The sequence below is a fragment of the Salvelinus alpinus genome, chromosome 26, assembly GCF_045679555.1.
Source record: "Salvelinus alpinus chromosome 26, SLU_Salpinus.1, whole genome shotgun sequence".
NCBI lineage: Eukaryota > Metazoa > Chordata > Actinopteri > Salmoniformes > Salmonidae > Salvelinus > Salvelinus alpinus.
Window position 1 is genome coordinate 37,301,188 of NC_092111.1, and position 72,089 is coordinate 37,373,276.

A 72,089-nucleotide genomic window follows, 5' to 3' on the forward strand; every position below is an offset into this window, starting at 1 on the left:
TGAAGGTATACTCCTGACATAATGTTGAAGATATACTCCTGACATAGTGTTGAAGGTGTCCTCCTGACATAATGTTGAAGATATACTCCTGACATAATGTTGAAGGTATCCTCCTGACATAATGTTGAAGATATACTCCTGACATAGTGTTGAAGGTGTCCTCCTGACATAATGTTGAAGATATACTCCTGACATAATGTTGAAGGTATCCTCCTGACATAATGTTGAAGGTATCCTCCTGACATAATGTTGAAGATATACTCCTGACATAATGTTGAAGGTATCCTCCTGACATAATGTTGAAGGTGTCCTCCTGACATAATGTTGAAGATATACTCCTGACATAATGTTGAAGGTATCCTCCTGACATAATGTTGAAGGTATCCTCCTGACATAATGTTGAAGGTATCCTCCTGACATAATGTTGAAGGTATCCTCCTGACATAATGTTGAAGGTATCCTCCTGACATAATGTTGAAGGTATCCTCCTGACATGGTGTTGAAGGTATACTCCTGACATAATGTTGAAGGTATCCTCCTGACATGGTGTTGAAGGTATACTCCTGACATAATGTTGAAGATATACTCCTGACATAGTGTTGAAGGTGTCCTCCTGACATAATGTTGAAGATATACTCCTGACATAATGTTGAAGGTATCCTCCTGACATAATGTTGAAGATATCCTCCTGACATGGTGTTGAAGGTATACTCCTGACATAATGTTGAAGATATACTCCTGACATAGTGTTGAAGGTATACTCCTGACATGGTGTTGAAGGTATACTCCTGACATGGTGTTGAAGGTATACTCCTGACATAATGTTGAAGATATCCTCCTGACATGGTGTTGAAGGTATACTCCTGACATAATGTTGAAGATATACTCCTGACATGGTGTTGAAGGTATACTCCTGACATAATGTTGAAGATATACTCCTGACATAGTGTTGAAGGTGTCCTCCTGACATAATGTTGAAGATATACTCCTGACATAATGTTGAAGATATACTCCTGACATAGTGTTGAAGATATACTCCTGACATAGTGTTGAAGGTGTCCTCCTGACATAATGTTGAAGATATACTCCTGACATAATGTTGAAGGTATCCTCCTGACATAATGTTGAAGGTATCCTCCTGACATAATGTTGAAGGTATCCTCCTGACATAGTGTTGAAGATATCCTCCTGACATAATGTTGAAGATATACTCCTGACATAATGTTGAAGATATACTCCTGACATAATGTTGAAGGTATCCTCCTGACATAATGTTGAAGGTATCCTCCTGACATAATGTTGAAGGTATCCTTCTGACATGATGTTGAAGATATACTCCTGACATAGAGTTGAAGGTATACTCCTGACATAGAGTTGAAGGTATACTCCTGACATAATGTTGAAGATATCCTCCTGACATAATGTTGAAGGTATCCTCCTGACATAATGTTGAAGGTATACTCCTGACATGGTGTTGAAGGTATACTCCTGACATAATGTTGAAGGTATACTCCTGACATAATGTTGAAGGTATACTCCTGACATGGTGTTGAAGGTATACTCCTGACATAATGTTGAAGGTATACTCCTGACATGGTGTTGAAGGTATCCTCCTGACATAATGTTGAAGGTATACTCCTGACATAATGTTGAAGGTATCCTCCTGACATGGTGTTGAAGGTATACTCCTGACATGGTGTTGAAGGTATACTCCTGACATAATGTTGAAGGTATACTCCTGACATGGTGTTGAAGGTATACTCCTGACATAATGTTGAAGGTATACTCCTGACATGGTGTTGAAGGTATACTCCTGACATAATGTTGAAGGTATACTCCTGACATGGTGTTGAAGGTATACTCCTGACATAATGTTGAAGGTATACTCCTGACATAATGTTGAAGGTATACTCCTGACATAATGTTGAAGGTATCCTCCTGACATGGTGTTGAAGGTATACTCCTGACATAATGTTGAAGATATACTCCTGACATAATGTTGAAGATATACTCCTGACATAATGTTGAAGGTATCCTCCTGACATAATGTTGAAGGTATACTCCTGACATGGTGTTGAAGGTATACTCCTGACATAATGTTGAAGGTATACTCCTGACATGGTGTTGAAGGTATACTCCTGACATAATGTTGAAGGTATCCTCCTGACATGGTGTTGAAGGTATACTCCTGACATAATGTTGAAGGTATCCTCCTGACATGGTGTTGAAGGTATACTCCTGACATAATGTTGAAGGTATCCTCCTGACATGGTGTTGAAGGTATCCTCCTGACATAATGTTGAAGGTATACTCCTGACATAATGTTGAAGGTATCCTCCTGACATAATGTTGAAGGTATACTCCTGACATAATGTTGAAGGTGTCCTCCTGACATAATGTTGAAGATATACTCCTGACATAATGTTGAAGGTATCCTCCTGACATAATGTTGAAGGTATACTCCTGACATAATGTTGAAGGTATCCTCCTGACATAATGTTGAAGGTATCCTCCTGACATAATGTTGAAGGTATCCTCCTGACATAATGTTGAAGGTATCCTCCTGACATAATGTTGAAGGTATCCTCCTGACATAATGTTGAAGGTATCCTCCTGACATAATGTTGAAGGTATCCTCCTGACATAATGTTGAAGATATACTCCTGACATAATGTTGAAGGTATCCTCCTGACATAATGTTGAAGGTATCCTCCTGACATAATGTTGAAGATATACTCCTGACATAATGTTGAAGGTATCCTCCTGACATAGTGTTGAAGATATCCTCCTGACATGGTGTTGAAGATATACTCCTGACATAATGTTGAAGGTATACTCCTGACATGGTGTTGAAAGTAAACTCCTCAGATGTCAGATGCTGCTTCTTCATTTTGATACCTTTTGAACTGGTACAGTATCTGAAAATACTGCTTACTTAGAAATTTGTTCCAGATCATTCAGAGATCCTAACACCTCTCTCTCTCGCTCTACCTCTACCTACACCTCTCTACACCTCTCTACACCTCTCTCTCTCTCTCTCTCTCTCTCTCTCTCTCTCTCTCTCTCTCTCTCTCTCTCTCTACCCCTCTCTCTCTCTCTCTCTCTCTCTCTCTCTCTCTCTCTCTCTCTCTCTCTACCCCTCTCTCTCTACCTCTCTCTCTCTACCTCTCTCTCTACCTCTCTCTTTCTCTCTCTCTCTCTACCTCTCTCTACCCCTCTCTCTCTCTCTCTCTCTCTCCTTCTCTCTGTCTCAGTTTCTCTTCTCTCTTTCTCTATCTCTGTTTGTCTCTTCATCTCTGTCTCTTTCTGTCTTTGTCTCTCTCTCTCTCTTTCACAACCACCAGACTACGAAATTGAAGTACAGTGTAAAATGACGCCGTCCTAAAATTAGCATTTCTTTGCAGTGTTTAATGTGTTGATGCTGAATCATGCAAATTAAAGTTATACTGTGTCATTGGCCTAGTTCTATAGAAGTTTGTTCTTACAAACAAACCCCGACAGAAATGTAACCATTTCCTCTGGTAATGACTGTAGACCTAGTTATCAAAGATAACATAGAAAGAAAAGCAAGGAAATTTTACATTGCTGCATTATGCATTCAATATATGTTAAATAAGCCATTAAAAATCCAATAATGCTTATAGATTAAATATATATAAATATATATATACAGAACCAGTGAAAAGTTTGGACACACCTACTCATTCAAGGGTTTTTCTTTATTTTGACTATTTTCTACATTGTAGAATAATAGTGAAGACATCAAAACTATAAAATAGCACAATCAAGAAGTAACCAAAAAAGTGTTATATAAATACATTTTACATTTTACATTCTTCAAAGTAGCCACCCTTTGCTTTGATGACAGCTTTGCACACTCTTGGCAATCTCTCAACCAACTTCATGAGGTAATCACCTGGAATGCATTTCAATGAACAGGTGTGCCTTGTTAAAAGTTAATTTGTGGAATTTCTTTCCTTCTTAATGCATTTGAGCCAATCAGTTGTGTTGTGACAAGGTATGGGTGGTATACAGAAGATAGCCATATTTGGTAAAAGACCAAGTCCATATTATGGCAAAAACAGCTCAAATAAGCAAAGAGAAACGAATAAATGCTTCACAGAGTTCAAGTAACAGACACATCACAACATCACAACTGTTCAGAGGAGATCGTGAGTCAGGCCTTGTTGGCTGCTTTTCCTTCACTCTGCTTCACTCCAACTCATCCCAAACCATCTCAGTTGGGTTGAGGTCGGGTGATTGTGGAGGCCAGGTCATCTGAGGCAGCACTCCATCATTCTCCTTCTTGGTCAAATAGCCCTTACACAGCCTGGAGGTGTGTTGGGTCATTGTCCTGTTGAAAAACAAATGATAGTCCCACTAAGCGCAAACCAGATGGGATGGCGTATCGCTGCAGAATGCTGTGGTAGCCATGCTGGTTAAGTGTGCCTTGAATTCTAAATAGATCACTGACAGTGGCACCAGCAAAGCACCATCACACCTCCTCCTTCATGCTTCACAGTGGGAACTACACATGCTGAGATCATCCGTTCACCTACTCTGTGTCTCACAAAGATACGGAGGTTGGGGGAAAAAAATCGCATATTTGGACTAATCAGACCAAAGGACAGATTTCCACCAGTCTAATGTCCATTGCTCGTGTTTTTTGGCAAAAGCAAGTCTCTTCTTCTTATTGGTGTCCTTTAGTAGTGGTTTCTTTGCATCAATTCAACCATGAAGGCCTGATTCAAGCAATCTTCTCTGAACAGTTGATGTTGTGATGTGTCTGTTACTTGAACTCTATGAAGCATTTATTCATTTCTCTTTGCTTATTTGAGCTGTTTTTGCCATAATATGGACTTGGTCTTTTACCAAATATGGCTATCTTCTGTATACCACCCCTACCTTATCACAACACAACTGATTGGCTCAAATGCATTAAGAAGGAAAGAAATTCCACAAATTAACTTTTAACAAGGCACAGCTGTTAATTGAAATGCATTCCAGGTGACTACCTCATGAAGCTGGTTGAGAGAATACCAAGAGTGTGCAAAACTGTAATTTGTTTTATTTAACTAGGCAAGTCAGTTAAGAACAAATTCTTAATTACAATGACTGCCTAGGAACAGTGGGTTAACCTCTAATTCCTCCCAAACCCGGATCCGGGAGCACCCCCCACAGTAAAAAAGCTGACTAGCATAGCCTAGCATAGCGTCACAAGTAAATACTAGCATCTAAATATCATTAAATCACAAGTCCAAGACACCAGATGAAAGATACACATCTTGTGAATCCAGCCATCATTTCTGATTTTTAAAATGTTTTACAGGGAAGACACAATATGTAAATCTATTAGCTAACCACGTTAGCAAAAGACACCACTTTTTTTACCCCACCAGTTTTTTACTCCATCAGTAGCCATCACTAATTCGACCAAATAAAGATATAAATAGCCACTAACCAAGAAACAACTTCATAAGATGACAGTCTGATAACATATTTATTGTATAGCATATGTTTTTTTAGAAAAATGTGCATATTTCAGGTATAAATCACAGTTCTACATTGCAGCTGCAATCTGAAATAGTGCCGAAGCTGCCAGAATAATTACAGAGACCAACGTCAAATACCTAATTACTCATCTTAAAACATTTCTGAAAAATACACAGCGTACAGCAAATGAAAGCCCAACATCTTGTGAATCCAGCCAATATGTCAGATTTTTTAAGTGTTTTACAGCGAAAACACAATATAGCATTATATTAGCTTAGCACAATAGCCAGAAACACAAGCAATTTACCAGCAGCACAGGTTAGCGATCGTAACAATACAGCAAAAGATATATAATTTTGGACTAACCTTGATATACTTCGTCAGATGACAGTCCTGTAACATCATATTACACAATGCATATAGGTTTTGTTCGAAAATGTGCATATTTAGCAGCACAAATCGTTGTTATACAATGTGATGAGTGGCAACAGGTCATGCATTCTGGCCGGCGCCATCTTGGAAAGGCACCTAAGTTTACGAATATTTTTCGATGATTGACTAAAAAATACAGGTTGGACAGCAAATGAAAGATGCATTAGTTATTAATGCAACCGCTGAGTTAGATTTTTAAAATGAACGTTACTAGACATACAGTGTGCGTTACAGCCAGACTAGTGCCGCAATAACGGCGGACAAATGCGTTTACATTTTTCCACATAAATACGGAATAACATCATAAATAGTTCTTACTTTTGGACGAGCTTCCATCAGAATCTTGGGCAAGGTGTCCTTTGTCCAAAAGAATCGTTGCTTGGTTGTAAAACGTCGTCTTCAACTTCGGAATTAGCAGCTAACAATAGCTATGTGGCCACAACATTCCCAAATCCCCAAAACGCAATACTAAGGAAATTCCGAAAATAGCAATATACTCGCATAAACTGATATAACTCGGTTTAAAATAACTTCGTTATGATGTTTCTAACACCTATATCGAATTAAATTACAGACGGATATAGCTAAGGCCGATAACTGAGCGTTTCAAAATGCCATCTTGAGGTCTTGCTTTGCGCAATGACGAACAACAAAAAGAGAGCGCACTTCGTTCCTTGGCCTTTTATAAGCTCTGAGAACTACGTAGACACTCCATTCCACTTCTCATTGGTTACTGACATCCAGGGGAAGGCGGGTGCAGTTCATGTCGACCCATAGGATACATACAGAGCTTTAAACTGATCTGAGAACAGAGCCTCGTTTTCAGACCTTCGCAGTTCCTGTCATAGATTTCGCTGCAGAAAGAGTTCTGGTTCACCCACAGACATAATTCAAACGGTTTTAGAAACTAGAGATTGTTTTCTATCCAATAGTAATAATAATATGCATATTGTACGAGCAAGAATTGAGTACGAGGCAGTTTAATTTGGGAACGATAAATGTCCAAGTTGAAACAGCACCCCCTGTAGTGTCAAGAGGTTCTGCCTTGTTCAGGGGCAGAACGACAGATTTTTACCTTGTCAGCTCAGTGATTCGATCTAGCAACTTTTCAGTTACTGGCCCAACGCTCTAACCACTAGGCTACCTGCTGTCTTCAAGGCAAAGGATGGCTACTTTGAAGAATCTAAAATCTAAAATATATTTTCCATATGTTACATAGTTTTGATGTCTTCACTATTATTCTAAAATATAGAAAATAGTACAAATAAAGAAAAACCCTTGGATGAGTAGGTGTGGAAAACTATATACAGTATATATATATATAAACGCTGGAATTCACATGACAAATTCTAAGTTATTTCATGTTTATTAATGATACTGTGAAAAGTCTCACCACCAACCTGATGTGAAACACAGAACATGCTACGCATGGATCTAATTCCTAAAATGTATTTGTTGAAAGGACCACATAGGGGGAACAGCTCTATGGCTCTCTCTGGTTCCTCGTTGTGCTGTTCGGGTCCCTGATGAATACACAAATAAAGAGTAGGATTGAAGCTTTCAGACTTCTCATCTGCCTTGAAAGCAGAAATCATTGTTTCTGGAATGTTAGCTTATACATCTCTCTCTGATAATTTCCCGAACGATGATCTTAATATTGACTCAGATGGTGGTAATAGAGAATATGATCTGCTGAATATGATATGTCTTATTGATATTACGCACCTACACTTTTATCAGGCGTTTTAGGATTGACTCAACTGGGAGCAAATCAGCACCATGGACAGTACCGGCAACGATGAGACGTCACAGACAACGCCCTGCAATACAAAAACGCATCATTCTTTTCATAGTAAATATATGCAGCATACTACAGCCAATAGTCCCCTCACTGATTTTCACAATTTTACCGCTCAATTACGCCCACATGTGCCACATGATTACGCACGTTTTCAGCGTAAACACTACTGTACTGATTACTCATCTTTTGTTTACCATTCATAAAGGGCTGCAATATCATAACGGTAACTCGTAGGTTTAGCGTACACTCCACTTTAACCGGTGACGGGCCCTTTAAGGGTTATGTAGGGAGACGGGATGATGTAGGACCACACCTCCGTGTGCGCTATGCTCTCTCGCGCTGCCATCCCATCCTCATCATGGCCTCCAAAAATCCGCCGCTGCGTCCGAGAACGAGCACGAGTAGACTAGCCGTTGGCCCTTTCCTTCCCCGCGCGGAAATGAACAGCGTCAAGCCGAAACAGAGGCACCGGTAGAGGGGTGCGCGCCGGGGGATAAAGCCTCCGAGCTCATGCCACCCCGGTCTCCTCGATGTCTTCGTCAAAAGCCACGTACAGCCATTTGACAAAGAGGGGTGCGAACCCCGGCCGCGGCGGCGACAGAAGCATGAACAGGGATTTTTCTGTCAACCTATCAGTGCAACAAGTGCTGAGCCTCTGGTTGCAAGGCACGACGCTGCAACATTTCACAGGTAGGCTATGTCACATTATTACTGTACAGTGTACAGCCATGTTGTGCATTTGGCATCGTTTCAACCGTTGTGTGTAGGGTCTGGCTCGCTTCACCCAATTGCACATATCTACTAACCTACTGTAGGCTACGGACATCAGGGCGACATGGACAGCTGTGCGCGTCCATTTGTAAAGGGAGAGCATCCACAGCACGAAACATCTCCCGGGAACTGGTAACTGACCAGAGGTGTTTCGTCTGTCGGTCTCCATACTTTATAGCCTACCAGTAGCCTACCTTGGTTTGCAGGACGCATCTGCCTGTCAATGGTAGACCTATCACCAGAATAACATCTGGCAATGTGTAACAGAAATTGTGTGATAAATGTAATTTCACTCCCATATAAATGATGCCATGCTTGGAATCATCAAATGAATAACAATCTGTTATAGCGGTTATTTAATCTCTATGGTGCGTGAATGCACTTGGCACTGTGACGTGTTCAGTCGAGTTATGATCTGCAATTAGTGACATCCTCTCCAACTCTTGAATAGGCTGTATTTGTATTTACATTTATTATGGATCCCCATTACTCTTCCTGGGGTCCAGCAAAATGAAGGCAGTTATACAATTTTAAAAACATTACAATACATTTACAACAGATTTCACAATACATTAAGTATTTGCCCTCAGGCCCCTACTCTACTACCACATGTCTACAACACAAAATCCATGTGTACGTGTGTATAGTGCGTATGTTATTGTGTGTGTGTATAGTGCGTATGTTATTGTGTGTGTGTGTATAGTGCGTATGTTATTGTGTGTGTGTGTGCATAGTGCGTATGTTATCGTGTGTGTGTATAGTGCGTATGTTATTGTGTGTGTGTGTGTGTCTGTGCTTATGTTTGTGTTGCTTCACAGTCCCCGCTGTTCCATAATGTGTATATTTATCTTTTATTTTATTTTATTTTACTGCTTGTATGAGTTACCTGATGTGGAGTAGAGTTCCATGTAGTCAAGGCTCTATGTAGACTGTGCGCCTCCCATAGTATTTTCTGTACTTGGGGACTGTGAAGAGACCTCTGGTGGTATGTCTTGTGGGGTATGCATGGGTGTCCGAGCTGTGTGCCAGTAGTTAAAACAGACAGTTCGGTGCATTCAGGTTGTCAACACTTCTTACAAAAACAAGTAGTGATTAAGTCACTCTCTCCTCCACTTTGAGCCATGAGAGAATGACATGCATATTATTAATGTTAGCTTTCTGTGTACATCCAAGGGCCAGCCGTGCTGCCCTGTTCTGAGCCATTTGCAATTTTCCTAAGTCCCTCTTTGTGGCACCTGACCACACGACTGAACAGTAGTCTAGGGGCGACAAAACTAGCACCTGTAGGATCTGCCTTGTTGATAGTGCTGTTAAGAAGGCAGAGCAGCGCTTTATTATGGACAGACTTCTCCCCATCTTAGCTACTGTTGTATCAATATGTTTTGACCATGACAGTTTACAATCCATGGTTACTCCAAGCAGTTTATTCACCTCAACTTGCTAAATTCTCACATTATTCGTTACAAGATTTAGGCTTTAGTGAATGATTTGTTCCAAATACAATGCTTTTAGTTTAGAATATTTAGGACTAACTTATTCCTTGCCACCCATTCTGAAACTAACTGCAGCTCTTTGTTAAGTGTTGCAGTCATTTCGGTTTCTGTAGTAGCTGACGTGTATAGTGTTGAGTCATCCGCATACATAGACACACTGGCTTTACTCAAAGCCAGTGGCATGTCGTTAGCAAAGATTGAAAATGTAAGGGGCCTAGACAGCTGCCCTGGGGAATTCCTGCTTCTAACTTGATTATGTTGGAGAGACTTCCATTAAAGAACACCCTCTGTGTTCTGTTAGACAGGGAACTCTTTATCCACGACATAGCAGGGGATGTAAAGCCATAACACATACGTTTTTCCAGGAGCAGACTATGACAGGTAGCCTAGTGGTTAGAGTGTTGGACTAGTAACTGAAAGGTTGCAAGATCGAATCCCCGAGCTGACAAGGTAAACATCTGTTGTTCTGCCCCTGAGCAAGGCAGCTCAGGGGCAGAGCTGTTCACTGTTCCTAGGCTGTCATTGAAAATAAGAATTTGTTCTTGGCTGACTTGCCTAGTTAAATAAAGTTAAAATAAATAAAAAACATTCATTATTTCAAAAGCTGCACTGAAGTCTACCAAACAGCCCTCACAATCTTTTTATTATCAATCAATTATCTTCAGTCATTTGTGTAAGTGCTGTGCTTGTTGAATGTCCTTCCCTATAAGCGTGCTGAAAATCTGTTGTCAATTTGTTTACTATTAGTATTGTTTCTGGCCAAGGACCATTTTTCCCCAAAGTTTACAAATGGCTGGTAACAGGCTGATTGTTCGGCCATTTGAGCCAGTAAAGGGGGCTTTACTATTCTTAGGTAGCTGTCTGGGATGTTCTAGAGAGATATGGTTCATCCATATGTGGGTAATGAAGACCTAGATGTTGTATCCTGTCTATTCTGCACAGTGCACAGCAGTGTTAACTTCTAAATTACTGTGAGTTTTTCTTGAACGGAAAACAGTCATGATATTGAGAAGCAACACAGTCTAGAAGAGACAACTTGAGTGACAGTGTCACAGATTATGATTAAACAGCGGGCTATAAGTAGTCATTACAATTAGGCCTACTTCTCTCTCTCTCTGCCTGCCTTTCTGCCTGCCTTTCTGCCTGCTTTTCTGCCTGCCTTTCTGCCTGTCTGTCTCTCTCGCTCTCGCTCTCTCCTCTCCTCTTTCTCTCTCTCCCTCCCCTTACTCTCTTTCTGCCTCCCCCTCGCTACCTCTCTCAAATGAGGCTTGTACATAATGAAATATGATATAATTTTGTTAGTGCTTTGGTCATTGTATTCTGGGTATTTATTTTGAATGGGGGTGGAATGGGGGTGGACAATGGGGGTGGAATGGGGACGGACAACCTCTCCCTCAACGTGATCAAGATAAAGGAGATGATTGTGGACTACAGGAAAAGGAGGACAGAGCACGCCCCCATTGTCATCGATGGGGCTGCAGTGGAGTAGGTTGAGAGCTTCAAGTTCCTTGGTGTTCACATCACCAACAAACTAACATGGTCCAAGCACACCATGACAGTCGTGAAGCGGGCACGACAAAACCTATTCCCCCTCAGCAGACTGAAAAGATTTGGCATGGGTCCTCAGATCCTCAAAAAGTTCTACAGCTGCACTATCGAGAGCATCCTGACTGGTTGCATCACTGCCTGGTACGGCAACTGCTCGGCCTCCGACCGCAAGGCACTACAGAGTAGAGGTTGACCGATTTATGATTTTTCAACGCCGATACCGATACTGATTATTGGAGGACCAAAAAAAGCCGATACCGATTAATCGGACGATTTTTAAATATAATAATGACAATTACAACAATACTGAATGAACAATGAACACTTTTATTTTAACTTAATATAATACATAAATAAAATCTATTTCATCTCAAATAAATAATGAAACATGTTCAATTTGGTTTAAATAATGCAAAAACAGAGTGTTGGAGAAGAAAGTAAAAGTGCAATATGTGCCATGTAAAAAAGCTAACGTTTAAGTTCCTTGCTCAGAACATGAGAACATATGAAAGCTGGTGGTTCAATATTCCCAGTTCTTCAATATTCCCAGTTAAGAAGTTTTAGATTGTAGTTATTATAGGAATTATGACGCGTCGACTATTTCTCTCTATACCATTTGTATTTCATATACCTTTGACTATTGGATGTTCTTATAGGCACTATAGTATTGACAGCCTAATCTCAGGAGTTGATAGGCTTGAAGTCATAAACAGCGCTGTGCTTCAAGCATTGCTAAGAGCTGCTGGCAAACGCAGTAAAGTTTGAATGAATGCTTACGAGCCTGCTGCTGCCTACCACCGCTCAGTCAGACTGCTCTATCAAATATCAAATCATAGACTCAATTATAATATAATAAACAGAAAAACGAGCCTTTGGTCTTTAATAAGGTCAAATCCAGAAACTAGTATTTTGAAAACAAAACGTTTATTCTTTCAGTGAAATACGGAACCGTTCCGTATTTTATCGAATGGGTGGCAACCTAAATATTGCTGTTACATTGCACAACCTTCAATGTTATGTCATAATTATGTAAAATTCTGGCAAATTAGTTCACAGTTCGTAACGAGTTAGGCGGCCCAAACTGTTGCATATACCCTGACTCTGCTTGCACTGAAAGCAAGAGAAGTGACACAATTTCCCTAATTAATATTGCCTGCTAACATTAATTTATTTTAACTAAATATGCAGGTAAAAAAAAAAAGTACTTCTGTGTATTGATTTTAAGAAAAGCAATGCGCTTTTGTTAAATCATCACCCGTTTGGCGAAGTTGAAGTAGGCTGTGATTCGATGATACATTAACAGGCATTGATTATATGCAACGCAGGACAAGCTAGTTAACCTAGTAATATCATCAACCATGTGTAGTTAACTAGTGATTATGTGAAGATTGATTGTTTTTTATAAGATCAGTTTCATGCTAGCGAGCAATTTACCTTGGCTCCTTGCAAGGTCCTTCTGACGCTGCGTCCACGTAACAGGTGGTCAGCCTGCCGCGCAGTTTCCTCGTGGATTGACATTTAATCGTCCATAATTGGCGTTCAAAAAGGCCGATTACCGATTGTTATGAAAACTCGACCTCTACTACAGAGGGTAGTGCGAACGGCCCAGTACAACACTGGGACCAAGCTTCCTGCCATCCAGGACCTCTATACCAGGCGGTGTCAGAGGAAGGCCCTGAACATTTTCAAAGACTCCAGCCACCCTAGTCATAGACTGTTCTCTCTGCTACCGCACGGCAAGCGGAACCTAAGTCGAGATACAAGAGGCTTCTAAACAGCTTCTACCCCCAAGCCATAAGACTGCTGAACATCTAGTCAAATGGCTAACCAGACTATTCACATTGCCTCCCCATCCCCTCTCCACACCCCTGCCACTCTCTGTTGTCATCTATGCATAGTCACTTTAATTAACTCGACCTACATGTAAATACTACCTCAACTAACCGGTGCCCCCGTACATTAACTCTGTACCGGCACCCCCCTGTATATATTGTTATTTTTTACTGCTCCTCTTTAATTACTTGTTACTTTTATCTCTTATTCTTATCCATATTTTTTGAAACTGCACTGTCGGTTAGGGGCTCGTAAGTAAGCATTTCACTATAATGCTTGTTGCATGCCTGTTGTATTCGGCGCATGTGACTAATAAAATTTGATTTGATTTGAAATGCCTAAATGTTGAGAGATTACAATAGGCCTAACCTAAGAATGAACGGGGCAGTGGAACAACACGCAGTACAACGTCAAAACAAGATCTCTCAAGATCTCTCGTGACTGAAATTCATTTTTTTTGCCGTGCAAAGAGGATGATGGATATATATAGGTATCATGGCTGCCATGGAGATTTATGAGAGCAAGCCCAAGCAGACTTCCTGCTGAGGAACAGGAAGTAAAAACAAGACCTGGCCTGCATCTCATGGCTCCCTGTTACCTTCATATTGCACTGCTTTTGAAAGGATGCCACAGGTGGCCATAATCCCGCTGACTCGGCAGGGAAGTGACTCGCGTGCACACATCTATGGTTAATCACGCTGACTCAGCAGGGAAGTGACTCGCGTGCACACATCTATGGTTAATCACGCTGATTCAGCAGGGAAGTGACTCGCGTGCACACATCTATGGTTAATCACGCTGACTCGGCAGGGAAGTGACTCGCGTGCACACATCTATGGTTAATCACGCTGACTTGGCAGGGAAGTGACTCGCGTGCACACATCTATGGTTAATCACGCTGACTCGGCAGGGAAGTGACTCGCGTGCACACATCTATGGTTAATCACGCTGACTCGGCAGGGAAGTGACTCGCGTGCACACATCTATGGTTAATCGCGCTGACTCGGCAGGGAAGTGACTCGCGTACACACATCTATGGTTAATCGCGCTGACTCGGCAGGGAAATGACTCGCGTGCACACATCTATGGTTAATCACGCTGACTCGGCAGGGAAGTGACTCGCGTGCACACATCTATGGTTAATCACGCTGACTCGGCAGGGAAGTGACTCGCGTGCACACATCTATGGTTAATCACGCTGACTCGGCAGGGAAGTGACTCGCGTGCACACATCTATGGTTAATCGCGCTGACTCGGCAGGGAAGTGACTCGCATGCACACATCTATGGTTAATCACGCTGACTCGGCAGGGAAGTGACTCGCGTGCACACATCTATGGTTAATCGCGCTGACTCGGCAGGGAAGTGACTCGCGTGCACACATCTATGGTTAATCGCGCTGACTCGGCAGGGAAGTGACTCGCGTGCACACATCTCTGGTTAATCACGCTGACTCGGCAGGGAAGTGACTCGCGTGCACACATCTATGGTTAATCACGCTGACTCGGCAAGGAAGTGACTCGCGTGCACACATCTATGGTTAATCACGCTGACTCGGCAGGGAAGTGACTCGCGTGCACACATCTATGGTTAATCGCGCTGACTCGGCAGGGAAGTGACTCGCGTGCACACATCTATGGTTAATCGCGCTGACTCGGCAGGGAAGTGACTCGCGTGCACACATCTATGGTTAATCGCGCTGACTCGGCAGGGAAGTGACTCGCGTGCACACATCTATGGTTAATCGCGCTGACTCGGCAGGGAAGTGACTTGCGTGCACACATCTATGGTTAATTGCGCTGACTCAGCAGGGAAGTGACTCGCGTGCACACATCTATGGTTAATCACGCTGACTCGGCAGGGAAGTGACTCGCGTGCACACATCTCTGGTTAATCACGCTGACTCGGCAGGGAAGTGACTCGCATCCACAAGTATTGCAGAAGTAAAGTTGCTGTAGTGAGGGAACCGAGGAGTGACACCCAGTATCACATTCCTGGTCAGATGAGAAACAAGATGGTGAAGCTTAGAGGAGTTCTGAATGTAGACTCCTCGTGTTATGATAGACATCGCCCTTATACTAGTAGTGTCGCCCACAGACAGACTCTAGTACTTTAACAAATGAGATTTCCTGTGGACGTGTTCTTCTGCGTCCTACCAGCAATTTCACTTCCCATTTTATTCTCTATTCTCAACAAAGCACAAAAACATGCATTCTTCTATTTTTTCCATTTGAAAATGTTGAAAAGACTGCGTCCAGCAAAATTATAAGCTCTGATTGACAAGGTTATTGATGACACCGTTAAAGCACATTGAATGTTTGCCAATTCTCAGTTATCCTTTGTGTTCTCATTTTATCATGCTCGCTCCCTTGTTCACATGTTATTACATGCTATTACAGTGCTGACAACTTTGATGCGTCTGACAGTACTGCATCTTGTCGTAACGTGACTATCATTAAATGTGAAGACTGTTATATTATCAAATCAATTCTTTATGTGTAATTATTCTTACGTGATTAAACTAATCATGTAAACTTTAATGAACTAGGAAGTCGGGGAACCACGGGACAATGTTTAAAGAGTCTCTATTTCCTGAATTAACTCTTCAGATATTTTCATATCTTACAGTCTTCTATTAATGTATTGTTACCTCATCAGTGTCCTCTATTAATGTATTGTTACCTCATCAGTCTCATTCCTGAATGTCGCAAACCCTTGGATATCTGTACGAACCTGAGCATCATAAATCATGATTCAGCGATATACAAATTGGCTTAATTATTTATTTACTAACTAACTAATCAATTACAGAATTACATAAACACACACACACAGTAGGTCATACATTGGTTACTAACATGACACAAAGAAAAGTCCCTAATGGGCGAAACTGATATGACAGCTAGGTAGACAAAGGAAAAGGGTGGGGACAGTTCAAGAGCGGGAAACTCAGAGTGGACCCATGTACATACAGTTGACTACACTCATGGAAATGTTAATTCTTTGAACATGCACAGTCGCTAATTCGAAAATACATTGCAATTTACATATTTACGAGTGTATGCCTTTGTTGTTTCTCGCTGTGGTCGCCGATCCATCTGCTGGATAGTTAGTCTACAGAAAGTCTCTGGTTTGTCCACCAGAGATCAAAGTCTTTCGTAGTTGTAGCTTGTTATAATGGATAAGTCATAGTACCATTCGGTCGTTTGAATGGATGCGTTTACCAGACTAAAGTACTTAAACAGCTGCAGACTGAATAATCGGTCTTTAGTTGGTAGATTTCACAACCATTTCAGCGTGGTGATGATCCCCACGTTCTCTGGTCTTGTCCTTCGGGAGAGTTGTAGTTTAAACCATTTTGCAACATCCAGCTCACACCTTAGTCTTCTTGGTCTATAGAGTGGTAGCCATCCCTGCGTTCTCTTGACTAAATGTACATTTTGTCATGAGTCCTTTTATTAACTCTGTGGAAAGGGGCGTTCCATGACGTTTGGGTATAATGTCTGTGCTCACGGGGGCGTGGCCACTGACTGAGCATAAATTACTATAAAAAACGATTCTAATTTAGAAGACTAACATCACATTATCTTTCCAAAAGTATTCTTATACTTAATCATTTATTTTATACAACATTTCGATGCAAAGCCCATCACTGAGAAGTGTATACAAACAAAGAAACAGTAATGTGTGTCTCCTGTCCTTTATGAGGTCACCTAATGAAACAAACTCCACATGACTGTTCCTTAAGTGTCCACGGATCACTCCAAGTGTTTGGAATACAGAAATACTGTTCAATTATTCAACCTTTTGATGTCAGAGTTTGGCCAAGTGTCTCTCTGTGTTCCACAGTCACATTCCAATCTGAATACTACAGAGCCCAGAAGCAGAGTATTTTATGACCGCCATAAAGCTGTGGAGGGTAAAGGGGCCTATGACCCCCCCGGGCAGTCATAACAATCTCTACTATACTCTCATACAGCACAGTCTTTCATATCTGACTAGCCTGTAGCAGTGGTGGTATTACTCCGGGATTCATCTCTCTCCACACAGCAGGAGATAGGACTATAGCAGTGGGTGAACCCAGCTCCCAGCTCCCTTGTGGCCCTCTCCCTCTGTTCTCCTCTATCCCGTTTAGCTCTGTCCCATCGGTCCCTCGGGGCCCCCATACAGCTACAGCTGCCTGGCTGTCTGTGCCTTTTGTAATCAAAGCTCCATGGGCCAAACATTTTCACCGCTTATCAGTGGAATGGGAACATAATGCCTTTCCCGGTAACACGGATCCATAATTAACCATTTATTAAGCATTTTATAAAGTGTGTGTTTACCATTAATTAATTAATAATTACTCCCACATTAATAAACCATTTACTAATCATTAGTAAAGTATTTTTGTGGTCTCTAATCAAAAGTGAGTGCTATTTATACTTTCTAAGTGTCTTGAGTGACCGGTGTAATTTGTCACAACAAGATGGGTATGCCGTTGGTAGACATTCCAGCAGGACCTGGTGATAGAACCAACACACAACACAGGTTGTCTAAGGAACTAAATATACATGTCTGAATAACTAGCTTACTAACATTACACATGTGGGAGTCATGTTTAATACATGGTGAGCAAACGGTTTATAAATGCCTTATAAACGGTTTTATAAATGCCTTATAAACGGTTTATTATTAATAAAGTGTTCCCCCTTTCTGTTTAATGCTTGTGTTGGCATGCCAGGCCAGCCGGGACCCACCGTATGTTGTAAAAGCTGCTGACAGCGGCCCACAGGTCCCTGGTAGGGGATTAGTGGTGTAACACACATTAATAATCCTACATTCTGCTGACATGGGGGGGGGTTGCATGCCTGAAGATGACACAGCACTTGTACTACTACAGACAACCTTGACTCCTCGACAACCCCTCATAGCCACACACACACACACACCATACACACACACACACACACACACACACACACACACACACACACACACACACACACACACACACACACACACACACACACACACACACACACACACACACACACACACACACACACACACACACACACACACACACACACACATTCCCATGCAGAGAGTGGTGCTGCTAAGGATCTGTGTCCCAGTGGCGTGACAGAGCAGCGGTGTGTGGTTGGCCAGCAGAGGCTCAGCTAGCGCCATCCTGTGGACTGTGTGGAATCCTAACGGAGGTGGCTGGCGGTGGCGTGACTCTCTGGGTCCGGTATGGCCCTTCTCTATCCTCTCTATCCTTCCATCTCTCTCTCTTTCTGCATCTCTCTCTTTCTGCGTCTCTCTATCTTTCTACCTACCTGTCTCTCTCTCTCTCTCTCTTTCTGCTCCTCTCTCTACCGCTCTGTCTCTCTCTGGCTCTGACTCTCTCTCTGCCTCTCTCTCTCTGGCTCTGACTCTCTCTCTCTCTGCCTCTCTCGGTCTCTCTGTCTCTCTCTCTGGCTCTGACTCTCTGTCTCTCTCTGCCTCTCTCTCTCTGCCTCTTACTCTCTCTCTGCCTCTCTCTCTCTGCCTCTGACTCTCTCTCTCTCTCTGCCTCTCCCGTCTCTTTCTTTCTCTCTCTTTCTCTCTGACTCTCTGCCTCTCTGCTTCTGCCTCTCTCTCTCTCTCTGCCTCTCTTTGTCTCTCTCTGTCTCTCTCTCTACATCACTCCCTCTCTTTACAGTATCCTGTCCCTGTCTTCCTATGCTGGCCTGCCTATGCAGTCTGGCCCCACTCCTCTCAATCCATCTCTCTCTCTCTCTACCTCTCTATTTCTCTCTCTCTACCTCTCTCTACATCTCTCTACCTTTCTCATTAAACATTACACTCACAAAAGTTTTAACAGATAAATATACGTTGTATTTACAATGTTATTTGTGCTCCACTGGTTTCCCTTTTCTTTTGGCAACGGGACACGTTGCCATAAGAATGGTTTGGGTCAGTCACAGTGGTCAGGTATTCCTGCCACTGTGTACTCTCTGTTTAGGGCCAAAAAGCATTTTAGTTTGCTCTGTTTTTTTGTTGATTCTTTCCTGTGTTTCAAATAGTTATCTTTTTGTTTTCTCATAATTTGGCTGAAGCTAAATGTGTTTTTTGTCCTGGGGCTCTGTGGGGTCTGTTTGTGTTTGAGAACAGAGCCCCAGAACTAGCTGGCTGAGGGGACTCTTCTCTAGGTTCATCCTTCACAACCATAGAGAGCAATGGGTTCGATAACAGATCCTTGTGGGGATGTTGAGTGTTATGTTCCTTTTGGTGGCGTAGAAGACCCGTCTCTCATATCGTTCACAGCCTTGTGGAAGTTACCTGTGGTGTTAAGGTTTAGGCTAAGTTAGTTATAAATTATTGTGTTCTCTTGGGCAACAGCATCTATATATAATTTGTATTATTTGTCTTGGCTACTGGACCATTTTTGGAACCCCATTATTTTTGTCTTAATGAGATTTACTGTCAGGGTTCAGGTCTGACAGAATCTGTGCAGAAGATCTAGGTGCTGCTGTAGGCCCTCCTTGGTGGAGGACAGAAGCACCAGATCATCAGCAAACAGTAGACATTTGACTTCAGATTCTAGTAGGGTGAGGCCGGGTGCTGCAGACTGTTCTGGTGCCCTCACCAATTCGTTTATATATATGTTGAAGAGGGTGGGGCTCAAGCTGCATCCCTGTCTCACCCCATGGCCCCGTGGAAAGAAATGTGTTTTTAGCCAATTTTAACTGCACACGTGTTGTTTTTGTACATTGATTTTATAATGTCATGTGTTTTCCCCCCAACACCACTTTCCATCAATTTGTATAGCAGACCCTCATGCCAAATTGAGTCAAAAGCTTTATTGAAATCAACAAAGCATGAGAGGACTTTGCTTTTGTTTTGTTTGTTTTTCAGTAAGGGTGTGCAGGGTGTGTACATGGTGTGTCGTACAGTATTTTGGTAAGAAACCAATTTGACATTTGCTCAGGAAACTGTTTTCTCTGAGGAAATGTTGGAGTCTGCTGTTGATGATACTGCAGTGGATTGCTGCTCAGGCATATTCCACAGTAATCAAATTTGTCTCCACTTTTGTGGATTGGGGTGATCAGGCCTTGGTTCCACATATTAGGGAAGATGCCAGAGCTGAGGATAATGTTAAAGAGTTTAAGAATAGCCCATTTGAATTTGTGGTCTGTATATTTGATCATTTCATTTAGTATACCATCAACACCACATGCCTTTTTGGGTTGGAGGGTTTGTATTTGGTCCTGTAGTTCATTCAATGTAATTGGAGAATCCAGTGGGTTCTGGTCATCTTTAATAGCTGATTCTAAGTTTAGTAAATGATAATGTATATGTTTTAGCACTTGGTTCTTTGTTATATGGCCAAAAGGTTAGAGAAGTGGTTTTTCCATACATCTTCATTTTGGATAAATAGCTCTTCAGGTTGTTGTTTGTTCAGTGCGTTCCAATTTTCCCAGAAGTAATTTGATTCTATGGATTCTTCAATCACATTGATCTGTTTTCTGTCATACTGTTCCTTCTTATTCTTAGTGTATTTCTGTATTATTTTAGTGATTCACCATAGTGAAGGCGTAAGCTCAGGTTTTCTGGTTCTCTGTGTTTCTCTCTCTCTCTACATCTCTCTTTCTCTACATCTCTCTCTCTCTCTACATCTCTCTCTCTCTCACTCTCTCTCTCTACATCTCTCTCTCTACATCTCTCTCTCTCTCTCTCTCTCTCTCTCTCTCTCTCTCTCTCTCTCTCTCTCTCTCTCTCTCTCTCTCTCTCTCTCTCTCTCTCTCTCTCTCTCTCTCTCTCTCTCTCTCTCTCTCTCTCTCTCTCTCTCTACATCACTCTCCCTCACCCTACAGTTTCCCGTCCTGTCATAGATAGGGGCTGTATTGTGTCTCGTGCTCTGTGTTCTGTTGAGACCATAGAAGCCAGGCAGCCAGTCACGTCTCTCTCTCTGCCCAGCATGACAGCTGGCAGCTGGATCGATATCAGACGTAGAAGGTTGTGGAACAAGGTTAAATGGATATGCTAAAGATGACATGGTTAATAATGTTGACAGCACATTCAGGTCATTGGCGCATGTATTGCAATTTACACTTTAGACATTTAGCAGACAAGCGACTTACAGGAGCAATTAGGGTTCAGTGCCTTGCTCGAGGGAACATCGACACATTTTTTACCTAGTTGGGTCGGGGGTTTAAGCCAGCGACCTTTCAATTACTGGCACAACGCTTTTAACTGTAATATTTCTGCAGAGGTGCTCTTTGAAGATGCTAGAACAGTCCACGTTTACTTTTCCTCTGCAAACAAAGTGAGTAATGAATAATCTGACAACCCCATAGTCTAAAAGTTGCTCTATTTACCTAGATCCCGAGTGGCGCAGCGGTCTAAGGCACTGCATCTCAGTGCAAGGTGTGTCACTGCAGTCCCTGGTTCGAATCAAGTCTGTATCACATCCGGCTGTGAATGGTCGTCCAATAGGGCGGCGCACAATTGGCCCAGAGTTGTTCGTGTTTGGCCAGTGTAGGCCGGCATTGTAAATAGGAGTTTGTTCTTAACTGACTTGCCTTGTTAAATAAAAGTAAATTATGCATTCTGACAAGCAGTCACAGGGAAAACAGTGGTTTTAATGGCTGTTGTTAAAAAAGCGGGAGAGCCCAGTTTTTACGTTCCTACTTTATTTATTTCTCAACTCCTAAATATGTGCGAACGGCCACATTTTAAACCCAGGGTGTTTAGCATCGGCATGGTTACTGCTCTGAGTGCATAGGGGAGAGTAGGGCTAAATGTAACACGGGTCAATTGTAGGGTAACTTGGGGTAAGATTCCCCCCTACCTCAAACATCCTGTCCAATCTTATGTCCAATCCACTTTGTGTCAGCGGAGCCAAGCTGGCCACTTGATGGCTGAGTGAATGTGATGTGTCCAGAAGGCCACAGCTCTTTATGCAAAGCTTGTCTCCAGGAGCCAGAAAAAAAGGAATACAACAAGGGAGGAGGGGAGGGAGAGAATGTGAATCAGACTCTCTGCTGGGCTCTCAAGCCTCTCTCTGGGACATCATAAGATTGGGTGTGCTTCCCTGTTTCTCTCTGGGACATCATAAGATTGGGTGTGCTTCCTTGTTTCTCTCTGGGACATCATAAGATTGGGTGTGCTTCCTTGTTTCTCTCTGGGACATCATAAGATTGAGTCTGCTTCCCTGTTTCTCTCTGGGACATCATAAGATTGAGTGTGCTTCCCTGTTTCTCTCTGGGACATCATAAGATTGGGTGTGCTTCCCTGTTTCTCTCTGGGACATCATAAGATTGGGTGTGCTTCCCTGTTTCTCTCTGGGACATCATAAGATTGGGTGTGCTTCCCTGTTTCTCTCTGGGACATCATAAGATTGGGTGTGCTTCCTTGTTTCTCTCTGGGACATCATAAGATTGAGTCTGCTTCCCTGTTTCTCTCTGGGACATCATAAGATTGAGTGTGCTTCCCTGTTTCTCTCTGGGACATCATAAGATTGGGTGTGCTTCCCTGTTTCTCTCTGGGACATCATAAGATTGGGTGTGCTTCCCTGTTTCTCTCTGGGACATCATAAGATTGGGTGTGCTTCCCTGTTTCTCCATAGAGTATCCATGTTTTCTTCCCCAGCGATTACTCTGGCAGGTGCTGCCTTGGTCATGTACTAGGAATGACAGATATGTGTTGGAATTCCTATGTTAGAACATAGAGAGAAATCAATTCATCATAGTGTTGGAATGTCCAATATTTTTGGAGGAGCTCTTTGTGGAAAGGGATACTTGTCCAGTATGTTCCATGTATGTGCTCCAGGTTGGTGTTTCCGTTGGGGAAACGTAGAACACAGTCCACTAGTTCTAGAGGTGGGACACAGCAGGAGAATGTTTGGTATTTACAATTTTTGTGATTTATCCAGAGCGACTTACAGTAGTGAGTGCAGACATTTTTGTCATGTTTTTGTAGTAATTTGTCCAAATTTGATAGAACAGTGAATTGAAATGCTTATTTAAGTGCTTTTAACTCCTTCACTGAATGGATTTAATACCCTTTGTCAACCTTCAGAATGGCTACTGGATATGAAATGGTAGAAATGTTTTGAAAGGCAGCCTGTTTTATTGCATGGTGTCTAAACACACACAAAATGTAAGATATTGATTCAACGTACAATTCTAAAACAACCTGCTACAGTACGATTGGGAGTTTGCTCAACAACACTTACACACACACACATTTTGTTGTGAGTTTGCTCAACAACACTTACACACACACACACACATTTTGTTGTGAGTTTGCTCAACAACACTTACACACACACACATTTTGTTGGGAGTTTGCTCAACAACACTTACACACACACACATTTTGTTGTGAGTTTGCTCAACATTTTCACACACAAACATTTTGTTGTGAGTTTGCTCAACAACATTTTCACACACAAACATTTTGTTGTGAGTTTGCTCAACAACATTTTCACACACAAACATTTTGTTGTGAGTTTGCTCAACAACATTTTCACACACACACATTTTTGTTGAGCAAACAAACTCACAATCCTATTGCAACTTGTTGCCGTACATTAAATATATTTAAAAAAAATAATAATAATTTGGTATTTTTACATCGTATTAGCATGCTTGGCTGCCTTCTCATGAGCCCAGGCACAAGGTGTGTGCAGCTGCTGTTCTCTGTCTCTCTCAGATATAATAATACACCTGCTGAGGTTTGGCCCAGAACTGCTTCCTGTGGTTATTTGTTCAGAGATGTCTTAAACCACATCCTCTGTTTTGTATTTAGAGTACGTGAAGGCCATGTACTCTAACGCCTTAAAGGGGTTAATAGTTCAATTATGCAAGCTCATCTTTTCTAACCACTCTGCCCTTTTATCCAATCAGAGACTATGTTATGGTAGACCTACAGAGCTGTCTAACTAACCACTCTGCCCTTTTATCCAATCAGAGACTATGTTATGGTATGTCTACAGAGCTGTCTAACTAACCACTCTGCCCTTTTATCCAATCAGAGACTATGTTATGGTAGACCTACAGAGCTGTCTAACTAACCACTGGTCTGTGTTGTTTCCATGTTGGTATTTTTTTATTTAACTAGGCAAGTCAGTTAAGAACAAATTCTTATTTTCAATGACGGCCTAAGAACAGTGGGTTAACTGCCTTGTTCAGGGACAGAACCGCAGATTTTTGCCTTGTCAGCTCGGGGATTCAATCTTGCAACCTTTCGGTTACCAGTCCAACGCTCTAACCACTAGGCTACCTGCCGCCTGCCGCCCATGTACAGAGCTGTGTCTAACCACTAACGTCTGTCTTTCCTCCCCCTCTCTCTCAGAGATGTGGTACTGGGTGTTCCTGTGGTGTCTGTTCTCCTCTCTGTTGGTCCACGGGGCGATGGGCCTGCTCATGTTGGTCATGTTGCAGCGCCACAAGAGGGGTCGCCTCATCACCTTGGTCCTGGTCAGTCTGGGTTGCCTGGCCTCCCTGGCTGGAGGGGTCATCACCAGTGAGTCATGGGAAGATGTTGAGTGTGTGTGTGTGTCTGTCTGTCCCAGCTTATGTATGCCACCCTCCTCTGTCGATCTGCTGCCCTCTTCCTGTCTGTCTGTCTGTCTGTCTGTCTGTCTGTCTGTCTGTCTGTCTGTCTGTCTGTCTGTCTGTCTGTCTGTCTGTCTGTCTGTCTGTCTGTCTGTCTGTCTGTCTGTCTGTCTGTCTGTCTGTCTGTCTGCTGTCGTCTGTCTGCTGCCCTCTTTCTGTCTATCGATCAACATATCTGTCTGTCTGTCTGTCTGTCTGTCTGTCTGTCTGTCTGTCTGTCTGTCTGTCTGTCTGTCTGTCTGTCTGTCTGCTGCCCTCTTCCTGTCTATCGATCTGCATATCTCTCCGTCTGTCTGGCTTTCTATCTAATTGTCCTCTCTACACATGCCCAACATCTTTAGCTCAAATATCATCTTTCTGTCTGAAGAGTGGTACATAGTACTGCGTCTGTATGTGTAAATAGACCTTAGTCTATGTATGTGTCCTAAATGGCACCCTATTCCCTACCTAGTGCACTACATTTGACTGGGGCCGTAGGGCTCTGGTCAAAGCAGTGCGCCTAATACAGATGTTAGATCTTATTTTGAGCCAGTTTGCTACAGCAGGAAAATAATCCTGCAGCAACAGGAAATGATTATGTGGATTATAATTAGATCCTACATCTGTAGGTAATAGGGTGTCATTTGGGGCGCTGTTTGTGAGCTACGTGTACTAGGTCCGGAGCTACTGATGACAGGCCAGGATGAAACACTCAATCACAGAGGCAAGCCAAGCCAAAAATAGAACAGACCACTTTATTATTAATATGGAAGCTCGCGGAGAGAGCAAACTATTGACTGTGCATTGTGTGTACGCTTTAAACAGCTCAAAAACAAGCCCCGTGTTGCAGCAACCCCCTGCCAAGAGTGATAGAAGGTGAGGTTATTTAGTGGTCGACCGGCAACAGTCAGACATCAACAACTTTGAGCCATTTTATAGGCTAATCTCTCCCGGTGTCCCTTGTCTTGACATCGTTGTTTGTTGTTGACTCAAAATAAGATTTGTATCTAAAGGTCTTGAGCTAAAACATATGTATATTTTTATTGAACTCAAGACAGTTGGACTTTTGAGACCCTCTTCAGTTCTGACCGTTTCCATGGCGATGGTCCTAATGACGTATAGTGAGAGAGAGAGAGAGAGAGAGAGAGAGAGAGAGAGAGAGAGAGAGAGAGAGAGAGAGATTGCGTCCTAAATGGTACCCTATTCCCTACATAGTACACTACTTCTTGACCAGGCCACATAGGAAGTAGGGCTCTACAGTATGTAGGAGGTAGGGCTCTACAGTATGTAGGAGGTAGGGCTCTACAGTATGTAGGAGGTAGGGCTCTACAGTATGTAGAATTTAGGTCTCTACAGTATGTAGGAAGTAGGGCTCTACATTATGTAGGAAGTAGGGCTCTACAGTATGTAGGAAGTAGGGCTCTACAGTATGTAGGAGGTAGGGCTCTACAGTATGTAGGAAGTAGGGCTCTACAGTATGTAGGAAGTAGGGCTCTACAGTATGTAGGAAGTAGGGCTCTACAGTATGTAGGAAGTAGGGCTCTACAGTATGTAGGAGGTAGGGCTCTACATTATGTAGGAAGTAGGGCTCTACAGTATGTAGGAGGTAGGGCTCTACAGTATGTAGGAAGTAGGGCTCTACAGTATGTAGGAGGTAGGGCTCTACATTATGTAGGAAGTAGGGCTCTACAGTATGTAGGAAGTAGGGCTCTACAGTATGTAGGAGGTAGGGCTCTACAGTATGTAGGAGGTAGGGCTCTACAGTATGTAGGAAGTAGGGCTCTACAGTATGTAGGAGGTAGGGCTCTACAGTATGTAGGAAGTAGGGCTCTACAGTATGTAGGAGGTAGGGCTCTACATTATGTAGGAAGTAGGGCTCTACAGTATGTAGGAAGTAGGGCTCTACAGTATGTAGGAGGTAGGGCTCTGCAGTATGTAGGAAGTAGGGCTCTACATTATGTAGGAAGTAGGGCTCTACATTATGTAGGAAGTAGGGCGCTACAGTATGTAGGAAGTAGGGCTCTACATTATGTAGGAAGTAGGGCTCTACAGTATGTAGGAAGTAGGGCTCTACAGTATGTAGGAGGTAGGGCTCTACAGTATGTAGGAAGTAGGGCTCTACATTATGTAGGAAGTAGGGCTCTACAGTATGTAGGAAGTAGGGCTCTACAGTATGTAGGAGGTAGGGCTCTACAGTATGTAGGAAGTAGGGCTCTACAGTATGTAGGAAGTAGGGCTCTACATTATGTAGGAAGTAGGGCTCTACAGTATGTAGGAAGTAGGGCTCTACAGTATGTAGGAGGTAGGGCTCTACAGTATGTAGGAAGTAGGGCTCTACAGTATGTAGGAGGTAGGGCTCTACAGTATGTAGGAAGTAGGGCTCTACAGTATGTAGGAGGTAGGGCTCTACAGTATGTAGGAAGTAGGGCTCTACAGTATGTAGGAAGTAGGGCTCTACATTATGTAGGAAGTAGGGCTCTACAGTATGTAGGAAGTAGGGCTCTACAGTATGTAGGAGGTAGGGCTCTACAGTATGTAGGAAGTAGGGTGCCACATCCAGGGGTGAGTAAACACAGTATGTGTGCAGACGCTCACTCATGCCCCCACTGACTGCGTGGAGCCACGTATTAATACAGCAGGTAGCCTAGTGGCTAGAGTGTTGGGCCAGTAACCGAAAGGTTGCTTGATCGAAACCCTGAGCTGACAAGGTAAAATTCTGTCGTTCTGCCCCTGAACAAGGCAGTTAACCCACTGTTCCTAGACCGTCATTGTAAATAAGAATTTGTTCTTAACAGACTTGCTTAGTTAAATAAAGGATAAATTAAAAAAATTATACGGTCAGCTTACAAAGGGCCATCTTTTAATGCTTCTACTAAAACTGTCCATGTGGGAGAGTGTAAAGACACAACATTAGATTCCAGTAGGGAGCTGTAAGGATACGAGGACAGGCTGAGAATAAGGAGTCCCGAGAGTCATTTTTATCTTTCTGTCATTCATTTTTCTTTGTGCTTGGAATGGAATGCTGGAATGCTGGAATGCTGGAATGCTATTGAACAATCTGGGGTGCAGTGGACAAGGCTTGGCAGGCTGGTGTATGTTAGGATATGTGTGTTAATAGTCATATTAATGACAATCTGTATGTGGGTGTGTCTCTTTCCCAGGTGCGGCGGTGGCGGGGGTGTACAGGGTGGCAGGGAAGGACATGGCCCCCCTCCAGGCCCTGGTGTTTGGAGTGGGCCAGACCACCCTCTCTGTCCTCATCTCCTTCTCACGCATACTGGCCACTCTCTGAAGAGATGACCCTTCCACACAGATGGACAGAGACTCACTGACGGATGGATAGATAGATAGACACACACACAGGAGAGGAGGGAGAAACTGGGCACGTGTGGGAGACCATGGTTCACATCCTACCAGTTACACTCGCCAGCGACAGATAACAACACAGCCAATGGGTGAACTGTGGTGACAGTTAACTTCATGTTGTATTTGGAGGAAAAACAAACACAGTAAATTAGCTGAAAACAGTGGTCTCCCAGCAGTTCCAGACATTGAGGGAGGGATGCCGAAGAGATAGTACCCCTCCCCAGTGGCTGTGTTCTGCCACTGCTGCCCTCACTAGTTCCCCCTCTGCTGCAGTACCGACATGGGACGTCAATGCAGGTCTCAGTTCTCTGTGTCAAAGAAGCACTTCATACGGCTCACCACCAGGTGGCGATGTCCGCAGCCTCCGTCAAGTGTCAAGTCAGTGAAACCACATCCTGGACTGAAGGCAATGTCTTGGGTGTTTTCAGAATTGTCCGTTCTATGTGCCAATGACCTCTGGGACTTAGCTCCAGTGTTGTCAAGAGAGATGCTTTCATGGCCATCTCCACAGACTCTCCTCGAAGGTTTTGTGATGCACTTGTGGTGGGAAAACCACCCACATTTTTTACAGTAAAGAAAAACACGACAACAACCTGTATTTAATTGTACACTTAATAGCCTATGGTCCTTGAAGTGCCAGGGTATGCTGATGAGGGCCATGTCCAGAACAGAGATGGACCTTTTGAAGACCGATCGTCATTCTGACATGCCAGAGAGGATATCAACCGAACCATCTTTCAGTGTTAAAAGAAACCAACCACAAAACAACTGGTTCTTCTGCCTTTGGACATCTTTATAACTCCTCCTTCTTGTGAGGTCAACTACTGCAGCAGTGTTTCTGTTGGCAACATACTCCTACATGTTTCCTCTTTTAGGGGAAAGAAAGAAAATGACAAAATGGCTGAAGCCTTTACACTTTCTAAATGTTGACGATCCTTGTTTACCTAAAAGGTGTCTGAATAGGGAGTGTTGCTCAGGTGTCCGTAGTTCAAGGTTACTATGGAGATAGAACCACTATCTCTGTTTGACCTTTGCCAATTCATGTCTCGACCCGTCCAGGTTGTCCAACATACTCTGAGGCAATAGCAACTCTGGCTATGAAGCTAGGCTGGAGAGGGTCAGAGTTGAGGAATCTTTCACTACCTGGTTCTTACAGAGTTTTATGGAGGTAAACTAATGTCTTAACTGAAGTTAAGGGATGCAATGTCCTGGTAGTAGCTGTCTGCTTGAGAATAGTTAAGATAGAGAATCTCTTGGAAAGGTTTCTGTCTCTGTGTTGTGGTCCAGATTTACTGTTAAAGGCACAGTGCAGTCAAAAATGTCATTTCTCCTGTGTTTTATATATATTTCCACGCTATGAGGTTGGAATAATACTGTGAAATTGTGAGAATGATGATCGTGCCCTTTTCGTGTAAGTGCTGTTTGAAAAGGACGCCAGAAATTTCAGCCTGTTTTGGTGGGATGGAGTTTTGGCCTGCCTGGTGACATCACCAGGCGGTAAATTAGCTAATAGACCAATAAGAAAGAGAGTTCCAAAACTGTCTTTCAATAACAGCTAGTTTTCAGTTTTCCCCTCTCTACTTCAGACAGTCCTAGCAAAATTTGAGACCGTTTTGATTGAAATCAATATTTAATTGTTACCCAGAAATGATTTAATATTGAGATAAAAATGTCTGCATTGGACCTTTTTTAAGGTTTAGAAATTGGAATCCAGCCGCTACTTGGTGGTTAACGATACAAATGTCTGGACTCCTATAAATCCCACTCCATAGAGAGCCATTTCTATAGAAGGTCAGAGACTCAATCTGCGTCCCAAACCGCACCCTATATAGTGCACTACTTTAGACCAGGGCCCTATTCCCTATATAGTGCACTACTTTAGACCAGGGCCCTATTCCCTATATAGTGCACTACTTTAGACCAGGGCTCTATTCCCTATATAGTGCACTACTTTAGACCAGGGCCCTATTCCCTATATAGTGCACTACTTTAGACCAGGGCCCTATTCCCTATATAGTGCACTACTTTAGACCAGGGCCCTATTCCCTATATAGTGCACTACTTTAGACCAGGGCCCTATTCCCTATATAGTGCACTACTTTAGACCAGGGCCCTATTCCCTATATAGTGCACTACTTTAGACCAGGGCCCTATTCCCTATATAGTGCACTACTTTAGACCAGGGCCCTATTCCCTATATAGTGCACTACTTTAGACCAGAGCCCTATTCCCTATATAGTGCACTACTTTAGACCAGGGCCCTATTCCCTATATAGTGCACTACTTTTCCCCAGAGCCCAATGGGTCCTGGTCAAAGTATTTCACTATGTAATGAATAGCAGGGTGTTTGTTATTTCCTCCTGGTATTGGAGGGCTGCAAGGTTCACTGTTTTTACCTTTTAGTCAGAGAGCTGATAACATCCCTGCCAGTCACTTTCATTGGTCAGTAAATTACATTAGACCAATAAAGGGATCCTCTGCCACATAATAACTCGAAGTGAATACCGCACCAGACACTCGGTGGAATCTAAGGGCTCTTTTTTTATGCCAAAGGACTTTGTTCTCACATTTTAACTTTATTTATTATGGATTTCTTTCTTTTTTTTTGTTATTATTGCTGAGAAAGTATGTATTGTTTTAATATCAGAACCATTATTTTTTGCACAATGGCATGAGCTGAACAACCGGATTTTTAAATCCCCCAAACCCCTTTGCTTCATTTTGGCCAAATATGAATGTCCAGTGTGACCTGATTGAGTGTTTACCAATGAAAGCTATTTCTGTTTTTTTTCATTAGTTATGTAATTGACACCACTCACCTTCAGTACCAAGTCATTCCACCAGATGGCACCAGTGTATTGCATTTTATGAGGGACAGTAGCAGCCAGTGTAAATGGGGGAAATGGATTGAGAGAGAGATGATTGTGGATTTTGTATTGAAGAGATGCCTGATGACATTTTTTGTACTTGAATTTTTTATTATATTCTTAAATTAATTCCTGAGGCTTCCAGACGGTCTGGAAACTTCTCTGTTTGACTAATCTAATGTATAACTATCAAATCAAATCAAACTTTATTTGCCAAATCAAACTTTATTTGCCACGCGCTGAATACAACAAGTGTAGACTTTACCGTGAAATGCTTACTTACAAGCCCTTTACCAACAGTGCAGTTCAAGAAGAAGAAAATATTTACCAAGTAGGCTAAAATAAAAAGTAATAATTAAAAGTAACACAATAAGAATAACAATAACGAGGCTATATACAGGGGGCACTGGTACCGAGTCAGTGTGCGGGGGTACAGGCTAGTAGAGGTAATCTGCACATGTAGGTGGGGGCGAAGTGACTATACATAGGTAACAAACAAACAGCGAGTAGCAGCAGTGTACAAGAGGGGCGGTGTCAGTGTAAATTGTCCAGTGGCGATTGTTATGAATTGTTCAGCAGTCTAATGGCTTGGGGGTAGAAGCTGTTGAGGAGCCTTTTGGTCCTAGACTTGGCGCTACGGTACCGCTTGCCGTGTGGTAGCAGAGAAAACAGTCTCTTAAATTAATTCCTGAGGCTAGCCTACCTGGTTAAATAAAGGTGAAATTGGAGTTGTCAGACTGGAGTCTGACAATTTTATGGGCTTTTCCTCTGACACCGCCTAGTATATAAGTCCGGGATGGCAGGAAGCTTGGCCCCAGTGATGTACTGGGCTGTTCGCACTACCCTCTGTAGCACCTTACGGTCAGATGCCGTGCAGTTGCCATACCAGGCGGTGATGCACCCAGTCAGGATGCTCTCGATGGTGCAGCTATTTTTAAAAACATTTTTATTTCACCTTTATTTAACCAGGTAGGCTAGTTGAGAACAAGTTCTCATTTACAACTGCGACCTGGCCAAGATAAAGCAAAGCAGTGTGACACAGACAACAACACAGAGTTACACATGTAATAAACAATAAACAAGCCAATAACACAATAAACAAGTCAATGATACAGTAGGAAAAAAAGAAAGTCTTTATACAGTGTGTGCAAAAGGCATGAGGAGGTAGGCAATAAATAGGCCATAGTAGCGAATAATTACAATTTAGCAGATTAACAATGGAGTGGTAAATGAGCAGATGATGATGTGCAAGTAGAGATACTGGTGTGCAAAAGAGCAGAAAAGTAAATAAAAACAGTATGGGGATGAGGTAGGTAGATTGGGTGGGTTATGTACAGATGCAGCGATCGGTTAGCTGCTCAGATAGCTGATGTTTAAAGTTGGTGAGGGAAATAAAAGTCTCCAGCTTCAGCAATTTTTGCAATTCCTTCCAGTCACAGGCAGCAGAGAACTGGAAGGAAAGGCGGCCAAATGAGGTGTTGGCTTTGGGGATGATCAATGAGATATACCTGCTGAGATATATAGAACCTTTTGAGGATCTGGGGGCCCATGCCAAATCTTTTCAGTCTCCTGAGGGGGAAAGGTTTTGTTGTGCCCTCTTCACGACCGTCTTGGTATGTTTGGAACATGATAGTTCATTGGTGATGTGGACACCAAGGAACTTGGATACCTATCCCATAGGTATCCCCCCTTTCCCTTTCCTTTACCATACTAGCTCGCTCACAACTCTGATTAAAGAAAATACTTGGAAATTGTATCCTTAAAACAAACTATAATGAGCTAAAATTCCCCCGATCAACTGAATTTGTAGTGCATTAGTTAGTTATTACACTCGTTAAAATCTTTTCTGGTTCTAGTTCAGGAACCAAATGTGTCTTATTTCAGATGACTCTACCACAGATAGAACAATGAGACAGATATTTCACTGGATGTGTAAATGTGAAGCATCCGCTTGGCGTTTCCACTGGCGGGCAGTGGGACAAGATGGATCGAGATGGATTTCAGCCGACATTCTGCAAATGTTCTCATCGATGAAACATTTGTTCTGAAAAGAGTGGACTGTTTTGTAGACTTTGCCCTTTGAAAACTTTTATTTGTATTTTTTTAATTGCGTTGTTTAGAAGGTGCGAGTTATTGCTCACGCGGACTTCACAGAGTAGGCGTTCCCTAACGGAAATATGCAGATGATGCTAGAACACGCCAATAGGATCTCGCTAGCTCGTGCTTGGCTCTGCCCACCTCATTGCTTGTTCTGCCCACTATGACTCATTTGTTCCCATTGGAAAGGACAGGCTGTGGCCTATCTTGGTTTAGTTATAAATAATCTTTGACTCTACCCTGCTGTCAGAGTGATATGATCAATACTGTATGTTTCTGTTTGTAAGTGAAACTGTGTTTGACAGAATGTCGATGTTGTACTTGATGAATGTCTGTGTGGTGTGGTTGTTGTGTATGTGACTGTTTTAACATGTATTCACTTATTTTCTTTCAATCCCTGAAAAGCGCTTTCTCGAGTCTTGGGCGAAATGTTGTCTGATGGCAGGTCACTGAACAATGTCTAATAATAATGTTGTTTAAAACCTTTTGCTGTATTTCATCTACAAGGTGTTCACAACTATTTTTCTGCCACCAAAGCTCCATGCACTATTCTTAATACTGTTAAGAGATGACGTCAAGATTTTGTTTGGCCAGATGAGGACGCGTCATGTATTATTGTGAATTATTGTGAATGAATTATTTAAATTCTAGTCAATTCAGAAAGTAAACCAAATTCCTATTCTAAGTATTCTCACATAAATCATTAAACAGAATTGGCATTTCAGTGTAATTTGTGCATTGACTGGAATTGAGGAATTGACCCCAACCCTGATATAGTCTTCACCAGAGGATGTGTAGCATGAGCTCTACTGACATACATTGACATTTACATTTGCACCATGCACAGTATTTTGATACCAAAAAATATGTTTTTGTCTATTACAAACACTAACCTTATTTTGGAACGTTAAAAGGAAAGGTTCACCCATTTTGAATGTTATATTGTTTTGGTGCATCTCTGAGGGATGTTTTATCGATTCCATGGGTCATTTCTTGTTTTCATGTATATCTGAGTTATTGGCGTTGAACCAGGCAGAAATCTGACCGGTATGACGTATCACCGTGATGATAAAGTCTCTCTCGCTACACTGGAAGTTAATAGGAATACGACTTTTAGATCGCCAAAACGTCTATCATACATGTCAGATTTCAATACCGGCCGATGTCATAACTCATGAGGATGTCTTCTCTTGAATGAGACATTTTCTGTGATATTCCTACCTTGAGAAATGTGTAATTTAACGGAGGGTCTAGCACATTTGTCCTATTTGTCTGCCTCTTTAGTCCAGGGTGCATTGCATGGTGCCGTTGAGATGTTATGGAAAGGAGATCGGAATCCACTGAATGAAGGAACGTCTAACGCCTCACCCAGCAGACTGGCGACCAATCGCGTTCACTTTGTCTTGCTGCGTCACGCGGTTGCTAAGCTAATCGTCACTCAATCCCTTCTCAAAGTCATTGTATATGTCGAGAAACGTGCCTATTTTCCTCGAAAGTACGTAATGTCACATTTCCAAAGCTATACAATATGGGTTAGGGTTAGGGTTAATTATCTGACATCTCAGAAAAGATTTGTAATGTTGTACTTCTTGCTGACCCAATTCATGGTAATGTTGGGTTTTTGAGCTAGCGCCCAATAGACTCCCATTCACTCCTTGAAGGAGAGTGCTCATTGACCTAGCACGGGCAAGGTTTCCCATCTCCTGTTTGACTCCACTTTGTAAGGCACATTGATCTGCAGGTTAAACATGGTGAGATCGTAGACCCCTAAATTGATAGTGCAGTTTGTTGAGGCGATTTTACAGCAAACCAGCTGCTTTACATGCTGGTATTATCTTTGGTAGTATTGTGTGTTGCTACGTTTGCTAGCTACACTCTTAGGAAAAAAGGGTTCCAAACATTTTTGGTTCTAGGTACAACCCTTTTTGGTTCCATGTAGAGCCCTCTGTGGAAAGGGTTCTATATGGAACACAAAAGGGTTCTACTTGGAACCAAAATTGTTCTACCCGGAACCAAGAACAGTTCTTCAAAGGGTTCTCCTATGAGGACAGCCGAAGAACCTATTTAGGTTCTAGATAGAAGAAAAGGTGCTAACAGTGTAGGTACCTAGCTAGCTAGCCAGTCAGCCCATAGAGAGAACATTGCATTGTGGGTTTTGTAGTTGACAGATTTCCACAACGATTTTCCATGTTGCTACCAACCTTATTATAATGCCAAAATGAAAAATGTGTGTTCACAAAAAATATTGTTCTCACATATTAGTGTTATTCAACACTGTAAATTTAAAGGAATTAATGGTTTTGGGTGGATTTTTCCTTTAATGTAATTGCCATGAATGTAAATTTGTTGGCGTTGGATGAGTACATTTTCTGCTCACTGTGATGATGTCATAGACGTGGGCGGGTAATCCTGTGGAAACTGCAATAACCAAAGGGACATTTTGCAGCTGGTGATCCCCACAGTTTTAAATACCCACAACCTCCCTCCGACCGTACGATGCGCTGTCCTGTAATCCGTTGTTTGTATTTCTCATGAGCTTATAACCAATGCCAACCCCTCAGTCCAGTTCAGTGTTATACAAATGCCACGTACGCTCCAAGGACAACTCTGTACCCACTCAGCAACTGCATGCGGAATGAAACTGGGATAATGTGTGTGAATGGATTTGGACAATCCATAGACCATGGTGTGCAAAACAAGTGGCACGTGTAGATAATGTATAATATGTTGTTTTTTTAAATTTTGTACCAGCGAACAGCTGATGTTTATATCTTGCCTATTTATGTACAAATGTTCTCCTGTACATACTCAGAATTCTGTTGAAATAAAATGTTTTACAGTAAAAATATTGTTGGTTATTCTTTCGACTTATTCCTAAGTGTATGAAATATACAGTTACTTGTTCATATAGTAGTATGTTCAGCTGAATGATGGTTTTGTTAAGAAGAGAGTGGTAGTATTATTGGGACTATGATGCTGAAGCTTTCTGCCTCTCCTGGTAATCTACCATTCTTCTTTCTAGAAGCCCATTCTACTATATGACTAGTCTGACCATGTCCTCTCTCCCTCCAGCTCTCACAATATCACCTGTCAACATTTCCTATCCTCGGTCACACTTTGGATAGTCCGGGTTTTCCATCTGTAGATGCTTTATAGATGGTCATACTATCAACAAACTATCTGTTGATAAGTAACTGCTTGCTAAGGTTACGGTTAGGGTTAGAATAAGGATTAAGGGTTAGAATAAGGGTTAGGGTTAGAATAAGGGTTAGGGTTATAATAAGGGTTAGGATAAGGGGTGAGGGTTAGAATAAGGGTTAAGGTAATAATAAGGGTTAGGGTTAGATTAAGAGTTAGGGTTAGATTAAGGGTTAGGGTAAGGGTTAAGGTTATAAGAAGTGTTAGGGTTAGATTAAGAGTTAGGTTAAGGGTTAGAATAAGGGTTAGGGTAAGGGTTAAGGTTAGAAGAAGAGTTAGGGTTAGAAGAAGAGTTAGGGTAAGGGTTAAGGTTAGAGCTATCCTCATAGTGTTACCCTACCCATTACTCTTTAAGTCTCTTTACCTACCTCCTTTTGTCCCTCCATATCCTACCTCTCTATCCCTCCCTCTCTGCCTCTCTCTTTCTCTCTCTCTGTCTGTCTCCCTCCTCCCCCTTCTTCCTGTCCATATGGACACTGCCCTCAGTCTGCCCATGCTGAAACCCTACCAGGCTGGCACACCCCACACACAGAGCCGTCATAAATCCTCATTGTGTTTCCACATGACTCTGCCATTGTCTCCCATTCATGGCTGGCCTCCTGGCAGTGCCCCCATAAGGTTGCCCAGGGTGACATGCTGGATGTGGAGCCAGGGAGGGATCATCAGAAGAGGGAGTGGCTGGACTCCCGGGCTGGCGCTGCTACTAGACAAGCCACACCCCCTGGTGATACTAGACCAGCCACATCCCCTGGCGCTCATAGACCAGCCACATCCCCTTGGTGTTCCTGCTAGACCAGCCACATCCCCTGGTGCTGCTAGACCAGCCACACCCCCTGGTGCTGCTAGACCAGTCACACTCCCTGGTGCTGCTAGACCAGTCACACCCCCTGGTGCTGCTAGACCAGTCACATCCCCTGGTGCTGCTAGACCAGTCACACCCCCTGGTGCTGCTAGACCAGTCACATCCCCTGGTGCTCGTAGACCAGCCCAACCCCTGCTAGACCAGCCCAACCCCTGCTAGACCAGCCACATCCCCTGCTAGACCAGCCACATCCCCTGCTAGACCAGCCACATCCCCTGGTGCTCCTGCTAGACCAGCCCAACCCCTTGGTGCTCCTGCTAGACCAGCCCAACCCCTTGGTGCTCCTACTAGACCAGCCCAACCCCTTGGTGCTCCTACTAGACCAGCCCAACCCCTTGGTGCTCCTGCTAGACCAGCCACATCCCCTGGTACTGCTAGACCAGCCTAACCCCTTGGTGCTCCTGCTAGACCAGCCTAACCCCTTGGTGCTCCTGCTAGACCAGCCCAACCCCTTGGTGCTCCTGCTAGACCAGCCCAACCCCTTGGTGCTCCTGCTAGACCAGCCCAATACCTTGGTGCTCCTGCTAGACCAGCCCAACCCCTGCTAGACCAGCCCAACCCCTTGGTGCTCCTGCTAGACCAGCCCAACCCCTTGGTGCTCCTGCTAGACCAGCCCAACCCCTTGGTGCTCCTACTAGACCAGCCCAACCCCTGCTAGACCAGCCCAACCCCTGCTAGACCAGCCCCACTCCTTGGTGCTCCTGCTAGACCAGCCCAACCCCTGCTAGACCAGCCCAACCCCTTGGTGCTCCTGCTAGACCAGCCCAACCCCTTGGTGCTCCTGCTAGACCAGCCCCACTCCTTGGTGCTCCTACTAGACCAGCCCAACCCCTGCTAGACCAGCCCCACTCCTTGGTGCTCCTGCTAGACCAGCCCAACCCCTTGGTGCTCCTGCTAGACCAGCCCAACCCCTTGGTGCTCCTGCTAGACCAGCCCAACCCCTTGGTGCTCCTGCAAGACCAGCCCAACCCATTGGTGCTCCTACTAGACCAGCCCAACCCCTTGGTGCTCCTGCTAGACCAGCCCAACCCCTTGGTGCTCCTGCAAGACCAGCCCAACCCATTGGTGCTCCTGCTAGACCAGCCTAACCCCTTGGTGCTCCTGTACCCCAATTCTAGGTGGGGCAGAAGACCACTGGGGATGGATCCTGGAGCCTTCCAACTGGCAGAAATGCTTTTCAGAGTGAGGCAATAGACAAAGTCTATTAGATGCAGAGGTCTATGGCACTGCGGCTCAGTACTAGAGGTGTCACTACAGACACCATGGTTCGAATCCAGGCTGTATCACAACCGGCCATGATTGGGAGTCCAATAGGGCGGCGCTCAATTGCCCCAGCGTCGTCCGGGTTTGGCCGGTGTAGTCTGTCATTGTAAATAAGAATTTGTTCTTAACTGACTTGCCTAGTTAAATAAATAAAGGTTAAATTGAACAATTTAAATTTAAAAGTAGTTCAACACTTACGTGCTCTGAATACAGTTGAAGAGCCATTTTTAACCGAGCTGCTGAAAGACATGGTGTGTCCACCCTTGGGTTTGAGGAAGTTTGCTGTTTTGGCTAATATGGTACAGCCCTTCAATGTTCAAGAAGAACCCTCTGTAAGTGATGGATCATCAGCCAGTGAATGGAGCAGAACAATCGCAAAGTTCCTTATCCGATCCTAGTCTCCATGTCGGGAACAAAAGACCATTTAGAACCTCAGACAATTCGTCTTTCCATTGATATTTGTGTAATGTGTCTCGTCGGTTTCAAAGTAACTTGACTTGAACCCAAAAGCTCAAGGCCTAGTCTCCTATTACCGTATGTTCTAGTCACCACTGTGCTGTACTACAGTAAGTACTTTATGTCCAGGGGTCATTGTCATCTTTGTTGCCTAAAGTAGGTTGACTGAGGCGTGGGAGCGACAATGCGACAATTGAATCAGTTGCTTGTGGAATGAAAAAGGCGAAGGTCTCAAGTCTTTATCACCGTATTTTTGTGAGTGTTTTTGTTATTCTACTCCATACACTTCTGGCTAGGTTTGGGGTTTCCAGTAAACTCCGTACAAGGGACTGTTTTATAACCTGTCTGAGTGGCTGAGAGGAGCTGATAAGAGGTCAGTGGCCCAGTATGAAACTTTGTCCCAAACCGCTCCCTATATATCCCTATTTAATGCACTACTTTTGGCCTGGGATCTGATTAAAAGTAGTGCACTAATATAGGGAGTAGGGTGCCATTTGGGATGTAGTCTGAGCACGGATACAGGGAAGGAAATGTTTCATAAGAGCAGAACAGAGCAGAGCGGCGCTGAGCGTATATGATCCATGGAATGTGTGTGTGTGTGTGTGTGTGTGTGTGTGTGTGTGTGTGTGTGTGTGTGTGTGTGTGTGTGTGTGTGTGTGTGTGTGTGTGTGTGTGTGTGTGTGTGTGTGTGTGTGTGTGTGTGTGTGTGTGTGTGTGTGTGTGTGTGTGTGTGTGTGTGTGTGGCTGTGTGTGAGGCTGTGTGTGTGGCTTTGTGTGAGGCTGTGTGTGTGTGTCAACTTGGTGCCACCCCGTACATCACCTGTCAGTCTGTATTTGATATCCCAAACAGGAAGTCTGTTATGTTGCTTTCCTGTTTTCTGTCTTCCATAGCTTGTTCTGGAATTCGACATGTCACACCAGGGGGGTGGGTTCCAAATGGCACCCTATTCCTTATAGTGACTTATGGGCTCTGGTCAAAAGTAGCGCACTATATAGGGAATAAGTTGCCATTTGGGAAGAAGGCCAGTTGTCTTTTACGTGGCCCTTGGTACAATCTGTGCCCTTATTTTCCAGGAATGTATTTATCCTTTAACCTGGAAGTGCTCTGGTCATGGCAGGAAGCCACCTCTCTGTGATCTAGTTCAAACACATCCCTTTTCTACTGACAGAGGTTTATTATTCTAAGGACTGGTATCTAGCTGTGAGGGACAGTTTCCACTTAAATACTGACACAGAGATTAATGAACTAGTGAACCACCAGGACAAATATGAAAACACTAACAGGTAGAAAGGGTGATTAGCAAGTCATGTCTTATTTCAAAGAAGAATAGATTTATTCTGCTTGTATGTTTCAGTTTATTCAGGACATACTGTACACGATTCAGCATCTCCACTTGTGGCTCTTTTGGATATAGGGTACTACTTTATCTGAGACATTAGCTGTCTAGACTACGTTTTAAGTGTTGTAAATCATCCTATCACCATGGTGACTAAATTAGTCATATCACTGCACTAATCCAAACAGTTTGTTCTATATTGATTCATCATAGGATTTATTATGGCTCCGTAGAGTAGATCAGTCTGCTTCATTAAGTCTTGTGCCTTTTGTCTTATTGCTTCCTCCTCAGGAAATACTCCTGAGTTGAGGACGAGACAAGGGGATGCACGCTTGCCTTGAGAGAAAAAAAGACTCGTTCCACAATGGCTGGATCCTGACCAAGTCGTTTGACCTGGATCATCATCTCAAATGATTGACCTTGTCTCCCCTGGATCATCATCTTTAAGAGCTGCAGACAGACAACTCAGGGTCTGTCTCCTGGACTGACCAGAGGTTCAGTCTTGACAGCAGCGTCTACAGTCTGGGCTGGCCGTAGTCTCTCCAGACAGACAGGTTGCCTCCCACAATGTACCAATGTTCCAATGCTGTTGATCTAGGGCTGGGATTTCTGAGGCTAGGTCTGGGATTTCTGAATCTAGGTCTGAGATTTCTGAATCTAGGGCTGGGATTTCTGAGGCTAGGTCTGGGATTTCTGAGGCTAGGGCTGGGATTTCTGAGGCTAGGTCTGGGATTTCTGAGGCTAGGTCTGGGATTTCTGAATCTAGGTCTGGGATTTCTGAATCTAGGTCTGGGATTTCTGAGGCTAGGTCTGGGATTTCTGAGGCTAGGTCTGGGATTTCTGAGGCTAGGTCTGGGATTTCTGAATCTAGGTCTGGGATTTCTGAGGCTAGGTCTGGGATTTCTGAGGCTAGGTCTGGGATTTCTGAGGCTAGGTCGGGGATTTCTGAATCTAGGTCTGGGATTTCTGAGGCTAGGTCTGGGATTTCTGAGGCTAGGTCTGGGATTTCTGAGGCTAGGTCGAGGATTTCTGAAACTAGGTCTGGGATTTCTGAGGCTAGGTTTGAGATTTCTGAAACTAGGTCTGGCTTAGTCACGGTCACTGAGGGTGGAAAGTCATTATATTTCTATGGCTTAGTCATGTGGATGGAGAGAACCCTCTGTTTACTGTACTGTCCTCTGGCCCACAGCCTGGGTGAGACTAGGGCTGTATCCCATATGGAACCCTTTCCCCTATACAGTGTACTAATATGGGCCTTGGTCAAAAGTAGTGCACTTAGGGTTGCAAAGGGAAGGTATATTACTGGAAACTTTAGAGGTTGACCAGTAAAGTATGTCATACCAGACATACTGTATAGTGGCCCTTTTGAATACTTCAGTTGATCAGTTTGTCTGTTATCATCTCTGTCCCTCTGTGTGGCCGTATCACATGTAAAATATATACAATCATTATAATAGATCATCAAACATTATCCTAAATATAAACCATCAACGTAGTGAATAACATTGGTGTTTAATATGAAGGTTTCAGCATGAAATATCCTTTATTTAGTTTTTACAAACTTTTATTTATTTTACTATATCAATGTGAATTTGCTGTCAATGTTTTGGCGTTAAAAGTCATTTGTTGGAAGAGTTGCAGAGTTAATTGAAAATAATGCCATTGTTGATTAGATGCTTTTTAAATTAATTATGCTATTTACTCTTGAACCATATGGTCTGTCTCCTAGAAACTCGTGGACAATATGGACACAGATATTATAAAGTAATACTATATATGAATATATATTTTTAAAGTTAGTAATGTATAAATTACCAAAGTTACGATAGATTGCCATAGACTTTCTGTTAATTACAAAAATGACTGAAGATTCAGGTAACTTTGGTAAATTACCTATAGCTTTGCAACCCTAAGTGCACTACATAGGGAATAGGGTGCCTATATAGTACACTACATAGGGAATAGGGTGCCATTTGGGACGCAACTCTAGTTCTGGCTGACTGGCTCCGGGCCCACTGCACCGCTGACGGCACAATACACTCTGGGACTGATTTACGGTCTTCTCTCCTCTCATTATATAAATAGACAGTATGAAAAATGACCTACCTCTTCAGCTCCCCATTGTTTAGGGCTTCTTCTCCGACTCCCCCGACTCTATCTCTGAAAGATACGGCCCTGCTGGGTCATCCTCTGGGGAGGGGCGTATGTGTGTGTGGGGGGGGGGGGGGGGGGTCCTCCCGTTGTTGTGCATGTCCAGTGCCTGAGAGGGGATCATTGTCTGGGCCAGTGGCTGTCATGTGTGGGGACAGTGCGGCAGGCGTCGACCCACACAACTGGCTTCTGGTTCTGGTACAGGCTTCTTAGATGTTGAAACGACAATGAGCCACACAAGGCTCTGGGTGAGGGGGTTCTTGGTGAGCGGTTCTGGGTGGGGGGATCTGGGTGAGGTGGATCTGGGTGAGCGGTTCTGGGTGAGGTGGATCTGGTTGAGGGGCTTTGGGTGAGGTGGAACTGGGTGAGGGGGTTCTGGGTGAGGTGGATCTGGTTGAGGGGCTTTGGGTGAGGTGGAACTGGGTGAGGGGGTTCTGGGTGAGGTGGATCTGGTTGAGGGGCTTTGGGTGAGGTGGAACTGGGTGAGGGGGTTCTGGGTGAGGTGGATCTGGGTGAGCGGTTCTGGGTGAGGTGGATCTGGTTGAGGGGCTTTGGGTGAGGTGGAACTGGGTGAGGGGGTTCTGGGTGAGGTGGATCTGGTTGAGGGGCTTTGGGTGAGGTGGATCTGGGTGAGGTGGATCTGGGTGAGCGGTTCTGGGTGAGGGGCTTTGGGTGAGGTGGATCTGGGTGAGGTGGATCTGGGTGAGGTGGATCTGGGTGAGGGGGACTGATTGGCAGGCAGGTGTTACTCAATACTTCAGGTTCTGATTGGCAGGCAGGTGTTAGGATTCAGTCTTCATTATCTAACTGAAACATTCAAAGTGGATAGTATATGATTTAAATTAAGATTGCATTTTGACACTTTATAAAAAACCTGTCAGATTTACATCATACACATAGGTTATACCAGAGGAGAGAAGTCAAAACGACACTATTATGAAACCTGGCTATTATTAACTGCAGCTCAAATGTTTATTCAGTTAACTTCCACCAGGGGCCAGCAGTGTAAGAGTCATTCTCTGTTTGTCATCGACTCAGCTCGAGGCAAGCTGTATTTTCCAGTAGGGCTGCATACATAGTGTATGATTCATCTTTACAACCTATCAGTCTTTCTCTCAATCAATAGTCAATGAAGGCAGTTTATGATCCACTGTTAACAAGGCATTAACACTAGTTATATTCTGGTGGGCAGTCGTGAGGGATGATTGCCACCACAGAGCAGGAGACTCACGCCACGCGTGATCCAATGGAAGAGGGATTGTGTGCGTTCAAAGTGGCACCCTGTCCCCTATATAGTGCACTTTGTTTTGACCTAAGGTCCATAGGGCTCTGGTCAAAAGTAGTGCACTATACAGTGAAAGTGGGTGTAATTTCCGATTCAGACACAGCCAGTGAAGGGGAGAGTGTCTGACTGGACACAGGTTAGTTAAATAATGAGCAGCAAGAGCAGTGAGGCGTAAAGTGTAGCCAGTTTAATTTATTTAGTATGCATGACATAGCTTTTGTTTCACACAATCAATGTTTTATTTCCATTTATTTAACCGTTACTCAGGCAAGCCTCATTGAGATAGTGATGTCATTTGGAAGGGAGACCGGTGTACCACCATCAAAGAGACATATGTCTCAGTGTAATTGGACTGGACAGAGCTGTAAAAGTGAGACGGCATCAAGCTGGGTGTTAGACAACGAAAAGTCTCCTGGGTTGTTCCCATAAACCAATGAAATAACAGGATTTCTCCATTCACGTTCACTGTTCCTGAACTCTTGTTGTGCTTTGTCTTTCCACAGATGAAAAATCCTGTCGTTTCTGGACCCAAACTACTCGTGTTGTTTACATGCTTCATGCTCATCAATATTGGATGCCATGATAAAAAGTCCTTAAAAAAATCAGTGTTTTATTCAGTCTACTCTACACTATCCTACTAGGACTGCTATGCAATGCTGTCGCAGAATAGTAAAATACCTCCGGCATGGTTTGGGGGCACGATGGCATTCCACAAGGTACAGTCCCAGGGCCCTTTGAGTTTAACTTATGACAATAGAGAGCCATATCAGGTCTCCACAGACCTGGCAGTCTGAGGCCTGCTTTCCTGCCCCAAGCGCCCCAACCCGGGGCCTGACATTTTGAATGAGCCCTGGGTCTTCGCTAACAAACCCGCCGCTGTGATGCCTCAGCTGATTTGAAGCCATGGTTGCCATCGGTATCCTGTTGCTATCAAAACCAACAGGGGAGACTATTTTAAACCCAGTTTACGTACCAAACGACACCCTATTCCCTATTTAGTGCACAACTTTTGATGGTCCCTTGTCAAAAGCAGTGCACTAAATAGGGAATAGGGTGCTATATGGAGCACAGCCCCAGGCATTCCTATCAGTCCCCTCAGCTCAGACTCTGACCTTTCAGCCAGCACTTGTCCACAGGCAAATGCCGATCAGCATTGTTATACTAGGGTTGGCATGCGTGTGTGTGTGTGTGTGTGTGTGTGTGTGTGTGTGTGTGTGTGTGTGTGTGTGTGTGTGTGTGTGTGTGTGTGTGTGTGTGTGTGTGTGTGTGTGTGTGTGTGTGTGTGTGTGTGTGTGTGTGTGTGTGTGTGTGTGTGTGTGTATGGGGGAATGGTTGGCAGGTGTGAGCAGGTTGTACTGTACAGTATCAGAACAACTAAGAACAGAAAGGATGAGTCACACACACACATGTACCCACACACGCAAACACATGCATACACACACACACACACACACACACACACACACACACACACACACACACACACACACACACACACACACACACACACACATACGATTGACACGCAGGCCTTCCATTACATAAGCTTGAAGCGTGGGAGGTGGAATGCGAGCCATATTTAATTCATCAATGTGAGATCTAGCAGCAGTCTCACCATGAGAAAGACAGCCCCCCCCCTTAACACACACACCACCCACAACACACACACAGATCACCATGAGAAAGACAGCCCCCCCCCCCCTTTAACACACACACCACCCACAACACACAAACAGATCACCAGGAGAAAGAAAGCCCCCCCCTTTAACACACACACCACCCACAACACACACACAGATCACCATGAGAAAGACAGCCCCCCCCCCCCCCCCTTTAACACACACACCACCCACAACACACACACAGATCACCATGAGAAAGACAGCCCCCCCCCCCCTTTAACACACACACCACCCACAACACACACACAGATCACCATGAGAAAGACAGCCCCCCCCCTTTAACACATACAGATCTTCCATTGGATATTTCCTTGTCAGTTCAGTAAGAGTTCTCCATTTCAGTCAAAAGACTGAAGATAAAAACATGTTGAGGCTCCTGAATACCATGGTTTGATGTGCTATGAGATTTGGTCCCCCCCCCCAAAAAAAGTGTATTTCTTTAAAATGGCCTTGTGTTCAGGAACAAAACAGTTGCATTCACTTGTGACAATAACATAGAGGTAGTGGTGGATGTTTTATAATGACATAGAAGGACAGAGGGAGAATCTCCACATCTTCTTCCAATAACCCGTAGAGGGTACTGTTCCTCTACGAGAGGTGCCGGCAGATTGACACTAACGTTGACCAGCTTCTAAAAGAACAGGGAAACACTGCTTATTATTGCCTGTGGTGGTTTTTATTTCTTGTTATCTCTTGACACCCAAATGAAAATGTTAGGCTCTGGTTCAACAGTCCATTACACAAGTCATTGTTTGTGTATCTGTGTATCTGGCTATTGTGTATCTGGCTATCATAGTAAATAGAAAACACACAATCCAAATCAAGTTGTGGTGACGACATGAGAACAACAGGAACATCATGGTGCGTTGAGGAACGATGGAGCCCTCACATGACGTATTAAACAGATAAAAACATCTGTCCAAAGCAGCAGATAAAAACATCTGTCCAAAGCAGCAGATAAAAACATGTACTCCCAAGTGTAAGGGATTTACGGCCATTGAGTCCTGTTGCACCCCAGGAGTCAACAAAAGACGTGTGGCTGGTAGAGGGATAACTAGTTTACATAATATTTCTAGACATGTGTGGCTGGTAGAGGGATAACTAGTTTACATAATATTTCTAGACATGTGTGACTGGTAGGGGGATAACTAGTTTACATAATATTTCTAGACATGTGTGGCTGGTAGAGGGATAACTAGTTTACATAATATTTCTAGACATGTGTGTCTGGTAGAGGGATAACTAGTTTACATAATATTTCTAGACATGTGTGGCTGGTAGAGGGATAACTAGTTTACATAATATTTCTAGACATGTGTGACTGGTAGAGGGATAACTAGTTTACATAATATTTCTAGACATGTGTGGCTGGTAGAGGGATAACTAGTTTACATAATATTTCTAGACATGTGTGGCTGGTAGAGGGATAACTAGTTTACATAATATTTCTAGACATGTGTGGCTGGTAGAGGGATAACTAGTTTACATAATATTTCTAGACATGTGTGGTTGGTAGAGGGATAGTTAGTTTACATAATATTTCTAGACATGTGTGGCTGGTAGAGGGATAACTAGTTTACATAATATTTCTAGACATGTGTGGCTGGTAGAGGGATAACTAGTTTACCTAATATTTCTAGACATGTGTGTCTGGTAGAGGGATAACTAGTTTACATAATATTTCTAGACATGTGTGGCTGGTAGAGGGATAACTAGTTTACCTAATATTTCTAGACATGTGTGTCTGGTAGAGGGATAACTAGTTTACATAATATTTCTAGACATGTGTGGCTGGTAGAGGGATAACTAGTTTACATAATATTTCCACAATGATAGAACACATGTAGTATGTGTGTTTATTAGTGAAAAGCCTCTAAACAAGTTGCCACTATCCCAATATTTCATGTTTTTACCAAAAAATGCATATCCAGCTATTCATATCATGTGGGAGAAGGATGAGTTTCAGTACAATTTGTAGAAATTGCAATAAAGGATGAGGAAATTCAATGGGTTAATAGAAAATAGTTAATACATAAATAGTTAATACATAAATAGTCTATGTGAATGGATAATATTGAAAAAGTGCCCTTCAACCTGAGCACATTCTCACACCTAATGGTTTCACTTTCAGGTGGACTTTCCATATGAGACAATGCATTGGTTTCACTTCCTTATCACAATCAGGTGACAGTCACCTGATGGTAAAGGACTAGGAACTGAATGGAGGAAGACATTTCCCCCCCCCCCTCCACCTCTGACACTAACTTTCCTGACCTCTCTTTTCCTTTCTTGATGACTAACTAGTGTTGATTACCCCAGGGCTACAAATGTGGTGTCCTTCACCTATAGAAATGAAAGAAATAAAGAACCTGATTTGATATGATTAGTTGTTTATATTGGAATTATTCATGATGACAAACCCAAGCACTTGAAACCTGCTTCGAGAACTTGAGGCAAACCTCGTAAAGCGATACGACGCAAGCGCAGTGAGTGGCACAACAAAGGGCATCACCCTCCCACTCTTTCCGGCTCAGGTAGCCAATCACAGAGCCCTGGTGGGTGCTATTACAAGAGAAGAGAAGAGAAGAGAAGAGAGAGAGAGGAGTGATAGAGAGAGAGAGAGAGGAGAGCGAGAGAGAGGAGTGATATTGAGAGAAGAGAGAGGGAGAGAGAGAGAGGAGCGAGAGAGAAGAGATAGAGAGAGAGAGAGGAGTGATAAAGAGGAGAACGAAAGAGAGGAGTGATATTGAGAGAAGAGAGAGAGAGAGAGAGAGAGAGGAGAGAGAAGAGAAGAGATAGAGAGAGAGAGAGGAGTGATAGAGAGGAGAGATAGAGAGAGGGGAGAGAGAGAGGAGAGAGAGAGAAGAGAGAGAGAGAGAGAGGAGTGATAGAGAGAAGAGAGAGAGAGAGAGAGAGGAGTGATAGAGAGAGAGGAGAGATAGAGAGAGAGAGAAGAGATAGAGAGAGGAGAGAGAGAGAGGGCTCAATCAGTGATCAATAGAGTTGAGTGAGTGGCATCTAGTGGAGCGGAGGCGTCAGAATGAAACACATTGACAGCCATGTCTTTTCCTCTCTGCAGGCAGACCAGGTACAGTAGACCAAGTCCCAAATGGCATCCTATTCCTTATACAGTGTACACTTTTGACCAGAGCCCTATGAGATTCCCTATGGGCCACAATCAAAAGTAGTGTACTAATATAGGGAATATTTGGTACCATTTGGGACGCAGACAAGGCATGTGCTGCTCCCCAGGAGCCCAGGAGCCCAGCAACAGAAGACCAGTTAGTGAAGCCACAGGCTGCATGAGGATGATAATTAAGTGCTGTAAATCAGCTGATGTATGATCCACCAGGGGACCTGCATCCAGCAAGGGCGGGTGGTTAAAACTCTGCGTAAGGCTTTTCCTTCCAGTGATGGGTCAAAAAAGGAGTGGCTGTATATAGCCAGAGTTTTTGATGACATGGATTTTCCTTGAGTTTTTTTCCAGAGATGTTTTTCCACCACAACACCCAGCTAGCACATTTGGTTCCTTGGAAGTTGTAGGAACGTACGTTTTTGGTTTCCCATTGGTTCTGGGAATGAAGCCATAAGTTTCCTGACTGGTAATCAACTGAACATTTCGCCTGTTCATGGAACGTTAATTTTTAGGTTGCAGGGAGATTCTGAGAACATTTGACTATAGTTCCCTGAAAGTTTTCCTGGGAGATTTTATTAACGTTCTGAACCCGGAAATTATAGGTAATTTAAAAAAAATGATCATTTATAACTTCCTTAAAAATGTCACTGAAGTTTTCAATAAGACTGTTTATAACACTGCTAGCTTAGTTTGGGTTAGCTATTTTAAACTCTAAGCACAGATAGGAAATGAATTTGCATGTGTTCTTAGGCATTAATCATACAAACACTTTCCTAAATAAACATATTTTCCTGAGTCTAAATTAAAAGCGATGGAAAAACAAGAGGCTTTTGCTTTCTTCAGCTCTCCTCCTCAGACAGCTGTATTAACTTGTCTCATGGTGTCTATCTGGGTAGGCCTTCTAGCCTTCTTCAACTACAACATTCCTCAGGGACTTGCCTTAACAACAACCGAAGCAGCTTTTCCCCCAAAGTAATGTTGCTGGAAATGATGTGTCCCGAAACACACCAAGCATCCAGGATTCCAGTCTCCCCTCTCTTCCCCCCTGGGTGAGGTTCCTTCTTTCCCCCCTGGGTGAGGTTCCCTCTCTCACCTCTCTTCCCCCCTGGGTGAGGTTCCCTCTCTTCCCCCCTGGGCGAGGTTCCCTCTCTCACCTCTCTTCCCCCCTGGGTGAGGTTCCCTCTCTCACCTCTCTTCCCCCCTGGGTGAGGTTCCCTCTCTCACCTCTCTTCCCCCCTGGGTGAGGTTCCTTCTTTCCCCCCTGGGTGAGTTTCCCTCTCTCACCTCTCTTCCCCCCTGGGTGAGGTTCCCTCTTTCACCTCTCTTCCCCCCTGGGTGAGGTTCCCTCTCTCCCCTCTCTTCCCCCCTGGGTGAGGTTCCTTCTTTCCCCTCTCTTCCCCCCTGGGTGAGGTTCCCTCTCTCCCCTCTCTTCCCCCCTGGGTGAGGTTCCTTCTTTCCCCCCTGGGTGAGATTCCCTCTCTCCTCTCTCTTCCCCCCTGGGTGAGGTTCCCTCTCTTCCCCCCTGGGTGAGGTTCCCCCTGTGAAATGTTGCTGAATTGTTGTCACAACATTGCCATAACATCAGCTGGCTGGTTTTCAGTTGGACCACTGCAGGGAAATGACTGTAGTAATCCACTGGCACTATGACCGGGGCACCAAAACATTGTCCAAAAGAGGTAGGGTACTTCCCTGAGCCCTTTATTGGGCTACATAAGGATTCCAAGCACTTTATGAGGCTACACAAGGATTCTGAGCACTTTATGAGGCTACATAAGGATTCTGAGCACTTTATTAGGCTACACAAAGATTCTGAGTACTTTATTAGGCTACATAAGGATTCCAAACACTTTATGAGGGAACACAAGGATTCCAAGCACTTTATTAGGCTACATAAGGATTCCAAGCACTTTATGAGGCTACATAAGGATGTTGAGCACTTTATTATGCGACATAATGATTTCAAGCACTTTATTAGGCTACATAAGGATTCTGAGCACTTTATTAGGCTACATAAGGATTCTGAGCACTTTATTAGGCTACATAAGGATTCCAAACACTTTATGAGGCTACACAAGGATTCCGAGCACTTTATGAGGCTACATAAGGATTCCGAGAACTTTATTAGGCTACATAAGGATTCTGAGCACTTTTTAGGCTAAATAAGGATTCCAAACACTTTATGAGGCTACACAAGGATTCTGAGCACTTTATTAGGCTACATAAGGATTTTGAGCACTTTATTAGGCTACATAAGGATTACAAACACTTTATGAGGCTACACAAGGATTCCGAGCACTTTATGAGGCTACATAAGGATGTTGAGCACTTTATTAGGCGACATAAAGATTTCAAGCACTTTATTAGGCTACATAAGGATTCTGAGCACTTTATTAGGCTACATAAGAATTCTGAGCACTTTATTAGGCTACATAAGGATTCCAAGCACTTTATTAGGCTACATAAGGATTCCGAGCACTTTATTAGGCTACATAAGGATTCCGAGCATGTTTTGAGGTCAGAAACAAAGTAGGCAGGTCCTCTCAGACGTGTCATCGTGTATTCATTGCATTGGCAGTGGAACCTACAGCTTTATGATAGATCACATGAGGACACTGTACTTCATCTAGCTGTTCCGCCAGCCGTTAAGTCTTAAACCCCCCCCCCCCCCCCCCCGCCCCATTCTGTTGATAAGAATCTCTGTATCTGTGTGGCTCAGTGCCTGTGGATTGAGTAGTTATTTTTGATTTGTGCTTGTCGGCACACCCCTTAAAGACCAATCATTGGCTTCTTCTGAACAAAAAGCTCTTGCAATAGCAAAACCATAGACACACACAAGGCACGCACACACACACACACACACACACATGCACGCGCACACACAGACACCCCAACGTGATTTGGAACACATAGCATCCAGTATGGCGAATCCAGAACACATCGTAACAGTTCTCTCTGTGTGGCTGAAACTGACAGCCCTGCTCAAACACAAGCCAATGGCCAGATAAGAAGATGTCTAATACAGACTACAGGATTTCCATCCTCCACAAGTTGCTTTTATGGATGTTCGGAGAGCAGCAATGTTGGAACTCGAATCTATCAAGGACACTGGAGAGAGCACAGCAATCAATAAGTGAATAGTGAATAGTTGACTGCTCTCTTTGAGAAGCACAGATTGGCAAACATTTCAAGAGAATAAAAGGCACACAATTTCTTATTTCATTGAATGCTAGACAGGCAGAGCAGGAGAAAGAAAGTGCAGCCATGGCGATTGAAAACAGGGAGGCGTCTACTTATATTAAGAGAAAGCCAGATGGTAAGGACTAAAGTCACAAGGTAGGCTATATAAATGGCGAACAGCTGAGAGAGAGAGCACTCAGTGATGATCCCTGGAATACAAAGAGACAGCTTATTCTGTGGGGAAGCCGGGTGCTGTTATTGTACGGCTCAGGAGGACCAGAGTGCCTGTGACCTCGAGTCCATCTTCTAGTGGGTATTATACACACACACAGAGTAATGAGAATTGACTCACATTGTTACCAGTGATATCACGTGTTTGTATGTGACTTGAACAAGAAGATGCCTCACATTTTCCTCAAATGTTAGGCTACCCAGAGTTTTATTTTATTTTTTATGCTACAATGTTTCACATTTGGTATTTTTGACGTAAAATAACATGTCAAGAGGACCAATGCTGCTGCAGGTTCATATGATAAAATCACATTCAAAAATGATTTGAAAATACTGTAATATTGTTCCCACACAGACGCAACATGAACTTTCCTCATGATGGATTTCTTTTTATTTTAATAGATGATTCCTTTATCATCACTGGTTGGCAGATAAATAGCCCGTCCCACCATTTCACATGCATTACAATCACCTCCCTCAGACACCCCTACATGTAGTTGTTGAATGTTTTTATCAGTATGACACCAGTCAGCCATCACACTAGAGGTATCTCAACCATCACCATCACACTAGAGGTATCTCAACCATCACACTAGAGGTATCTCAACCATCACACTAGAGGTATCTCAACCATCACACTAGAGGTATCTCAACCATCACACTAGAGGTATCTCAACCATCACACTAGAGGTATATCAACCATCACACTAGAGGTATCTCAACCATCACACTAGAGATATCTCAACCATCACACTAGAGGTATCTCAACCATCACCATCACACTAGAGGTATCTCAACCATTACACTTGAGGTATCTCAACCATCACACTAGAGGTATCTCAACCATCACACTAGAGGTATCTCAACCATCACACTAGAGGTATCTCAACCATCACACTAGAGGTATCTCAACCATCACACTTGAGGTATCTCAACCATCACACTAGAGGTATCTCAACCATCACACTAGAGGTATCTCAACCATCACCATCACACTAAAGGTATCTCAACCATCACACTAGAGGCATCTCAACCATCACACTAGAGGTATCTCAACCATCACCATCACACTAGAGGTATCTCAACCATCACACTAGAGATACCTCTAGTGTGATGGTTGAGATACCTCTAGTGTGATGGTGATGGTTGAGATACCTCTAGTGTGATGGTTGAGATGCATCACACTTGAGGTATCTATCTCAACCATCACACTAGAGGCATCTCAACCCCTGGTATCCATAAAGTCTCTCTAAGGAATAACATTTCAGGGCACCAGAGAGAGAGAGACAGCTGCCATCTCATTACGGGCTTATATATCTATTGGAAAAAGCATTAAGTCAGTCAGTCAGTCAATCATGTGGCCAAAATATGCCCTCTCTCTTGCATGACCAGGTAAAGTCAGAGTCAGTGTTGTCTGGGCAACAGCCTCAGTTATGTGGCATCATATGACACTGTGTAAACAAAGCGCCCACAGCAGCAGTGTGTTCTCTTTCCGTCCCTTCAATGCCTTCTGTGGAGAATAGATGGAAATAGACAGCTCGATCACATTAGCTTTAAATCCATACACACGTCTACTCTGGCGTGGAGTGTACAGTCGCTCCCTCAAACAACCCTGCAGCAGTGCAGCAGGGACACGATAAAAAGACAATTCTCTATAAACAAATTATATAATACAGTAGTGGACGTTCATGACGTCGTAATTTACAACAACAGGAGCAGCTACGCACGGCAAGTTGCAGCCCTGATTGAACATGCTGAATAGTTTGATAGGGATCCTAACAGCTGTTTGTTTCAGTGGTTTCAGATAAAACGGCATTTAAATAGAAAACTGGTGCCGTGTCGTGTGTTTATGGTAGCTCTTATCATTGGAAGACAGTGAGTATTATTGTGAATTTATGTTTCAAGTGTTATTTGTCACATGCACAAGTAAAGTGACAGCCCTAACCAACAGTCCAGTGTTCAATATCAAAATAGTAAAACTAATGAAATGAAACACAGGACAAATCAGAGAGGAAGCTAAAACAGGGTCAGTACCAAATCTACAATGTGCAGGGATAGTGGAGTATTGAGGTGTATATGTACAATGTGCAGGGATAGTGGAGTATTGAGGTGTATATGTACAATGTGCAGGGATAGTGGAGTATTGAGGTACAGTGAGGGAAAAAAGTATTTGATCCCCTGCTGATTTTGTACGTTTGCCCACTGACAAAGAAATTATCAGTCTGTAATTTTAATGGTAGGTTTATTTGAACAGTGAGAGACAGAATATCAACAAAAAAATCCAGAAAAACGCATGTCAAAAATTTTATAAATTGATTTGCATTTTAATGAGGGAAATAAGTATTTGACCCCTCTGCAAAACATGACTTAGTACTTGGTGGCAAAACCCTTGTTGGCAATCACAGAGGTCAGATGTTTCTTGTAGTTGGCCACCAGGTTTGCACACATCTCAGGAGAGATTTTGTCCCACTCCTCTTTGCAGATCTTCTTCAAGTCATTAAGGTTTCGAGACTGACGTTTGGCAACTCGAACCTTCAGCTCCCTCCACAGATTTTCTATGGGATTAAGGTCTGGAGACTGGCTAGGCCACTCCAGGACCTTAATGTGCTTTTTCTTGAGCCACTCCTTTGTTGCCTTGGCCGTGTGTTTTGGGTCATTGTCATGCTGGAATACCCATCCACGACCCATTTTCAATACCCTGGCTGAGGGAAGGAGGTTTTCACCCAAGATTTGACGGTACATGGCCCCGTCCATCGTCCCTTTGATGCGGTGAAGTTGTCCTGTCCCCTTAGCAGAAAAACACCCCCAAAGCATAATGTTTCCACCGCCATGTTTGACGGTGGGGATGGTTTCTTGGGGTCATAGGCAGCATTCCTCCTCCTCCAAACACGGCAAGTTGAGTTGATGCCAAAGAACTCCATTTTGGTCTCATCTGACCACAACACGTTCACCCAGTTGTCCTCTGAATCATTCAGATGTTCATTGGCAAACTTCAGACGGGCATGTATATGTGCTTTCTTGAGCAGGGGGACCTTGCGGGCGCTGCAGGATTTCAGTCCTTCACGGCGTAGTGTGTTACCAATTGTTTTCTTGGTGACTATGGTCCCAGCTGCCTTGAGATCATTGACAAGATCCTCCTGTGTAGTTCTGGGCTGATTCCTCACCATTCTCATGATCATTGCAACTCCACGAGGTGAGATCTTGCATGGAGCCCTAGGCCAAGGGAGTTTGACAGTTCTTTTGTGTTTCTTCCATTTGCGAATAATCGCACCAACTGTTGTCACCTTCTCACCAAGCTGCTTGGCAATGGTCTTGTAGCCCATTCCAGCCTTGTGTAGATCTACAATCTTGTCCCTGACATCCTTGGAGAGCTCTTTGGTCTTGGCCATGGTGGAGAGTTTGGAATCTGATTGATTGATTGCTTCTGTGGACAGGTGTCTTTTATACAGGTAAGAAACTGAGATTAGGAGCACTCCCTTTAAGAGTGTGCTCCTAATCTCAGCTCGTTACCTGTATGAAAGACACCTGGGAGCCAGAAATCTTTCTGATTGAGAGGGGGTCAAATACTTATTTCCCTCATTAAAATGCAAATCAATTTATAACGTTTTTGACATGCGTTTTTCTGGATTTTTTTGTTGTTATTCTGTCTCTCACTGTTCAAATAAACCTACCATTAAAATTATAGACTGATCATTTCTTTGTCAGTGGGCAAACGTACAAAATCAGCAGGGGATCAAATACTTTTTTCCCTCACTGTAGATATGTACAATGTGCAGGGATAGTGGAGTATTGAGGTAGATATGTACAATGTGCAGGGATAGTGGAGTATTGAGGTGTATATGTACAATGTGCAGGGATAGTGGAGTATTGAGGTGTATATGTACAATGTGCAGGGATAGTGGAGTATTGAGGTAGATATGTACAATGTGCAGGGATAGTGGAGTATTGAGGTGTATATGTACAATGTGCAGGGATAGTGGAGTATTGACGTGTATACAGTATGTACAATGTGCAGGGATAGTGGAGTATTGAGGTAGATATGTACAATGTGCAGGGATAGTGGAGTATTGAGGTGTATATGTACAATGTGCAGGGATAGTGGAGTATTGAGGTAGATATGTACAATGTGCAGGGATAGTGGAGTATTGAGGTGTATATGTACAATGTGCAGGGATAGTGGAGTATTGAGGTAGATATGTACAATGTGCAGGGATAGTGGAGTATTGAGGTGTATATGTACAATGTGCAGGGATAGTGGAGTATTGAGGTAGATATGTACAATGTGCAGGGATAGTGGAGTATTGAGGTAGATATGTACAATGTGCAGGGATAGTGGAGTATTGAGGTAGATATGTACAATGTGCAGGGATAGTGGAGTATTGATGTGTATATGTACAATGTGCAGGGATAGTGGAGTATTGAGGTAGATATGTACAATGTGCAGGAATAGTGGAGTATTGAGGTGTATACAGTATGTACAATGTGCAGGGATAGTGGAGTATTGAGGTAGATATGTACAATGTGCAGGGATAGTGGAGTATTGAGGTAGATATGTACAATGTGCAGGGATAGTGGAGTATTGAGGTAGATATGTACAATGTGCAGAGATAGTGGAGTATTGAGGTAGATATGTACAATGTGCAGGGATAGTGGAGTATTGAGGTGTATATGTACAATGTGCAGGGATAGTGGAGTATTGAGGTAGATATGTACAATGTGCAGGGATAGTGGAGTATTGAGGTGTATATGTACAATGTGCAGGGATAGTGGAGTATTGAGGTAGATATGTACAATGTGCAGGGATAGTGGAGTATTGAGGTGTATACAGTATGTACAATGTGCAGGGATAGTGGAGTATTGAGGTAGATATGTACAATGTGCAGGGATAGTGGAGTATTGAGGTAGATATGTGCAATGTGCAGGGATAGTGGAGTATTGAGGTGTATATGTACAATGTGAAGGGATAGTGGAGTATTGAGGTAGATATGTACAATGTGCAGGGATAGTGGAGTATTGAGGTAGATATGTACAATGTGCAGGGATAGTGGAGTATTGAGGTAGATATGTACAATGTGCAGGGATAGTGGAGTATTGAGGTGTATATGTACAATGTGAAGGGATAGTGGAGTATTGAGGTAGATATGTACAATGTGCAGGGATAGTGGAGTATTGAGGTAGATATGTACAATGTGCAGGGATAGTGGAGTATTGAGGTGGATACAGTGCATTCGGAAAGTATTCAGACCCCTTCCCTTTTTCCACATTTTGTTACGTTACAGCCTTATTCTGAAATGGATTTTTTAAAATTCAATCCTCATCAATCAACACACAATACCCCATAATGACGAAGCAAAAAACAGTTTTTAGAAATGTTTGCAAATGTATTTAAAATTAAAAACAGAAATACCTTATTTACATTTGCTATGATACTCAAAATTGAGCTCAGTTGCATCCTGTTTCCATTGATCATCCTTGAGATGTTTCTTCAACTTGATTGGAGTCCATCTGTGGTAAATTCAATTGATTGAACATGTTTTGGAAAGGCACACACCTGTCTATATAAGGTCCCACAGTTGACAGTGCATATCAGAGCAAAAACCAAGCCATGAGGTCGAAGGAATTGTCTGTAGAGCTCCGAGACAGGATTGTGTTGAGGCACACATCTGGGGAAGGGTACCAAAACATTTGTGCAGCATTCAAGGTCCCCAAGAAAAACAGTGGCCTCCATCATTCTTAAATGGAAGAAGATTGGAACCACCAAGACTCTTCCTAGAGCTGGCCGCCCAGCCAAACTGAGCAATCGGGGGAGAAGGGCCTTGGTCAGGGAGGTGACCAAGAACCCGATGGTCACTCTGACAGAGCTCCAGAGTTCCTCTGTGGAGATGGGACAACCATATCTTCAGCACACCACCAATCAGACCTTTATGGTAGAGTGGCCAGACGGAGAACACTCTTCAGTAAAAGGCACATGACAGCCCACTTGGAGTTTGCCAAAAGGCACCTAAAGAACTCTCAGACCATGAGAAACAAGATTCTCTGGTCTGATGAAACCAAGATTGAACTCTTTGGCATGAATGCCAAGCGTCACATCTGGAGGAAACCTGGCACCATCCCTAAGGTGAAGCATGGTGGTGGCAGCATGCTGTGGAGATGTTTTTCAGCGGTAGGGACTGGGAGACTAGTCAGGATCGAGGGAAAGATGAATGGAGGAAAGTACAGTGAGATCCTTGATGAATACCTGCTCCAGAGCGCTCAGGACCTCAGACTGGAGTGAAGGTTCACCTTCAAACGACTCTAAGCACACAGCCAAGACAATGCAGGAGTGGCTAAGGGACAAGTCTCTGAATGTCCTTGAGTGGCCCAGCCAGAGTCCAAACTTGAACCCAATCGAACATATCTGGAGAGACCTGGAAATAGCGGTGCACCGATGCTCCCAATCCAACCCAACAGAGCTTGAGAGGATCTGCAGAGAAGAATTTTAGAAACTCCCCAAATACAGGTGTGCCAAGCTTGTAGCATCATACCCACAAAGACTTGAGGCTGTAATCACTGCCAAAGGTGCTTCAACAAAGTACGGAGTAAAGGGTCTGAATACTCATGTAAATGTGATATGAGTTGTTTTATTTTTAATATATTTGAAAAAATGTCTAAAACCCTGTTTTCGCTTTGTCATTATGGGCTATTGTGTGTAGATTGATGAGTAAAAAACGATGTAATCCATTTTAGAATAAGGCTGTAACGTAACAAAATGTGTAAACAGTCAAGGGGTCTGAATACTTTCTGAATGCACTGTACAGTATGTACTATGTGCAGAGATACTGGGGTATTGAGGTAGTCATGGATTAGGAGAACGTGACTGATAGCAGGATAAATAATAATAATAATAGTAATTCTTCAGACTGCCTGGCATGTATGTCCTGGATGGCTGGGAGCTCACTCCCAGTTATGTGCTGGGCTGTCACCCCGACCCTCTGGTACGGTACTCAAGTGAGGCCAATCGCTTTGAGATCTATAGCACTGGAAAATGGATGGTTGAAATTAATGAAAGCACTTCGACCTATATACTTCAATTACGACATAAATATATACTGTACGTACCTTATGAAAAACACGTGCTAAAAGGAAGATGAGCAGCCTATAGGCAAGTCTTCCTCTGTGAAAGTTTAGTTTGTTTGAGGGCTTGTTCGTATCTATTCAATTAATATCTGAAAATTTAAAAAAACAACTCTTAAACATAGGACGCTTCCCAAACGGCACCCTATTCCCTACCTAGTGCACAGGGCTCTGGTCAAAAGTAGTGCACTACGTAGGGAATAGGGTGCCATTTAGGACGCAAGTTAGGGGGTAGTAGGCCCAAACCACAAGCGCCCGTGTTCTTCTCAGTCCAGTCACATAAGAGGCCATTGTTCTGCAGGACAGTTCTGGAGGGCAGCTGCACTTTTTTTTACCAAAACCACTTCAGTTTATTAATAACCCATTCGCTATGACTGCTGTGGAGGCAGCTGAAGAAGTCCCCCTCTGTAACACAATCAGAATGTGCTTTTTATTAGAACATGAGGTGGCATTGACCAAGCCTTGGAATGCTGTGGCTTCTGGTCTTGAGGCAGGTTAGGGGTCAGTCTTGTGGACCGGATACGAGGGATGACTCTCAAACTTTCCAAATCAGACTGTGGCTGTGTCCCAAGAGGCATCCTGTTCCCTATATAGTGCACTTCTTTTTGATCAGGGTCCAGCTACAGATCAAAAGTAGTGCACTATATAGGGAATAGGGTGCCATGCAGTGCGTGACTCCAGCCTGTAAGTTGCCACTCTGGTCTATCTATAAGAGGATGGGGGTTTTGTTGGGTTATGCAGATTGCTTCTCTGCGACTTGGCTAAACCAAGACTGTCCCCCAAAAGGACCCGCAAGTTCTGCTGAAGGAGCCGTTATGACACGCCAATGCTTCTGGAAACTTCTGAAAACAGATCATCTCTTCTAATATCTACTGTCAAATCCAGACTTCTAGATCTGTACATCCAGACTGACAAGAGGCAGGTCTTCACAACAAGTTTTCAACATCTGTCGTATTGCGGTAGCTCGTCAAACCAACACATTAACCGACAGTATGGAAGAAAAGCAGTGGTATGAATGGTTTCACATCACACCCTCATGCTCTCTTTCTCCACAATAATAAAACATCTAGCTCTGTGGGTGGGAAGAGAGTGGTGAATGCAAATGAGTCTTATAGAGAGCAAATGAGGCAGACGTGTGGGAGTTTAGATCATATCTGTGCTGAATTAACATCTTCTGTAAGCTGTGTTACTGAACTCCTAATAGCCTACACGTTTTAATAGTAGATACCAAGATCAATCCATTTTTTCTCCCCTAATAATTCAAATTATGACATTATTATGCATGGAAGGTCATGGACAAGGTCATGGAAGGTCATGGAAGGTCATGGAAGGTCATGGACAAGGTCATGGAAGGTCATGGAAACACATTTAGTGTTAGTCACATGTGTGACTATATTCACACTCAAATAAGGTCCAGAAAGAGAAGGTCAAGAAAGAGACCAACATAAACGTTAAATCTTTGCCAAACTTATATTGGTCAGAACGGGCTGTGTTGATGCATGTTGTGTGCAGTGGAACAATGTGAGTCATAATGGGTGAGTAACGTCCAGGAGTTGCCACTCTACAGGTAGTCTGAGATGTGATGGTGAGGTGCTCTCACAGGACAGAACCACCTTTTCCGTGGAAGTCATGACATGACCACACACTGTGACTAGTGACAGCGGTGACGTCAGAAAGTGTACCATCAAACTCTGCTGAGCTTCTTTGTGTGACAGGGCACTGACTGTAGAAAGAGTGAATGCCTTCCTACTTCTTCTTTTTACGCAATTTGGCCACCGTTATAAAAATACAATTTTAAACAATGGGAGTCATTCATATATTTCAACTGTCTTGTTAAGTTTTCTAAAAGACCAAAAAGCAACAATGACAAAAATCAAGACATATGAACAGCTATTCGCACAGTGAACACATTGTGTATCGTTATATACATTTTGCAAATGTGTGAAGATCCAATTAGGTCCAGTCCAGAGCAAAAATCTACTTTGATCACAGTATTTATTCCTGGCAAAATAGCTTGGCCTGCGCAGCATGCCCTTTAAAAATGAGACATTCACTGGGGTGCCATCGTACCATCCTTAATATCCCTCACATACATACAGTACAGGCCAGTCTTTGTCCAAAATGACACCGTCTTTCCTACATAATGCAATACTTTTGACCATGAAGTGCGCTATGTAAGCAATAGTGTGTCATTTTAAGTGCGGCAATTATGTGGGCAATCTGTTTTCACAGATAAAAACTGCCACATCTCCCACGCATTGTTCGTTAGTGAGCTATTTCTCTTAGCATAAAAATATACCGTGACTTTTTTCATTAGGTGATGTGTCATAGCGGAAACACACAGTGGCAGCCGTCATGATTCGAGGCACACAGGCATAGCTTTAAAAAAACAGAACAGCATCTGCTGATGGATTCATGTCTTCTCTTCAGCATCAGCCCGACAATGGGGTACTGTGACTCAATGTATTACAGTACCAAGATTTTCCAACTATGTTGAAGTAGAGTATATCTCCATTAAATAAATCTCCCATTTATCGATACAATTCTCATAGTAGCTTAATTGACTTTTAACCTGATGTGGACATCAATAGCCAACACATTTTGTTGTAAGATAAAATATTTAAAATGTAGGCTGGTAAGTCATGTTTTTTTACAAAATAATGGGCAAATTAAAAAAAACATGAGCTGGTGCACACCCAGAGAAAATTATTTTATGTAGAGGTGCTGACTAACAGCGAATAAAATATAAGCTATAAAAATAAAAACAGTCACACACTCTATATATAAACTCCCAGTAATTCATTGGGTAAATCACCAATGTTTCAGCATCACTGTGCCTTCTTCAGGGTAAATGAGGAAGTAGAAGGCAGACTATCCAAAAGACACAATACACTACATGGTCAAAAGTAAGTGGACACCTGCTCGTCAAACATCTCATTCCGCAATCATGGGCATTAATATGGAGTTGGTCCCCCTTTTGCTGCTATAACAGCCTCCACTCTTCTGGGAAGGCTTTCCACTAGATTTTGGAACATTGCTGCGGGGATTTGCTTCCATTCAGCCACAAGAGCATTAGTGAGGTCGGCGTTCCAATCATCCCAAAGGTGTTCGATGGGGTTGAGGTCAGGGCTCTGTCCAAACCAGTCAAGTTCTTCCACACCAATCTAGACAAACCATTTCTGTATGGACCTCGCTTTTTGAACGGGGGCATTGTCATGCTGAAACAGGAAAGGGACTTCCCCAAACTGTTGCCACAAAGTTGGAAACACAGAATCATCTAAAATGCTATTGTATGCTGTAGTGTTAAGACTTCCATTCACTGGAACTAAGGGCTGTGTCTGAACCATGAAAAACAGCCCCAGACCATTATTCCTCCTTCACCAACTTTACAGTTGGCACTATGCATTCAGGCAGGTAGAGTTCTCTTGGCATCCGCCAAACCCAGATTCTTCCATCGGACAGCCAGATGGTGAAGCGTGATTCATCACTCCAGAGAACACGTTTCCGCTGCTCCAGAGTCCAATGGCGGCAAGCTATACACCATTTCAGCCGACGTTTGGCATCGTGCATGTTGATCTTAGGCTTGTGTATGGCTGCTCGGCCATGGAAACCCAATTCAGTACAATCTGTAGAAGCTATGAGAATAGAAAGGTTCAGTACTTTTGTGAAGCATCACAGTACAGTTGAAAAATATATGGCAAATAGAAATCCAAAATGGATGGTTTTAAGAGATAGATGGGAGGGGTTGAATGGAGCTGAAGGGTGGGACAAATAACAACAAGATAACCAATGTTAAACATACAGGGTTTGTAAAATGTATATAGGTTCAGAAATGTTGTGAAATAGCACAGTTACAAATAGAAATCAAACCGGATGGACATCAGAAATAGAGGAGGGACTAAAAACAAACAAAATATAACTATTGTAAAATAGATTGTGTCTGTAAAATGTATAATATGTACAATTGAAGTCGGAAGTTTACATATACTTTAGCCAAGTACATTTAAACTCAATATTTCACAATTCCTGGCATTTAATCCAAGTACAAATTCCCTGTCTTATGTCAGTTAGGATCACCACTTTATTTTAAGAATGTGAAATGTCAGAATAATAGTAGAGAGAATGATTTATTTCAGCTTTTATTTCTCCCTCTATATATATATATACAGTTGAAGTCTGAAGTTTACATACACTTAGGTTGGAGTCATTAAAACTTGTTTTTCATCCACTCCACAAATGTCTTGTTAACAAACTATAGTGTTGGCAAGTCGGTTAGGACATCTACTTTGTGCATGACACAAGTAATTATGCCAACAATTGTTTACAAACAGATTATTTCGCTTATAATTCACTGTATCACAATTCCAGTGGGTCAGAAGTTTACATACACTAAGTTGACTGTGCCTTTAAACAGCTTGGAAAATTCCAGAAAATGATGTCATGGGTTTAGAAGCTTCTGTTTAGCTAATTGACATCATTTGAGTCCTTTGGGGGTGTACCTGTGGATGTATTTCAAGGCCTACCTTCAAACTCAGTGCCTCTTTGCTTGACATCATGGGAAAATCACAAGAAATCAGCCAAGACCTCCGATTTTGTTTTTTAGACCCCCACAAGTCATTGGGAGCAATTCCCAAATGCCTGAAGGTACCACGTTCATCTGTACAAACAATAGTATGCAAGTATAACCACCATGGGACCATGCAACCGTCATACCGCTCAGGAAGGAGACGCGTTCTGTCTCCTAGAGATGAACGTACTTTGGTGCGAAAAGTGAAAATCAATCCCAGAACAACAGCAAAGGACCTTGTGAAGATGCTGGAGGAAACAGGTACAAAAGTATCTATATCCACAGTAAAATGAGTCCTATATCGACATAACCTGAAAGGCCGCTCAGCAAGGAAGAAGCCACTGCTCCAAAACCGGCATAAAAAAGCCAGACTACGATTTGCAACTGCACATGGGGACAAAGATCGTACTATTTGGAGAAATGCCCTCTGGTCTGATGAAACAAAAATAGAACTGTTTGGCCATAATGACCATCATTATGTTTGGAGGAAAAAGGGGGATGCTTGCATGCCGAAGAACGCCATCCCAACCGTGAAGCACGGGGGTGGCAGCATCATGTTGTGGGGGTGCTTTGCTGCAGGAGGGACTGGTGCACTTCACAAAATAGATGGCATCATGAGGAATTAAAATTATGTGGATATATTGAAGCAACATCTCAAGACATTAGTCAGGAAGTTAAAGCTTGGTCGCAAATGGGTCTTCCAAATGGACAATGACCCCAAGCATACTTCCAAAGTTGTTGCAAAATGGCTTAAGGACAACAAAGTCAAGGTATTGGAGTGGCCATCACAAAGCGCTGACCTCAATCCTATAGAAAATTTGTGGGCAGAACTGAAAAAGCGTGTGCGAGCAAGGAGGCCTACAAACCTGACTCAGTTACACCAGCTCTGTCAAGAGGAATGGGCCAAAATTCACACAACTTTTTGTGGGAAGCTTGTGGAAGGCTACCTGAAACGTTTGACCCAAGTTCAACAATTTAAAGGCAACGCTACCAAATACTAATTGAGTGTATGTAAACATCTGACCCAATGGGAATGTGATGAAAGAAATAAAAGCTGATATAAATCATTCTCTCTACTAATATTCTGACATTTCACATTCTTAAAATAAAGTGGTGATATTAGCTGACCTAAGACAGGGAATTTTTACTAGGATTAAATGTCAGGAATTGTGAAAAACTGAGTTTAATTGTATTTGGCTAAGGTGTATGTAAGCTTTCGATTTCAACTGTAATATATATATATATATATATATATATATATATATATTTATATATATATGACCAAAAAATTGTCTGTCCTCGCTTGCTAAACTCACTGCCGTGTTCCAAACTGCCTCTGGAAACAACGTCAGCACAATAACTGTTCGTCGGGAGCTTCTTTAAAAAAAATTGTTTTATATACATATATGTGCTGACGTTGTTTCCAGAGGCAGTTTGGAACACGGCAGTGAGTTTTGCAAGCGAGGACAGACAATTTTTACACGCTACGTGCTTCAGCACTCGGCAGTCTCATTCTGTGAGCTTGTGTGGCCTACCACTTTGCGGATGAGCCGTTGTTGCTCCTAGATGTTTCCACTTTAAAATAACAGCACTTACAATTGACTGTGGCAGCTCTAGCAGGGCAGAAATTTGATGAACTGATTCGTGGCATCCTATGACAGTGCCACGTTGAAAGTCACTGAGTTCTTCAGTAAGACCATACTACTGCCAAATTTTGTCTATGGAGATTGCATGGCTGTGAGCTCGATTTTATACACCAGTCTGCAACGGGTGTGGCTGAAATAGCCCGAATCCACTCATTTGAAAAGGTGTCCACATAATTTTGTATATATAGTGTATGTGTGCAGCATACAATTCCATAGGCCTTTCTTTGCATAAATGCAAAGCAGTGGCATTCAAGTATGGGGTATTTTGCTGGGTGCATCTTATCCAATTTATTATAGAAGGCTAGTATTATTCAATTTAGTTTTTTTATATAATTAAAATGAAAACAATCTGAAATAAATTGGATTTATAATACCCTAAATGTCTATGATTGTTGGGGAAACCTGACCGCAATCATTGCATGGCACCCTCTATGTATCCAACATTTTTTATATAGCAGCTGTATAATCTTCGATTTTCAAACTCACCCTCAATACCTCAGGCAAGGCCACAGTCTACTAGGCTTTTATATGGTTAGTAATTGCTATGGGAGATCTGCATGGGAAAGCCCGGTCGGCAGTCGTAGGGGCGCAACGTGACCTGAAAAAAAGGAACCTCCGGGAAAACCGTCAGTGCAAAGGGGAGATCTTTAGGGGGGTGGGCGACAAACGATACTTGAAATAAACACTATTTTAGACTGTTTTTAAATTGTACATATGATCTACACATAGTTGATATACGTTTTAAATGAATGTGCATGTATAAAGTAAAACGTAAGGCTTTGGTAATATTGTTTTCAGTAATTTATTCGCTCGTAGTTCGACCGTCTCACACCTCCCGGAGATGACATCCTGTGGTTGGGAGGCGGAGACGGTACCCCCGGTGACGTCAGTGGGCCTGTCTGTTTCCTGCAATAGAAAGTGAGAGAAGAGAGACTAAATAATCAATTTGTCCTTACAGTTAAGGTGTGTTACACCTGCAACCCCTGACAATTATTAATATTAAGACTGCACTTGTAAGTATATTTGAATGTAGTTTGTGTATATTTATTTATTTTATCGTTAATGTGTTGGCCACTTCGGTCTGCATCGGGATGTGTTCTGGCAGTGTTTTCACGGGGCGCTCGTGTCCAACGCTTGTCGGGGACGTTCTAGCTGGTTCGGCTAGTTCTTTTCTCAAGGCCATCACTGTTTTGTTTCGTTTAGCTCACGCCTGTGCTTTTTTTGTTTGCCAAGAAGGAATGTCCAATTTTAGGACCAAACAAGTCAAACTTTCAGAGCCGTCGTTGCTTACCATAGCATCGTTGTTTTGGTGTAGACGTCTGCAGCATTCGAATGTGGTGTGTGTAATGTTACTATCTCGCTTGCTACGCAACGTGTACTGAATGTGCCTATTTTGCGCCAATAGGTAAGACTTATCTATTGCAATTTATCTGATACACTAGCCAGTGTTTATATGTTACGCAACACATGGCAAACAAAGTGTTGAAAATAATGTCGCATTTTGTTGAATTAGGGAAGTGCAGCCGTTGTACTGTTGCAGAGAGCGAGGGGGTTTCCCTGACTCCTCCCTCAGTTACAGCGCGTTCATGTGTTGCTACAGACATAAAAATACGATGTTCCCATATTGTTTTTGATTTTAGACTGCGCTCCCTGGAAATAAGATTGACATGTGATATAACATGGATTGTGAAAGCACATTGATGAATGACTACAAGGAAACAGGGGTGTTTACCTGTTTAGATGTGTCACTTGAAGCCACCGTTATTGGTTGGATAGACTGATTTGATTATGTCACAGACAGGGGTTTGGCTATTCAAAATTCATATTTCATAATGCAGGACATCGTGTCTATTGTTTTACATGCGGCTACAATGTTGCTGTAAAATGCGGCAAGGTGACTGACGGGAAGGAATCCTCCTAGGTGTGTGTTGAATGAGTCAGCCGTTAGTGACCAAGAGAGAGGATTTCATTCGGACAGTTGTTGGCCTACTGCAACATTTACTCAGCAGCTCATTGTGGCGTCCTCATCAAGCTGTCAATTTCGTTCGGGGTGTTTCCTCAAATATTTATCAGCTGACACGCGCGCCGCACACGCACGTCTTGGTCTCCTCCTAACATGCAGCATCGTCTGAAGCATCAAGCATTCGACCTGTCCTTCGTTCTGCGAGGCAGGTGGGTGCCTAGGGCTGCATGTTATATTGTGTGACTTTCATTGTCGTTCTTTCGGTGACCCGGTGCAGACGCTATGTACAACACCGCCGATTTATTGCACTGACTTCGAGAATGATGTCATTGCTGTGGCAGCGCACATGTACCAGTGCATGGTTAAAAATCCTACAGTTGTAGTAACTGACTGTTATGTAACATTGGCAAACGGAACATAGACGTGATGCTGAAAGATAATGTTCAGTGGAAGGGATTGGACGAGGTTGATTGTTATGAATACTACAATAGGTTATTTTAGTAACGCCATGTAGGAAAATTATATAACAGCATGCAGCTCATTGTATTTCAAAGGTTTTGTCATTTTCAATAAAGTCATTTAAAAAAAGTATAGATAATTCAGGGCAGTGTATTGGAGGGCTATTTGCAAGAGTGCAATGCTTTGCCGTGGGTTTTGCTGCTGTTTTTTTGTTGTTGCGCAGATTTGCATAAAGAAAAAAAAAGGAGACCCGATCATCCTCTGTAAAGAAAAAAAAAGGGCAGCAATACAATTAAACAACTACTACTACGAGATCACATTGCCCTTTCAGTGTTTGCAGAGGTCTGATTGTGACGCAATGATCAATGGAGTGTTAACTTTTACAAGAGGATCCGTCTGATATTATCCCTGCCCGCTAACCGCCATAGCACCCTGGCGCGCTTACTTCCCGCCAGACACAGGGCCTTATTGTTGGCACCTTTCATCATTCGGGAACGTGTGTCGTCAAAACGAAGGACAGGGATGCGTATCTGACATGGACTTGTCAATCAGGCATTTACCAAAAACAATCTCCTCTTGGTTTAGATCAGACTAGAGATAGTTACTCCAGGGCTGGAGTATATATGGATATAGGTGCCTTCACATCTCTTTTGTCTGTTCAGAATTCACCACATTTCAGTCGCAGGAGTGTCATCCTGTCATACGGACATTATACCATCAAACCTAGCTAGAGCTTTTCTTTTTCAGTAGGTGTGGACTGAAGTAAGAATTTAGCCTGTGTACATTTGGGCAGAAGTAACAATTTAGCCTGTGTACATTTGGGCTGAAATAAGAATTTAAAACACGTATCTTTGAATCAATTGTTTGTATATACACTAGATGCCCGACAGGGGGCGCTGTATTGAAGCTACCGTACCTCCATCTTGGCACTCCCCCACCATTGTAGAACATATTTTGGGAGTTATTAAAATGCATTCACTAATGTCTACATTTGTTTTTGCCACATTTATTTTATTACAGACACCTTAATGCAGGGGTGGGCAACTCCAGTCCTCGAAGGGCCTGATTAGTGTCACACTGTTTCTCCATCCCTAGCAAACACAGCTGAATAATCAAATTGCATTCTAAACTGAAGATCATGATTAGGTGATTATTAGAGTCAGGTGTGTTAGCTGGGGCTGGGGCAAAACTGTGACACCAATCAGGACCTCGAGGACTGGAATCGCCCACCCCTGCCTTTAATGCATACTTTATAATTATATTATGTGAGCTAAACAAAATTAAAATAAATACACTGCTCAAAAAAATAAAGGGAACACTAAAATAACACATCCTAGATCTGAATGAATGAAATATTCTTATTAAATACTTTTTTCTTTACATAGTTGAATGTGCTGACAACAAAATCACACAAAAATTATCAATGGAAATCAAATTTATCAACCCATGGAGGTCTGGATTTGGAGTCACACTCAAAATTAAAGTGGAAAACCACACTACAGGCTGATCCAACTTTGATGTAATGTCCTTAAAACAAGTCAAAATGAGGCTCAGTAGTGTGTGTGGCCTCCACGTGCCTGTATGACCTCCCTACAACGCCTGGGCATGCTCCTGATGAGGTGGCGGATGGTCTCCTGAGGGATCTCCTCCCAGACCTTGACTAAAGCATCCGCCAACTCCTGGACAGTCTGTGGTGCAACGTGGCGTTGGTGGATGGAGCGAGACATGATGTCCCAGATGTGCTCAATTGGATTCAGCTCTGGGGAACGGGCGGGCCAGTCCATAGCATCAATGCCTTCCTCTTGCAGGAACTGCTGACACACTCCAGCCACATGAGGTCTAGCATTGTCTTGCATTAGGAGGAACCCAGGGCCAACCGCACCAGCATATGGTCTCACAAGGGGTCTGAGGATCTCATCTCGGTACCTAATGGCAGTCAGGCTACCTCTGGCGAGCACATGGAGGGCTGTGCGGCCCCCCCAAAGAAATGCCACCCCACACCATGACTGACCCACCTCCAAACCGGTCATGCTGGAGGATGTTGCAGGCAGCAGAACGTTCTCCATGAACCTGCTTTCATCTGTGAAGAGCACAGGGCGCCAGTGGCGAATTTGCCAATCTTGGTGTTCTCTGGCAAATGCCAAACGTCCTGCACGGTGTTGGGCTGTAAGCACAACCCCCACCTGTGGACGTCGGGCCCTCATACCACCCTCATGCCACAGCTCGCATTGATGTGCCGTCCTGGATGAGCTGCACTACCTGAGCCACTTGTGTGGGTTGTAGACTCCGTCTCATGCTACCACTAGAGTGAAAGCACCGCCAGCATTCAAAAGTGACCAAAACATCAGCCAGGAAGCATAGGAACTGAGAAGTGGTCTGTGGTCACCACCTGCAGAACCACTCCTTTATTGGGGTTGTCTTGCTAATTGCCTATAATTTCCACCTGTTGTCTATTCCATTTGCACAACAGCATGTGAAATTTATTGTCAATCAGTGTTGCTTCCTAATTGGACAGTTTGATTTCACAGAAGTGTGATTGACTTGGAGTTACATTGTGTTGTTTAAGTGTTCCCTTTATTTTTTTGAGCAGTGTATATATAAAAACAGTTTCCTTAAAAAAATCCTAATCAATCTACACACAATATCCCACAATGACAAAGCGAAAACAGGTTTCTAGACATTTTTACCAATTTATAAAAAAACAGAAATATCTTATTTATTTAAGTATTCAGACCCTTTGCTATGAGACTTGAAATTGAGATCAGGTCCATCCTGTTTCCATTGATCATCCTTGACGTTTCGAGAACTAGATTGGAGTCCACCTTTGGTAAATTCAATTGATTTGACATGATTTGGAAAGGCACATACCTGTCTATATAAGATCCCACAGTTGACAGTGCATATCAGAGCAAAAAGTTGTGAGGTCGAAGGAATTGTTGGTAGAGCTCAGAGACAGGATTGTGTCGAGGCACAGATCTGGGGAAGGGTAACAAAAACACAGTTGACAGTGCATATCAGAGCAAAAAGTTGTGAGGTCGAAGGAATTGTTGGTAGAGCTCAGAGACAGGATTGTGTCGAGGCACAGATCTGGGGAAGGGTAACAAAACATGTCTGTAGCATTGAAGGTCCCCAAGAACATAGTGGTCTCATCATTCTTAAATTGAAAAAGTTTGGAACCGCCAAGACTCTTCCTAGAGCTGGTCGCCCGGCAAAACTGAGCAATTGGGGGAGAAGAGCCTTGGTCAGGAAGGTGACCAAGAACCCGATGGTCACTCTGACAGAGCTCCAGAGTTCCTCTGTGGAGATGGGAGAACCTTCCAGAAGGACAACTACCTCTGCAGCATTCCAGCAAATAAAGCCTTGATGGTAGAGTGGCCAGACGGAAGCCACTCCTCAATAAAAGGCACATGACAGCCCACTTGGCGTTTGCCAAAAGTCACCTAAAGGACTCTCAGACCATGAGAAACAAGATTCTTTGGTCTGACGAAACCAAGATTGAAATAAGAATTTAGACTGTGTACTTTTGGACTGGATTAAGAATTTAGACCGTGTACCTTTTGGACTGGAATAAGAATTTAGACCGTGTACCTTTTGGACTGGAATAAGAATTTAGACCGTGTACCTTTTGGACTGGAATAAGAATTTAGACCGTGTACCTTTTGGACTGGAATAAGAATTTAGACCGTGTACCTTTTGGACTGGAATAAGAATTTAGACCGTGTACCTTTTGGACTGGAATAAGAATTTAGACCGTGTACCTTTTGGACTGGAATAAGAATTTAGACCGTGTACCTTTTGGACTGGAATAAGAATTTAGACCGTGTACCTTTTGGACTGGAATAAGAATTTAGACCGTGTACCTTTTGGACTGGAATAAGAATTTAGAAAGTGACACCGGTTAGGCTGACAGTCGCAACAACAGCAGTGTTCTCTCTTCCAAGTGATAGGACAGGAGACTACACACACCCACCCACGGGTTTCCATTGGCCGGTAAATGCCAGCTTTTGCCCATTAAAAAAGAAGCTAAATCAAATTGTCCGGGAGAAAAAAAAAATCCATTGGAAAATAATGCTTTTTATTCATTGATGGAAATAGCAGTCGATGTGCCCCAACTTCAAAGGCAAATATACTTCATAGGCTAATAAATCCTCAAGCTGCTTGAAAATGTATATCTGGTGTGTTTCTATTTTTACTCACGTTAAAGACGCAAGGTCCTCGTAATGGACTTCAGCTAAGTGTACCCTGACTGAGCAAAATTGCCGAAATATTAGGTTGATTATCCCTGTTTCCAGTGCG

At 43.1% G+C, this 72,089-nt stretch overlaps 2 protein-coding genes across 6 annotated transcripts in view; both read left to right on the forward strand.

Moving 5' to 3' along the window:
• Nucleotides 1-7,912: 7,912 nt before the first annotated feature.
• LOC139555264 (transmembrane protein 170B-like) lies at nucleotides 7,913-29,622 on the forward strand. The gene is made up of 3 exons (XM_071368925.1): nucleotides 7,913-8,416; nucleotides 24,696-24,866; nucleotides 28,099-29,622. Exons 1-3 carry the CDS (start codon nucleotides 8,257-8,259, stop codon nucleotides 28,227-28,229), a joined length of 462 nt encoding a protein of 153 aa, XP_071225026.1. The 5' UTR covers nucleotides 7,913-8,256; the 3' UTR covers nucleotides 28,230-29,622.
• Nucleotides 29,623-66,234: 36,612 nt separating this feature from the next.
• The window catches only part of LOC139555291 (zinc finger protein 40-like), a 111,866-nt gene continuing 106,011 nt past the window's right edge, over nucleotides 66,235-72,089 (forward strand). The window contains exon 1 of one of the 5 annotated variants that reach the window (XM_071368979.1): nucleotides 66,235-66,384. The gene's annotated coding sequence lies outside the window, so the exon portion shown is untranslated. Of the gene's footprint in view, nucleotides 66,385-66,423; nucleotides 66,777-66,918; nucleotides 67,544-72,089 lie in introns of those variants that run through there. The other 4 variants (XM_071368981.1, XM_071368976.1, XM_071368978.1 and 1 more) reach the window with 4 other exon arrangements.

What these genes read in the sequence shown, in the direction of transcription:
- LOC139555264 (XM_071368925.1), top strand. Translation starts at nt 8,257, where the DNA reads ATGTCTTCGTCAAAAGCCACGTACAGCCATTTGACAAAGAGGGGTGCG. An exon ending in GACGCTGCAACATTTCACAG is followed by an intron (nt 8,417 to 24,695) that starts GTAGGCTATGTC and finishes CCTCTCTCTCAG; the next exon opens with AGATGTGGTACTGGGTGTTC. An exon ending in GGCTGGAGGGGTCATCACCA is followed by an intron (nt 24,867 to 28,098) that starts GTGAGTCATGGG and finishes TCTCTTTCCCAG; the next exon opens with GTGCGGCGGTGGCGGGGGTG.